Below are 71,663 nucleotides of genomic sequence, written 5' to 3'. Positions count from 1 at the left end.
AACCTCTGGCAAAGTCCTTATCATATTATTTCACATTATCACATTATTGACAGTTCATGTGATGGTCTCCTGACTACACTATAATCTCTTGCAGCCAGAGATCTATATTTCTGCCTCACTCTGCTACTAAACTTGACTATCTTCCCAAAGTCCGTCTGTGCATACAGGATTATTCTCAGGAGAACTGCCAATTAGATGAACTAAGTGCTGTATATCCAGTTTATATGACCTTGAAGCAAGACACTTTCCCACTCTGGATTTCAGTTTTAGTCTCAGTTCACCGGGAAGGTCACAGTCTAAGCTGTGATTCTTGCTAATGGAATGCAGATAAACCCTTGGACCTTTGTCTCCACAGGATGCCGTGTCTGCTCTGTTGGAACAGACAGCAGTGGAGCTGGAGAAGAGGCAGGAGGGAAGGATCAGCACACAGACCCTGGAAGACAGCTGGTAAGTGAGAGCTCGCTTGGGCCTTAGGAACTGATCTGGCTTGGACCTGGACACAGGAATGAGATGCCCAAACTCCAGGGCAACCAAGAAGAGGGTTCCTCTGGGAAGACAGCCTTTCTCCTCATGGGCTCTGCAAGCAACAAGGCAGTACAATTGACCTTGAACGACACAGGGGCTAGGGGCACCAAGCCACTGCATGGTCCAAAATCTGCATAGAACTTTGACTCCCTCAAACTTAACTACTAATAGTCTTCCTGTTGACCAGAAGTCTTACCAATAACATAAACAGTCCATTAGTACAAACTTTGTATGTTATATGTGTGACATACTCTATTCTTAGAATAAAGTAAGCTAGAGAAAAGAAAATGTTTAGAATCATATAAAGAAGAGAATACATGTACATTACTGTATTTATCAAAAAAAAAAAAATCCAATTCAAACCCATGTTCCAAGATCAACTGTGATTAGCCTGGTATGATGGTTGCCAAAATTTCTTCCCAATTTGTTATTTTGTGACCTATAAATCACTCATGCTAGGTCACATATTAGTGTCTGCCTAGACTCGCATTTATTTTTTTACATTACTATAAACGGAAAGTATAATCTGCCATAATGTGAAGCTATTTCAATAAGGAATTTCATTTGACTGCTAGGAACAGAGAGCAGAAATAATAGGCTTAAATAAGATAGTTTATTGCTTTGTTACTTAAAAAGAAGAACTGGAAGAAGCAATTCAAGGCTCATCTGTCAGCTCCATGGTGTTTCGGGGAACCCAGTCTCCTCCTCTATTTCTGCTTTGCTCTTCTTACTGGGTGACTGCCATCACTGAGGCTTCTTTCTAGCTCAAAATGGCTGCTGAGTCACCAGCCATCAGGCAAGCATCAGAAAACAAGAAAGACGAAAGAATGTGCCTGTATGCCTTTTTCACCAAGGAGCATTCCTCAGACTCCCACCTAACAGTTTCCGCTTGATTCTTACTGGCTAAGCTTAGCCGTTTGGCCTACTAACTGCGAGGGATACAAAAATCAGGATTCTGTTAGTAAGAAAGTAGGTCACTAGGGTGACCATGAGCCAAGTCTGCCTCAGAAGATAACAAGGAAACTTAAATGTAATGAAAATAAAGCAAGAGCATTAAAGCCCACCTAGACATATTGCTCGCTAAGGCTCTAGGCCTGAAGTCTTCTCTGTCCAGATATATTCAAGACATGCTGCCAGGGAGAGACGTCTCTGTGTCCACAGGAGAACTGGAGACAGCTTTCTCTGTGTGGCTCAGTGCTTCTTAGTCTCTTGTGTCCAGTACACATTTAGGGCAAAAATGGTGTATAGACCAGGGTTCAATCTTAGCGTCATGATTGTTTCTGTAACCTTTGGCAAAGCATCCATAACTTTTCCTTGCGGCATGGCACAACACGTGAAGGTTTCCCTACGCGTGCAGCTCAGTGAATTTTCAGAAACCAAACTCCCCAGGTGAGCAGCATCCCCATCAAGAAGCGGAGCATAACTGGCTCTCCAGAAGCCCAGCCTGGGCCGGTCACTGCCCTCTGCCACAAGGGCAGCCACTGTCGGGACAGTCATTCTAACCTTGGTTGAGCCTCATCTGGAAAAGCGAGATGTCACCCTGACTGCATGAACTTACTGCAGACAACTGAAGGAAAAGCCTGCAGATAAAGCACAAAGCTCATAGCAGACACTCAGTCGATGGTAGAAATTATCATTTGGGAAATGAGAAGGAACGCTAGGGAGGGAGAAGGCGAATTCCATCTCAGAAATGACCACAGCCTGTGAATTTGCCATTTGGGGGGAAGTATGGTTGTGCTTTAAGTTCACGAGCTCTGAAGTCAGACAGAGAGATTCAGAGTCAGGCTCAACCAGCTTCCTGTGGGACCCTAGGTCTGGGCGAGGCCTGAGCATTGGTAAGTTTTTAAAGCTCCCTCGGTGATCCTAATGTGCAGACAGGGCTGAGAACCATGGCTCTAAACCTCCATTTCCGCCTCCGTGAAATACAGATCTAATGAGTGGCCACAACACATGGCGTATTTTGTAGACTCAATAGAGTTATGCATAATAAGATAAGCACTTAGCACAGACTTTGTCCCACGGGAAACACTCAGTAACTCTTCTGCATTATTCTGTTACAGCCTCCAGTTATACATTTGGTCTCAGAAGGGGGTCAGCAAATGTTTTCTGGAAAGGTCCAGATAGTAAATGTCTTGTTCTGTGGGCCCTGCGGATTCGGGTGCATCTATTCAGCTCTCCTGTGGCAGTATCAAAGTAGCCATTATGGTACTTTTCATCATGTCTCCACCACTGAAGCTCTACTTCTGGACGCTGAAATTTGAATTTTATGTAATTTTCACAGGTCATAAAATATCATTTTTTGTTTGTTTGTTCAGCCATTTGAAAATACAAAAATCATTCATAGCTTGGGCTGTCCAAAGCAGTTGGTAGGCTGGATATGGCCCACAGGCTCACCCTTCTTTTCTCTTTTACTATTTATTTCTCCATGTGATAAAGGGTAGGGTAAGGTCCCTGAATTTTTGTATGTTCATTAGTTCGTTTTAGGGCTCTTTCTAACTTATCTCAATCTCTCTCTTTCCCTCTTTCTCCCTCTCTGTGTCCCTTTCTTTCACTCTTTCCTCTCACTTTGCATCCTTTTCTACCTCCCTTTCCTTCTCCCTCTTTCCTCTCCCTCTCTCTCTCTAACTCTCTGTGGCACACTGCTGTGCTAGGCTGGGCTGTGCAGAGGTCTGATGCCGGAAATAGGCCCAGGACCCGCGTTCCAAAACCCTGGCACAAGATCAGTGGTTTCTGCCAAATTCCAAGCTTGTGGTGAGACTTTTCAAGCCATCCCCTAGCAACTGCCTTCTGTTCTCTCTCCCTTTGTGGCCCCCTCTCTCCCCACCCCTGCCATTCAAACTTCCCTAGACACTGAGTTACAAAGAGGACTGGGAATCCCAGAGCTGCTCTACTGGAGTGAATCCATCTGCAGCCCCCCTCCCCCAGACAGAAGAAGCCTTCTCTTGGCCTTGGAATGTTAACTAGGTTTGCAGTGCCTGCTCCCCTCCAGAGCCATGTGTGGAGACCCCCCCCAAAGACTGGCCCTCTGTTCTAATTTCCGCTGCTTCTCTCTCAGCACCCAAAGGCCAGAGTGCCATAGTTTTTCCCTCCTCTTATTTGTTTAGGTTTCTTTAGTGCATGTAGTCACAAGACTGGATCTCTTTTTTAAGATCCACAAGCAAAACAAAATTCTAAGAGTATTAGAAAATAAAAGAGAATATAATCACAATGCTAGGGTGAAAATCCTTGTATTTGCCTCCTAGGGAACGTGTATGTGTTTGTCTAGGGCAGAGGTTGAGAATTAGCGTTGCTGGCCCCAGGGCATGTGTGCTTTATGTTTTAATAGGCATTGCAGAATAGTTCTCAAATAAGATTGTACTAGCAAATGCTCCCACCAGCAGCGATTAAAAGGACCCTTAAGCCTACTCCCTCTCCATCCAATGCTCAATATAATCTAACTACAGTACGTACCTGTTTTATTTTAGAAGATACTGCTAAACTGACTTCAGGGTGTAAACTGGCAGATCTGATGTACATTCCCTGTGGAGATATGCCTATTTTCCATGCCTTTACCAGCACTTGATATTATCTGATGATCTGTATATTTTGCCACCTAAAGGGTGAAAAGATGTCTACTTTAATCATTCTTCTCATTACAATTGAATTTTTTTTCCTTCCCAGAAATGTTTAGATCAGATTCTTGATCAAAAAGAAAAGACTTCCATAGTCACTAAGCACTTATAGTGAGTGGAGTTGGACAGCGTGGGATGGGAAATCTGGTGGCACCACTTCGTGGTCTGTGACACCAGACAAGACCTGTCAACTGTCTGATCCTCAGCTTTTGAATCTGTAAAATGGAGACAGTAATTGCTTTCGGTGTTGTTTTAAGGCCTTAGCATAGCACCTGGCGCTTGGTGGGCCTAGATGCTGGTCACTGTGGCATCTGCCATCTTGTTAAGGATGCGCTCACTGTGTGCTCCCATGTTCCGTGGTCCTTTTATGTGTAGATCAAGAAGCCGTGAGGCAAGGGAGGGAGAGCAAGGAGTCTATTAGCACCAGTCCCCATCCAAGGGCAGGGGATGTTTGGTCATGGGGCTGGGACTGGAGATCCAAGAGCCTTTCTCCCCGTCAGGAAAATCCCAAGGGAGAGTTTATGTTTGTCCTCAGTCTCACTGAGCTGGCTAACTGTACGTCCAGTTCTCTGCTTTTGGCTGGAATCCCTTTAACTCAGTATGGCAATACTGTCTCCTGCCAATCAGATGCCTGGCAGTTACGTTTGTCTTTGAGAAGTAAAGATGGGACTAAAGAAAAATTAGTAACTAATAAATGCAGTCCATTTGCCACAGCGGCTCCTCCCAACCCCAGAGTCTGAAGGGAAAGAATCATTATGAAAAAAAATCACTAAAAATAAATTCTTTGTAACAAATGGTGCCAGAACGCCATTGGATAGCCATGTAGAAAAAAACCTCTGTGGTGCTCATAATGGATCATACAGTAGGTAAAACTATAAAACTACTTAAAAAATATAGAAGAAATTCTTTGCAACCTTGGAATAGGCAGAGATTTCTTAGGACGGAAAAAAACAATTTGCCAGGTTGGACTTTATCACAATCAGAGTTCCTCGGAAGATACTATTTAGAAAATGAAAAGGCATGCCACAGACTTGGAGCAAATATGTGTGAAGACTTCTTTCCAGAAGATGTAATGCACTATGACATCTCAGTAATAAAATGGCAACCCAATTTTTAAACAGGCTAAGTACTCTGATACTTCACAAAGGAAAATATATGAATGGTCAGTAAATACAGGAAAGTGCAAATTAAAACCACAATGAGATATAAATACACCCCCAGCAGAATGACTGAATTTCGAGACTGACAATACCAAATAGAGATGAGGAACTGGAATGCTCATAATCTTGTCGGTGGAAATGTAAAATGGCAAAACCACACTGGAAAACCAGTTTCTTCAAGGGGTAAACCTATACTTACTGTATGACTCAGCTCTACTCCTAGGTGTACATCCATTATGGTCTGAATTGTGTCCCCACCCACCATCCATATTCTTACACTAAAGCTTGGACCCTCACTCATCCTTTAGAATGTGACTGTAACGTAGAGAGTGAGCCTTGAAAGAGATGAATAAGATAACATGAGGCCATAAAAGTTTGGGTAGGTCCTAATCCTATATGGCTGGTGTCCTTGTAAAAGGAGGAAACTTGGGCACAGAGACATCAAGGAAATGCACACAGAGGGAAGACCATTTGAGGACACACCAAGAAGGTGGTCATCCACAAGCCACAGAGAGAAGCCTCAGAGGAAACCAAACCTGCTCACACCTTGATCTTGGACTTTTAGCCTCCAGAACTGTGAGAAATACATTTCTGTTTGTTAAGCCACCCAGTCTACGGTATTGTGCTGTGGCAGCCCCAGCAAACTAATGCAAGAGCTAAGAGAAGAGAAAACCTGCATCTACATAGAGTTGTAGGTGAATGTTCTTTAAGAAGCTTTATTCGTAACTGCTAAGAAGTGGAAGCCATTCAAATGTTCATCATCTGATGAATGGTTATTGTGATCTGTCCATCCTGCTGGGAATGCTACTCTTCAATAAAAGGGTGACCAGGCACCAACATAGTTCAGGGACAAAAGAGCACACACTATCTGATTCCACATTTATGAAATGCCAGAAAACTCAGATTCAATCTGCAGTGACAGAAAGCTGATCAGTGGTGGGCCTGGGATGGGGAAGGTTAAACGGGAAAGGATATGAGAAACCTTTCGGGGTAGTGGAGTGTTCTGTATCTCAAGTGTGGCAGTGGCTACATGGGGGAATATACTGGTCAAAACTCATGAAACTGAACAGTGGTAAGAATGCATTTTGTTGTATGTCAGTGAGACCTCACTAATTTTTTTGTTTTGTTTAAATGTGTTCTTGATTGTAAAAGGCTTGGAATCCCTGCCCTGGGTGCCTTTAAAGATGGGTGAGCAGCTCAGGGGGGTCTCTGGGCAGGTAACCAAAGCTCTTTGTCATCACAGGAGGTATGAGGAGACCAGTGAGAATGAAGCGGCGGAGGAGGAAGAGGGAGAGGAGGATGTTTTTGCTGAGAAAACCTCACCACATAGGGACAAGTGCCCAGCATTAAAGGTAGGCAGGGCCAGGGAAGCAGGAATGGTTGTCCTAGGGAAATAGTCCTCAGCATCTGAGTCCAGGCATTCTGAAAATGCATCAGGGGATAGGCCCTGGGGACAGGGTAACCTGCGGAAGGTTGCAGAGGAGCGTCCCTGCCTGTACTTTGGGTCATCTCTAACAGTGAACCAGGAGAGGCTGGCTCTCCCCTCATCTCTCCTGCCCTTCACAGGTCCCCTGCTTCTCTGGACTGACCTCAAGCTTGGCAGCCAGATGAGTCTGGGTTCAGATGCTGGCTCCGCTACCTTCCCACCATGTAGTCTTCAGCAGGTCCCTTCATCCCTCTCCAGCCTTCACTTGCTCATCTCTAAAATGGAGACCATAGGGGCGCCTGGGTGGCTCAGTCGGTTGAACGTCTGACTTCAGCTCAGGTCATGATCTCACATTTGTGGGTAAGAGCCCCATATCGGGCTCTGTGCTGACAGCTCGGAGCCTGGAGCTGCTTCGGATTCTGTGTCTCCCCCTCTCTCTACACCTCCCCCACTCGTGCTCTGTTTCTCTCTGTCTCAATAATAAATAAAAACATAAAAAAAATTTTTTAATTAAAAAAAATTTTTAAATACTAAATGGAGACAACCTCTAAGGTTTCAGAGGAATGTATTTCTTCCTTTGGATCTGCCCAAGTCCAATAGGAAAATGGCGTCCAGTCAGGTTCCCCATGCCACTTCCTTCCCTGCTGCACTTATGGTTACACACTACAGCCAGGTTCACTCTCCATAGAAGTCTCTGTCTTTTTGCACTGGCAGAAGATAAAGCACCCCGTTGTGTGCAGGCAGGGGTGGAGCTACAGGTTGTGCCCTGCTCGAAAGTACCTGGTCAAGAGGGGCTGGAGAAGAACCTAGCGCTGCCTTCCAGCTCTTCCCCACCAAGATGCCAGTCTCCAGGCAAAGCAGGCGCCTTTTTCAAGATTCTAGAAAGGCACTGTTTTGGCCAACAGGACCCTGCGTTAAGACATTCTTGTTTGTTTGTCTTTTGCTGGTAACTATGAAAGAATGGTAGAAAACCTGACCGCCCAGTTTAAAACCTGAGATTTGCAGGTTGCCTCCGTAATTCCAGGAAAGCACTTGGCTGCAGCAATGGAGGACTTGGATGTGGCTTTGTCAGAATGTGGTTGGCGTATAAGTCCTGAGGGTATGAAACCGAGGACACCCATCCATATACCGCTCACGCGAGCCTGTTTGGGGACTGAATATGCTCCAGCCCACAGATGTCATAGGGGCCAGCACTTGGGGCCTTGGGTGCTGTCCTGGCTGGCAGGGCCAGTGCCCAGGAAGCCCCCACAGGCTGTGGGCCACAGGCCAGATGACAGAGTAGGGGGCAGCTGGGGAATCTGGTGGGATAGCTGAGACACTGGATACCAGTGGCCTCAAAGCTCTGACTTCTTCTTCAGGTGGACAAAGAGACCAACACAGAGACCCCGGCCCCGTCTCCCACAGTCGTGCGGCCCAAGGACCGACGGGTGGGTGCACCATCCCCGGGGCCGTTTCTCAGAGGGAGCACCATTATCCGCTCTAAGACCTTCTCCCCAGGACCCCAAAGCCAGTATGTGTGTCGGGTAAGCAAATGTGTGGTACCGCCCTCCTCCCAGGGGACCTGCTTCCTGTAGAGTCATGAGTGCCTTCAGCCTCACAGGGTTCTGGGTGCTGATTCTGATTACTCTCACTTTGTCAGATGTCCTCAGGCACGTTTTTAACACCTCACCTCATGTGGAGTTAACAGACCGACTTCAAAGGATTGTTTTAGGAGTTGGATTAGAGAAAGTGTAGGAAAAGCTTGGTACCCAGCACATGGCCAACATTATTTGTAATTCCAACCAGCTTTCCCCTCCTCGTTTACATCCTGCCCTGCGCATCTACACGATTGTGTGCTGGGATCAGACTGCCCCCTCTCCGTCCCGGAGCTGGCATTTCTTCCCCACTCCCAGGGCGATCCAGTGTGCACCCCGAGGTGCACATGCCTGTGCTGTTTAGTCACAGGTTTGGTTTTTATTGAACCTATAGCTAACATTGAAAACTTAGGGAAGGCAATTAAAAATAAAATAAAAGTGAAGATTTAACATAAAATTCTAGTTTTTCTTGGGAAAAAAAAAACTGTCTGGCACCATGGGCCACACATTATGTCACGGCAGCAGCCAGCTGGAGCTTTGCAGTGGGGCAGCTGCCCTTAGATGATTGGAGAAGAGAGGCTTTCAAGTTCACTCTGGCCTCCTGGCCCTCTTTGCCTGTTTGGTTGCTAGTCTTCTCTATAGGCTGCGCTGGAGTTTAGAAATCCTGCAGGAGCCTTTCGCTCCCTCATGCCTTTACTGTCTGTCTCATTAGCCCACCCCTTATAGGCCAGGCTCCTTCTTTCCTTCTGTAAGTGAAGGGTTTGAGCGCTTACTCATCTCAGGGGTTCCCAGCCTTCCTCAGGGATGGCACAGATGTGGCACATGCACACCTTACCTGAGTCCGGGGCTCAGTGATGTGTCCGCTCCTTCCTTCCCCTCTGCACAGAGAACCAGTGAGCAGGGACTAGAAGCACAAACAGAACCTTCCTTGTCTAGTGTTCCAGTAAGTCGTCTCAGAGTGCAAGCCCACTGGACCCGCCTGCACCGACCTGTCACTTAGCCATCTATTAGTACCGGGGAAGGAAAGGGGATGTTGAGGAGCATTTTCTTCTCCCTTTTTCTTTTTAAGTTTACTTATTTACTTTGCAAGAGACAGAGTGTGAACGGGGGAGGGGCAGAGAAAGAAGAAGAATCCCAAGCAGGCTCCGTGCTGTCAGTGCAGAGCCTGATATTGGGGCTCGAACTCACGAAACTGTGAGATAGTGACATGAGCTGAGATCAAGAGTCCGACGCTTAACTGACAGAGCCACCCAGGCACCCCAAGGGACATTTGCAATATTTGCTATTCAGGATCCAAGGCCAAATTTATACGATTGAGTCGAAGCTCACTTTTTCATAATATGTCAGTGTAACCAGTTTACTAGCTGCTTTCCAGTTACTCCCCAGGTCCCTCCCAGAAGTAACAGAAACCCCTGCCTCTGTTTCAGGACTCTAGCTAATCGTTTGAGCTTGTCAGCATCTGTCCATTGGCTGCCTATCTTTGGGAGAGGTACAGAGTTTCCTGAAGTCACTGAAAAATGCTCTTGCAAATGTGAATAAGTTGAAGGATTTTAAAAAGCCCTTAGGGTCATGGACGACATCCTCTGGTTTTGGCAAAATTGCCATTTTTGTGATCGTGCCCTGGAATTCAAACACAAAGTGAAAAATGTCACCTGTCTGAAAAATCACACCTGAAGAAATGATTGTTTGATTCATTCTTTTTCATCAGGATTCAATTGCAGTTGTAATTTTGTCAAATGGAAGGTAGAAGATAAGATTTTTGTAAAGTGTTTCTCTTTTCCAACTAAAGACTCAAAGTTTTTGCCTCAGTATTTACTAGAAGACTCTGGTCGCCTGTTCGGATGGGTTCCCTCTCAGTGGCCCTTTCCCAGGATTGGCATTTTCAAATAACAAGGAGCTCTGATCCTATTTATTAACCATCTATAACACCCACCCTGGCACCACGGTGGGCCCTTCCCATATTTCACTATCTGGACCAGTTTCCAACCCAGCAAGGCTGCACATTATGAAAATTTCCAGGCAGCATGCATCCCATGCCACAGCCAGAAAGGGCCTCTGTACGGCAAAACCACGGGAGCGAGAGCAGAGAAGCAATTACCATTAATTTTTGTGGAAAACATTTTTCTCATTCCCAGACCTAAAAAATAACCCCTCTTAGGCTTTTCTGATGCCTTAGGATGCATCTTGCTAAAAGATTCACAGAATTAATGGAGATGAAGCACCGATGCTCACAGACACCGTTCAAGGCTGCAGTGGCCTGATGCCGAGATGCTCCATGTGGTCCTGGGGAAGGGGCTCGGAGGTGCCCTGTCACACTCGGGGTGCTGCTGGCTCCATGAGGGCTCGCTGCCAAGACACTGGGTGATGTTTTATCTTTCTGCCTTTTCCATGAAAGTAAAAATCCTCTTCACGTTTCTTTGAACTAGTGAAAACAGGCACCAGTGTAGGTCTTTTGTAAAAGCAAAGTGGCATAACGTGAACTTTCAAAGAGCAGGGATACGAGTATTTTCCTTTTATTTTTGCTTTCTGACTGTCCCACTTCAGCCCCAGGTTGTCTCCTTCTTGTAAAATCTTACTGAAGACTGCAAGAAGAGGCCGGTGGCACAGCATCCTGAATTTTTTCCTATCATTTCCCCCAAAATTCTGATGGCATGCAGTCAGGTAACGACTTAGCCCTCTGTGTTGAACCCACAAAGTGAGCATTACCAAACTCCCCACAGGAAGTATTGGGGTCTGTGCCCCAGCCTGCCCCCAGTACACAGCCAGCCCTGTCCACATCCTCCTGTCAAGTCCTGTGCCCATCAGGGTTCTTAATGGCAAGTGACCAAAACAGACTGTGAGCAGTACATGCAGGAATGAGTTTTTTGGAAAAGAAACCGAGGAGTTCACATATTCATTGGAAGGTTGTAGAACTAGTCTCAGAAGTCAGGTTGGAAGAGGGGCAGACCAGACCACAGCGAAGATCATCCCACAAAACTGGTCTAGTGAGGATAATAACAGTGCTGCTGCCAGACGCGGCCCAGCTGGCCCCACTGCTGCCAGTGCCATGGGGGTTCACTGCTGATACTTCACACTGAGTCCTGCCCCTGCAGGAGGCTGGGGAGGCTGTGGTTGCTGCTGTAGGCGCCACTCCTCGCCAGGAATGGCTTCTCCCCAAGATACTCCCAGATACAGCACGCTCATAGAACAAAAGCCAGCAGTCTGGTGACATCTGAAAGGCACAGTAACAGAGCATCAGGTGCAGCTAGCCAGATGAAGATTCAAAGCCTGGGGCAGTTGCAGGCAATGGACAGAACCTAGTCCCATGCCTGCTTCTAGTTGCAAGAGAGACTGGGAAAGCAAGACTCTGGCACTTCACGCTTCCATAGTGGAAGGTGGGCTTCATCTCCCACCATGAGTCATAAGGTGCAGTTTTCCCCACCCATGCAATGGAGTTTCAAGTGCTGATCAGCACATTTCCCTACAAAAAGACATCTTCTACATTCATCTAATCTCAGAAACAACTCTGCAGGGCAAATCATGTTTACCCCATTTCATACATGCAGATACTGAGACTCAGAAAGTCACAGTACTTTCCTCTGGGTCACACAGCTTATTAGGTGCAAATCCAGGAGTCTGACTCCAGAGCCCACAGTCCTATTACTCAGAGCTACCTAACAAAGGACTTCCTTTGCCATCTCCCAGGGTACATAGAAATAGTTTATTTTAAAGCTGGCCTGATGCCACACTAAGGCACCCCAAGTATCGTCTGCTGGGCATCTTCCTTCTTTGGTCATCAGCACAACCTGTGCCACTTGGTTAACTTCCCTGGATTGGCCCCCACTGAACTTGACGTCCATGAGCGCAGGGACAATGCTCCGCTCCTGCAGCTCTCCATGACCCCCGTGTATTTGACACCTACAGATTACCAGCAGTGTTGTCACATGTGTTGGTTGGCTCACCCTGACCTGATGAAAACAGACCTTCCAAAATTCTCATTCCTGAATTAGCTGCCCAAAACTGTCAATTATTTCACAGCTTTGTTCCTAGATTCCCTATTACATGGAGATAATAACAAAGCAACAGTATTCTCTACCATGTCTGAGATTAAATGCAGCCAAACATCTTTACATAAGGAACAGTTAAGTTTAAGAACCTAATGTGGTTTTCATCACTCTTTTCTAATATTGTCCTTAATCCTGGAACAACCACGATGTAAGGATCAGTTGTCCTGATCAGTGTTTCTAGTTGGTATGACACACATTCTGTGAGTGCCCCCCTTGGACTGGAGCAGTGTGGGATAAAGCCCCTTCCTTGTATGATATCCAGCCAATCTGCATAAAACCACCCCAGTCAAGATGGCCCACCCCTCCATCTCTAGATTAGTTTCATATCTGAGCCCTCCGTGCATCCTGGGGCCCAGGGGACCCGGCCTTAGAGTCAGATTGACTGGACCTTGAACTCTTATTCTGTGCTCCCAGCCATGTGGTTTATAAAAGCATCTTAATCTCCCTGGGCCTCAGTTCCCCCTGTTGGGATTGTTTGAGGGTTAAATGTAACGGACATGTCCATAAAGCACATGGCACGCATTCTTAGTGTTACTCTATTTCTGGTTCTGGTGAAGGCTGCCTCCTGCAGTAGCTTTTGTCAGTTACATCCCTGGGTTGCCGTGTCCATCACCATTGCAGGACTAATAATATTAGTACTTACTAGTACTTATCAGAAACCACAAAAGTAATGACACAAACACTCGGGAGAGGCCTGAGAAGTGAGCAGACAGCTGCCGTAACAGACCGTCTCTGCTGCATCTGCCTGTGGCCGTCCCACCACCTCAGAAATGTGACTTGAGAAAGAAGCCTGTTCCCTGCATGTCCTGGGCTGTGCTGCCGTCCCAGCCTCCCTCTCCAGGTCCTCCTCTGTCTGGGGCACCCTTAGTAGAAAAGCGTCCTTCCTGATATCTGGCCGGTGGGAGTGGCGGGGGGGGGGGGCAGGGGGGTACTCTTAGCCCTCTGGGGAGAATCCAGAGTGATTGAAGGGATTCTAAGGAGGGCGAGAGCTCACAGAGCCAGTCTGCCTGTCTTATCTCATACATTTCGTATATGTGTATCTTGACAGTCGCTCCATTTGAGCCATAAAGGCGGGCTCTATGGGTGACAGGGAAGAGTGGATGCAAACAGGCCTTGGTGTAGCAGGTCAAGGGGGCATGAGATGTTACAGTCACTCTGTCTGGTGTCCGCCTCACTGCGCCGCTAACTGCATGGGAACTCCACCACCCTCCTGGCCCCAGCGTGCCTCCCAGATGTACTCTGGCCCTAATTAACTTGCCAGGACTTCTCTTCTGCAGCTGAACCGAAGTGACAGTGACAGCTCCACGCTGTCCAAGAAACCACCTTTTGTTCGAAACTCCCTGGAGCGGCGCAGTGTCCGGATGAAGCGGGTAAGATGGTCTCCTCAAAGCCACTTGTACACCTGTTCCACCGTCCCCCCCACACCCCCACAAGCACAGCCCCCAGGTCTCACCAGTGCTTCTCAGCCACTGGTGGGACAAAGTTGCTTTTGCAACCCCAGTGGTGTTGACCAGCTGTTAAGCCTGTGTAGGCACTGGGGAAGGGGCCAACAGTAAATGTAACGTTACTTATGATAACAGGTTAGATTCAGAGTGTGGTACTGGCCTGATCTTCCAGGGTAGAAATCAAAGTCACTAAGAACTAACAAACTCAAAATCTCACAGTCACCGGTGGAAGCCTGCCTCTTGCTCCACTCTGCTCCCGTGTCTCCAGCTGACAGAGCAAAGGTTCTGACAGCCTCCCTGCTGGTGGAGACGCCGGACACCTCCAAGCAGCAACCCGGAGCGGGGAGGTGTGAATGGGCTTCTCTCAGTGCAGTTGGAAGAGCACTGGGGAGAGGCCACAGGCTGCCTTTGCAGAGAAGTCTCACCTCGCCTGATGGAGGCTTGGCCCAGGGATGGGGACAGGGTGGTATTAGGCAAAGGACTGACTCCTGGTATGGACTTTGTTACCAGTCAAAGCTGCAGGGGGTGCAGACGAGCCCTTCCCAATCTGGGCTTTCAGCATAGACTTGTGGTGGAAATCTTGGGGCCCGCTTGGAATTCTGCATACCTCAGTCATTTAGCCATTTTTAAATTATTACTGTGTTGTGATAGAAGGAGAGGAAATGGTTGTATTACTGGGGATCTCGTCCATGCAGATAATTGTATCTGTATGGATATAAGAGGAACTCAGCGCAAATTTAGCTGGAGAGTACAAGAGAGAATTCACTGGCTCATTTAGTGGGAAACCCCAGGATGTTGCACTGCCTGCAGGCACGAATCCATCCTTTATTGAGACAGTGTCCTTAAGCCCAGTCCCCCTCTCATGGCACTGCTCCCCCCAGATAGCTTAATTCTTTTTTCTTTTAATGTTTGTTTATTATTATTGAGAGAGAGTGCAGGTGGGGGAGAGGCAGAGAGAAAGGGGGACAGAGGATCCGAAGCAGGCTCTGTGCTGACAGCAGCAAGGTTGATGCGGAGCTCAAACTCACAAACTGGGAGATCATGACCTGAGCCAATGTCCAGCACTCAACCAACTGAGCTACCCACATGCCCCTAGCTTACTTCTTAAAAAGGGTCACACAGTACGGTGGAAAAGATGGCTATGGTCGGTTCCAGGTTGGTATCTTATTGGCTTAACCTGTGTGTCAAGATGCTCTTTTTTTTTCAATGGCTTTTTTTTTTTTTAAGCAAAAGTGCCAGAATTGGAGGTTATTGGCTAGGTTTAAATAACAGACTCACCCGTGAAACAGTCACTGAGGTTCTGACTGCCCAGTTTCGGGTCACATTCCTGTCCCTGAAGTCCCATATGAACCACCCTGTGGGTTGAGCATGGAGGAACAGTGGACCCCCAAGGGAAGACAGGGCACTGGTACTGTGAGACGGGGGAAGCAAGTGCTGGACTAGCAGAAACAACACTCCTCCGGTATGGGAACATAAAGTGGAGACCTAATATCTGCCCTCAAGAGAGCACAGACCTCCACTGAGGAAACAACTTCAGAGCAGGGCATTGACCAGAATCCATGAGACAAGTGTGAATTGGGGTGCTGAGAGCAGGGCAGGCGGGCAGTGTGGGGAGGAGTGGGTGGGTCTGGAGCCACCTGTCTGGGGAGGAATCTCAGCTCCCCCACTCAGTGCCATGCCTGGGACATAAAAGTGCTCAACAAACCTAAGCTATGGGAGTGGGAGAAATCGGGGATCTGGAGGAGGGTGAGTCCCGTTTCTGAAGGAGTAGGAGCCTGCGATTGAACACAAAAGGGTAATTGAAGGTCAGAGAAGCAGGTCATAGACGCTCACCGAACTCAGCCCTCTAATAACTGGTCAAAGCTATCCCTACCCCTGCAGCCTTCATCAGTCAAATCCCTGCGAGCCGAGCGCCTGATCCGCACTTCGCTGGACCTCGAGCTAGACCTGCAGGCAACCAGGACCTGGCACAGCCAGCTGACTCAGGAGATCTCAGTGCTGAAGGAGCTCAAGGAGCAGCTTGAACAAGCCAAGAGCCATGGGGAGAAGGAGTTGCCACAGTGGTTACGTGAGGATGAGCGCTTCCGTCTGCTGCTGAGGATGCTGGAGAAGCGGGTAAGGACCGTGCAGGAGGCAAGGGAGCCGGCTCCGTCTGCCCTAGGAACTGCCCACTGCTGCAGGAGGGAGAGCAGAGCCTCAAACAGCTCCTGCCATCCTGTGACCCACTGAGAGTTTTCCCAGGGCCCCCATGTCCATCAGACCCCTTGCCCAGTAAACTTTATAAACTCTTGACCTGGGTACCAGACCCTTTTGCTGCATTTCCATGTTTATGTGCGCAAGGCCTTATTGACTTGTATATTCATCAAACATCAGGTACCTAATCTGTGCTGGGGCACATGCTTTGATAGAGTGAATACAAAATGCTGACCTGCCCCAGTGTCTTCCCAGTGCAGTCTCACAGAGTGGGTATCTTCCAAAGATACAAGTTTGCATGTGGAAGAAGTCCCTCACCGCATGAGAAGTCCCCAAGGCCACTGCTCTGTGTCACCACCTAGAGGGGAGGAGGGAAGAACTCCCAGGGGAGACAGGGTACGGGCATCTACATCTGTCCCTCAGCAGTGCAGGAGGACGATCTGGGTCAGAGAGCTCCAAGACAGCAGCGACTTAGGGTCTTTTATAGCCCCGGGGTTATCGTGTCTATGGCCAGCAGATGGTGGATACAGCTTCATGGGGTGTGTAGAGCTGGCAGTTTCTAAATGGCTGAAAAAATCTGTTTGAGCTACATTTAAAGTAGTTGGTGGGGGTGGCCCAGTCGGGTAAACATCTGACTGTTGATTTCAGCTCAGGGTTGTGGGATCAAGCCCTGCATTGAGCTCTGTGCTGAGTGTGAAGCCTGCTTGGGATTCTTTCTCCCTCTTCCACTGCCCTTCCCCAGCACATGTGCTTGCTCACGCTCGCACTCCCTCCCTCTCTCTCTCTCATAAGTAAAACAATTGGAAGCATAAAAATTTGACTTTGGCACCAATGGGCTTGTGAACTGACAGGTACCAGCCAGTCATAAAGAAGTAACAACATATGGCCAATATGCAGAGGCCATTTTCAACTCTTTTATATATGATCTGCCACTCCTGAACTGCCATCCAGGGCAGGCGTGACCTTTGCTAGTTTTCTCTGCACACAGGCAGACAGTGCAAAAAGCACCTGCCTGGATTGTTGGGAGAGCCATTAGCTGAAGCCCCGGCTCTTGATTCAGGTGAAAATGCCTTAGAGTAGGAAAGTGGTGGTGAGCTTCTAAGGTCTGGACTGGCCTGGGGACTTCAGATTGACTCTGGTAATTCAGAAGTTCCAGAAATGTTGGGACACCAGGGTGGCTTAGTCGGTTAAGCATCCTACTTTGGCTCAGGTCATGATCTCACAGTCCGTGAGTTGAAGCCCTACATCGGGCTCTGTGCTGACAGCTTGGAGCCTGGAGCCTGCCACGATTCTGTTGCTCACTAGCTCGCTCCCTTGCTCTCTCTCTCACTCGCTTACTCGCTCTCTCGCTCGTTCTCTCTCTCCCCACTTGCACTCTTTCTCTCTTTCTCTCAAAAATAAATAAACATTTAAAATATATAAAGTTCCAGAAATGTTTACTTCTTTCTAATTTACCACGTATACCCTATATACTTATAATAGGGTTATAATTAGAGCATTACAGGAAAATAGAGACTGTTTTAAAGGAGAGAAGCAAATAAACATATCCCTAACTTAATTGCAATGGTCTATTACATTTATCTTTGAGGTTCCTGATTAGCAAGGCAAAAAAAGTACATATGTGTCCTGTGTGCCCTGCCTTAAGAAAACATCAGTTAAGAAAAGTTGGCCTTTCAGATAGCAAAAAAATAGTATATCCATGACTGATAATGACCTTCTACTGAAGAACCATTTAAATGATGGCTTCATTGACCAAAATTTCCATTTTCATGCAATGTTTTCAAGTATATGGTACATGGATACTTTGGGGCTCTTTGTGGTTTGTTCTCAAAAGTGCTTCTGTAGGTTTGCATTAGGAGGAATGTTTGCAATGTTCCCAAAACCCTTGGGCACAGCTGCATGATTGGAATTGGGTTTCCACCACTTCTTAGGTGTTTGACCTTAGAGAAATGTCTTCACATGCCTGAACCTCGGTTTCCTCGTCTGTAGTGTAGAAGTAATTATAATAGTGACCTTCTAGGTGACCCTGAGGATCAGAAAGGTATCACACACTTCTCTAGGCAGCACACATCTCCGTACCACCCAGCTATTCAGCATCCTGGCCCCAAAAACCTGTCCACCCTGGGAGATGGTGGGATCAGTTCTCACCCTTCCAAGCAGAGGATCCTGGTGTAACAGGACCAGTGAGTGAGCCTGTTCTGCCATCCTCAGACCTCTTGACTACAATAGACCCCTCATTTGTGCTAGAAAGTGCTCTTTGGCTGACCTTCTTCTCGAGGCCCTAAGGACCCTGTGCCACCTCACAGCCCTGCTTGCTTTGCCCTACAGATGGACCGAGCGGAGCACAAGGGTGAGCTTCAGACAGACAAGATGATGCGGGCAGCTGCCAAGGATGTGCACAGGCTTCGGGGCCAGAGCTGCAAGGAACCCCCAGAAGTGCAGTCTTTCAGGTACGCAGGTGGGCCCCTGGCCAGCCCACCTCCCCCTTCACACCCAGCCTGCCCAGCCTCAGTCTCACCGGCTGCCATCCTGAGCCCCCTCTGCCAGCGGAGCACCAGCTCTCCCTGAAACAGATGCACACGCTCTGCCCAGCCATCCCCGGCGCTCTGTGGGCTCCGCAGGGCTTTCCCTCTGCTATCTTTACCAGTCCCCATGCAACTTGAGCTAATTTGTTAGATCCTCTTGTTTAATGAATGAGCCACCTGCTCCGGCCTTTGCTCTTAGCATTTCCATCATCGGTAATTATGGAGGATTGGCTGAATGATGAATAAGCCTGGGGGTGACAGAGGCTTGCCCGGCCTCCCTGGCTCTGCCCACCGCCTGCCAGCGTCTCAGGGAGGGTCTTCTTGCCTGGACCCAGGCAGGTCACGGGAGGGCCCCAAATGCCAGTTGGCCAGGGCCTCGCATTCACAGAGGGTCTTGCGTTTAGACTGATGGGGTCTCTCAAGTAAGGCACTCATGGTTATGTATGTGTTTAAAAAAAAAAAGCCTTGCTGAAATAGAAACGTTTTAAACACACTGTCATTTGTATAACTATATTTGGACATCTTTTACTTTGTAAGCAACTGAGACTCTAAAACAAACAACACTAGAAATGACCCAAGGACCCATTTGAACTCAAGAGAGGCCCATGAAGGTGGCTAGTCCTGCCAATGTCCCTAAACGAGTGGTTCTCAACCAGCGATGACTTGGGCACCACAGGGACCTTTGGTATTGTCTGGGGTCATTTTTGGTTGTCCCAGCTGGAAGGCCAGGGGAAGCTAACACTGACGCCCAGTGCCTGGAGGCCAGGGATGCTCTTAAGCACTGTGCAGTGCACAGCAGCCCCAGGACAAAGGAGGATCCTGCCCGTAGTACCTATAAAGTGAGGTTGAAACCCCTGCTCTGAAGGACTGGCCTCTTTTGCAGGGAGAAGATGGCATTTTTTACCCAGCCTCGGATAAACATCCCGACCCTCTCCGCAGACGATGTCTGATCACCAGAAAAGTATTTCCTTTGTTCCGCTGACCACGCTGTGAACGTAGACTGTGGCTAAAGTTATTTATGTGGTGTTATATGAAGGTACTGGGTCACAAGCCCTCTAGCGCTCTTGTCGGTGTGAAGATGAACAGAATTTTTTTTTTTAGTTTGGGTTCTATTATTATTAAAATACAAAACAAAAAAAAAAAACAAAAAACCAGCATTAAAATGACAAGATTGTATAGTTTGTATATTTAGGAATGTATTTTTGAGAAAGAAAATTTAAATGAACTAAAGCAGTGTTAAGTTGCTGCTCTTCTTAAAATAAAATTGTTTAGAATTTTTTTTTCTTTTTTTGTACAGCTCTACCTTCTAGAGGTTTCACTGCAATAAGAAGCAATGTTTCAGGGACGGTCATCCTAAAAGGACGTCCTATAGGTGTCACAGCACAGCTGACCTTTCCTACTTAACATATTTTGTACAATATTTAAAAAAAAAAAACACCAGGAACCATTTGGGGAATTCTGAGGTGCATTTGCAAGTCTTTATGAGCTGTGATGTGTTTTGATGTGGCCGCCTGGAGCAGGCAGCGGGGAGCCGGCACGCCACACGCCTGCCCCCACCAGTCTCAGACGCCCAGTGAAACCACGAAGTGAGTGAGGGAGGGCTATGGAGAGCTCCTTTCAGTTTTATCTCCATCAATAAAGTGGCCTTTCTGAACGAATTTTCATTCTCTCTTTTCTCCCCCAACCCTCATTGCATCTGTGTTTCCCTGATTTTCGACCTGCACCTTTCTAACCATTTCCTCCCCGCCCATCCCCCTGGGCAGGGGACCACGACTCATTAGATTCAAAGGACTGCTCAGCTGGCCCTGTTGCAGACAATGGGACATCAGCCTTTACAGACAAGTAGCCAGATCCCTTCTTCCTTTTTCTGACGTTATCCTGTGCACGTTTCCTCCAGGCACCTTGTACCACCAACCACATCAGAATCACTTCAGGCAGCTTGTTAAAAATACAGATGCCCGGGGGCTCCTGGGTGGCTCAGTCAGTTGAACGTCAGACTTCGGCTCAGATCGTGATCTCATGGTTCATGGGTTTGAGCCCCATATCAGGCTCTGTGCTGACAGCTCAGAGCCTGCAGCCTGCTTCGGATTCTGTGCCTCCCTCTCACTCTGCCCTTCCCCTGCTCATGTTCTGTCTCTGTTTCTCAAAAATGAATAAACAATTAAAAAATAATTTAAAAAAAATACAGATGCCTGGAGCCCTTCCCAGACCCATTGGCCCACCCTTTCTCAACTGGGATGGGTCCAGAGACCTGCTTGTATCCATGGTCGTATGCACACCGCAGTTTGAGGGACCTACCGGTAAATTGTGAATGAAGCTCAGGCAGGGACAGAGGCAAAATGGTGTGGCCCTGAATCACAGAGAGTCACTCAGGGGACACAAATATGCAAGATCTTCTCCAGGCCACTGCGGGGCAGGTGACAGAGGGAGTCAAGCCCCCTTCATTTGGCTGTGGAGGCTTCTCCCCCACCTCCCCACTTGTTGCGTGGCTGTTTCTCACACTGGAGGAACCTACAATGGTGTAGGATCCACCATTCTTCCCCACATGTGTCCAGGGCCTCCCTCCCAACTCCCCAGTCCAGTGTCTAACCATCAACTCAGGGCCTCCCCCACCTCCAAGGCTGCACTCTCTAATCACACCAGCCATCTGTGCATTCTCTCTCCTGCTGTAAAACCCCACCCCACACGTCGAAGGTCGGCTTTGCAGAGTCTTCTAAAGAGTATCAACGCTGTCCCTGACCAAGACAACAGGTCCAACATAAGGATCATGTCCCACTGCTCCTGTGGCCCCTCATCCCTGCACTGCTCAGAGCTTCAAGATGCTGTCCTTGCTGGCCCTGCTCTTCTGGTAAGGACACTGGCAGCAGCAATGGAGCAGATGACCCAGGCTGGACAGTCAAGAGTGACCCATCTCGTTGGCTATCACACTAAAAGCAAAGATAGACACGGGACCCCAGCTGGGCAAATCAGAGCCCTTCTATATTTTCCACTTGGAAACTAGATTTTCTCTTCCCAAAGCTTTCTGCAGCCATGGTTCACATTTCTGGGACCAACCCTGCAGAGAGAAACAGATAGAAAACGTGGGGAAACGTGAAGTAGCCCTGGGGTTTGAATCCTCCTTCTCATAATAGTTGTAGTCTGGTGAACCAGGTCAAGAGTGCTAATAAAAACATGAAAGTCCTGCGGTGGGATTTTTTCACTCAGTCACACCTTCAAGGCTCAGTCAGCTCCGCACACACCTGCCACATCGGCTTCCCTAAAGCCTGCTCCTGGCACCCTCCTGGTGTGTGAGGAAGGCTGTGTGGAGCAAATCCTCCTGCCCGAACAGCACGTCTCAGTGCTGCTGGTCCAGCTGACGGAGCACTTGCAGGAGCCCTTCTGTCAGCCATGGCACTGAATTCTCGAAACCGCTCACTGGCACCCCACCAATACATCCCGTCATTTGCCTGGTGAAGAACTGAAGAACAGATAAAGACATTTCCCTCGGAATCATGTGTGTGTCTTCTCCAGAACCTTCAGGAAACACAATTTCAGAAATGTGGAAAGATCTGCTCTGGGTCTCTCAGATAACAAATGGCCCAAGCGCGGATGCTAACGCTGTCTGTTGGCTCTGAAACGTCTTTTGTGTTTCAGCTCTGGTTTCTGTAAATGGCACCCTGGTCAAACATGGCCCCACTGGAAGGGAATTTGAACATTTGGCTTTGAAGAGTGAAGCCATAAAATCCTGTGGCTTCTCTGCAAGAGGGTGTGGAGAAAGGTGGCACAATTAGGACATTAGCCTGAGAAAAGACTGACCAGCTCCCACCGTTTCATAAACCCAATGGTTGCCTTTGACTGTAAACCTTTTTCAATGTACACAGTGGCAATCTTTGTGCTTCCTGTCCAAGAAGGCTACTAAGATTTGTCCAGTTAACTGTCTACCTGCTAATCAGACTCTAGGTACCTTAACCATTTTTTTCTGTATTCTGTATTCTGTATTCTGTGCTTACAGTTCTAGTTCCTTCTGCCCAGCCCACTGTTCCCCCGTGTCATCACCCTGTCTTCGTGTGGCTCTCTCTTTATCACTCTTCTGCTCCGGTTCAAGCCTTACCCCTCAGACCTCTCCCCCGATCCTGGGCCGCCCAATGCAACTTACCACCCTGGCACAACATGTCACTCTCTGACACAGTGACCCAATTAGTGTGTTCAGAGCACTGTCCTCTGTAGTAATCTTGTCACATCCCCTCATCTGTTGTTTCCCTCTAAAATGTAAGATCTTAAGGCAGGGACCCTGTTTGAAGTGCTTTTCGTTGTTGAGTGTGAATTCTGTGGAATGAATGAATGAGATCAGATGTCTGCCCCAGAAGTGTGTTCACTCCCTTCTCTGTCATTCCTGACCAGTACAGAAGATTCTGGAGTACTGGAGTACTGAAGGCTGTTCTTTGTGGTGCCAGATTGCAGACACCTCTCTGATCCATCCCAGAGCACTCCCTACCAAATACACACACTCCATCCTCCAGCATAAAGAAATAGAAGTGATTGGGATTGCTTACACACACACACACACACACACACACACACTGTTTACGTTCATTAGAGAGAACGTCAGGTTATTTACTCTGAAATCATTCCTTGCCTGTAACAATTAGTTGTGTTACATTAATAGCAAATACTTACACACTACACAAAATCCAAAGGGTACACAAGAGCCTCAGAAGCACATCCTTCCACTCACTGTAGGCCTAGGCGCTGTTCTAAACATTTACCTATTTTTAACCTGTTTATCCCTATAACAACCCCATGCGGTAGATACTGTTATGATCATTCCCGTTCTACCATTGAGGAAACTGGCTCAGACATCACACAGCTGGTAAGGGGGATTAAACCCAGTGTGTGCTCTCACGGCACCTCACCACAGGGACCAGAACTCATCACACATCGGCCCCCACCTGCCAGGTCCCTCCCTAAAGACATTCCACTTGCCAGTTTTTTCCATGGTCCTATAAGAGATAGGCAGTATATTGTAAATGTGCAATGAATGGATATATAATCTTACATGTATAGTCTTTTTTCCACCTCAAAATGCATACTAAATGTACTGTTCCATATCTTGCTGATTCTCGATAAGGTATCTATAAGCAGCTTCATTCTTTTTAACAATAATGTAGTATTCCATTGAATGTACCATCTGTAAATTAATCGATGGACATTTATGTTATAGCCAAACTCTTGCTTTCTCAAGGTCTAACTGATCTTCATCCATCCATCTTTCCACACGTGTATGAGAATATCTGTAGATTAGGTACTGCCTGCACTTTTTTTTTTTTAATATGTATTTTTGGGAGAGGGATGCCTGGGTGGCTCAGTGGTTGAGCATTGGACTTTGGCTCAAGTCATGATATCATGGTCTGTGAGTTCAAGCCCCACATCAGGCTCTGTGCTGGCAGCTTGGAGCCTCGAGCTTGCTTTGGATTCTGTGTCTCCCTCGCTCTCTGTCCCTCCCCACCCTCAAAAATAAACATTAAAAAAATAAGATTAAATTAAAAATATTTTTTGGGAGAGCGCAAGCAGGGGAGGGGCAGGAGTGGAGGACAAAAGAGAGGATCCAAAGCAGGCTCTGCACTGGCAGGCTGGCAGCAGCAAGCCCAATGTGGGGCTCAGACTCAGGAACCATGAGATCATGACCTGAGCCAAAGTCAGACACTCAGCTGACTGAGCCACCCAGATGCCCCGCCTCCACTTTTTAAATGCACCATCAGAGCTCTATGTGAAACTGTAAATTGCCTCTCAGACATTTCTTCTCAGTGTGTTTTCTATCTTCACTAAGTGACACGAAGATTCGTGGAGATAATATGCTTTAGGTACTGAACAGAGTTAAGTTGTCAGTGGATGGTAGGGAAGCTGTTATGGTCTAGCACAGGATATATTCTAATGCCTATATTCTAGATGCTTCTAGGAATAACTAAATTTAAAAGCTTGTCCCACACCATTAGTAAGACTTCTCCCAGAGCACTTGGGACTAAATATATTTACATAGGAGATAATGGTAAGTCATAAGTTTACAAAGAAAATATATGTGAAGCCAATCAGAAGTGATAAGGGAGCATAAGCCTGACATTACAGTACATTTTACCACTTGCATTTACCTATTTTATTTTTCGTGTTTGGCTCTGTGTTCATGAGGATATTGGAGATCTCAGCGAAAGCACCATGCATGTCTTGTTCACTGTTTTCATCCCGAGGGCCCGAGCAGTCCCTGACAGAAGGCAGACCGCCCCCAACAACTGTTTGGTGAATGACTTAGGCTAAGACGGAAGTTCTATTTCCAGTCCTAGTAATGACATGCAAACCTGGGCAGACACTTTTCCAGTGGTGTCCAATCCTCTCAACAGGCTTCCTTGAGAACAAGGACTTGATGCAGTGAGTCCCAAAGGGAGGCATCAGATAACATGTTAGGTGGTACCTCGCTGAATTTTTTTAATAATTTTATTTCAACAGGCTCATCAAACCCATGAGTTCAAAGCTATTACTGCTTCAGATGGGGATAAATAAAGGAAAGTAAATCAATTTAAAGAAAAAAGATAACATCATTAACACAGTGGAACAAAGAAATGGCAAAAATACTGATAATGGAAACAATTGGGAAAGGCTGAGTTAATGCATCTAGAATAGTACTTAAAGGATCACCTTACACAATCTCCCATTTTACAGATGAGGAAAGCAGGCCCAGGAGCTGTGGCTTGCCAGCAGTAAACTGAGCTCTTGCTAACTAAGGAAAAGGGACAGTGACGTTCAGGTACCACTTTGAATTGTCTCTACCCCTGCTTCCATCTGGAGGCCTCAGTAAGAGCTGCCTGGTCAAGCTGATACAAGTGGGTGCCCCTGGGGCAGTATTTCTTATTCCTTCTACACCTGCCTCATCCCAGTGCTCCCCTAAATTCTCATGCCCTTGGCTAATTACCATCATATCTTCTGTGTAATTCCTCTGTCCATTTTAAAAGCTTATATCTACTCTAATTTGTATTACTAAAACAATGGTGCCTCCTGCAATATAAAATCACCATATGCAATCTGCTTTTTTATTTTATTTTTAATGTTTTATTTATTCTTGAGAAGGAGACAGCGATTGAGCAGGGGAGGGCCAGAGAGACAGGGAGACATAGAAGCCAAAGCAGGCTCCAGGCTCGGAGCTATCAGCACAGAACCAGACATGGGGCTCAAACTCAAAAGCCATGAGATCAAGGCTTGAGCCAAAGTCAGAGGCTTAACTGACTGAGCCACCCAGGCATTCCTGGAATCTGCTTTTTTCTAATACATTTGGCTCATCTGGAAATTCTAATAAATCCCTCCCTTCCCTCATGTATACTTAAGGTTTACTGATCTAGTTGAAAACGCAAGAGGCAGCAGAAAGCAGCCACGGCAGCAATATTTCCTCCTCCTAGGTCAAGGCCCAACCTCAGTGTTGCTGCCAGCACCCCCCCCCAATCTGGCCATCTCCCATTAGTGACAGGAGAAAGACAACACAGGTCACTGCATTCTGGTTCTGTCACAGGACTCTAGAAATGGTAACAGGGACTGCCACCGAGACCCCAGAACCCATTCCTCTTAACCTCCAAGTGCAGATACAGAAGTCTAAAGGGAATGTTGACCTCACAGCCCTGTCCTTCAAATTGGCTCCTTTCCACCTGGAATGTCCCTTCTCTCCCATACCAGCCCAAATGTCACCTTTAGAAACACTTCCTCATCACCTACCACCTAGGCCTCACCCCCACCTCCATCAACAACCCACACACATCTTCCTTTTCTTAAAGATTTTTTAATGTGAGTTCTCTCCCCATAATGGTCAGCTCCTTGCAAGCACAGATTATGTCTAATTCATCTATGTCCCCGGAAGCCCAGTTCTGAGCTATGGGGGCTGGTGAGGTAACCAAATTCAAGGAGTTCACTGCTTGGGGTGCATGAAATTGAACACAACCCACACAAACAACTTTGATCACTTATCACAAACAAAGAGACTGGGAGGTAGCTCTCAAAGCACTGTGTCCTGATGGGCTTGGTATAGGAAGCTTTTATTCAGTATATTGGGGGCGGGAGCAGGGAGCTCGCATAAGCACTTTAGTTCAGTTGCACATGCCTAGCACATCAACATGCTAGAACACATGTATGTTCAAAAAGGCAGAAAACTGCCCATGGAAGGAAATCTTAGTATTCTAATGAGCCAAATGGAACTTGAGGTCCACTCAGGAGGGCTTCTGTCTTGTCTCCAATCGAGCTCAGACTGATTCATGTAGGGGTCTATCAGGTGAGGTGCACCTAGCAAGGGGCTTTCAGGTGAAGCAGTAGTTGTGTGTCTTCTTGGTTGGAACTGTTGGTTCTGCAAAACAAAACACATTCGTTCCCTGCTTTGTATCCTCCTTTCCCCCCTTCTGCTGAGAGCTCTCAGCGCTCTTATTGGAGTAACTTCCCGTTGCATCCTAGTTAACAGACTGTTGAACAAGTAAGGGGGTGAAGGAAGGAAGCTACATGGCAGGGGAAGAGGGGTGTCTGGGTCTGAGCTGTGCCCACCGCTGCCCTTTAACCCTCAGGGTCCCAAGGGTGCCTTAACGAGCTGGGGGAGGTTATGGGAAAACTGCCACTGTCCAAGCCTCTCAAACTTTCTCCGGCTTCCTCCTGAGTGAAGGCTGGTGAGACGCTTGGCTCTCAGATGGGATGAGGAGGACTTGCCTCCTACTAGGTCAGGGCCTTGCCTCAGTCCCATCCCTCTTCTGTAGACGTCACTCTGCTGGAAGGGTTTTCATTACCACCAGGGTAAGAAAGGGGGCTTGCCCTCACCTGGAGCCTCAGTATGAGAGCTTGGTGCCCTTTGTTTTTTTTAAGTGTAGAATTTGTTTTCTAAAGCCGCCTGGGTGGCTTAATGGGTTGAGCACCCGACTCTTGATTTCAGCTCAGGTCATGATCCCAGAATCGGAGGATGGAGCCCTGCATTAGGCTCCCCACTGAGCACAGAGCCTGCTTAATTCTTTCTCTCTTCCTATGCCCCTCTCCCCCGTTCACATGTGCTTTCAAAAAATAAAATAAATAGGGGTACTTCAGTGGCTCAGTTGAGTGTCCAACTCTTGATTTTGGCTCAAGTCATGATCTCACAGTTCCTGAGATCAAGCCCCTCCTCGGGCTCTGGGCTAACAGCACAGAGACTGCTTGGGATTCTCTGTCTCCCATCCTCTCCACTTCTCTTTCTCTCTTTCAAAAATAAGTAAACATTAAAAATTATTTACTATTGTTATGTAAATAAGGAACACACATGGTAAAAAAATAAAAACTCAAGTGCCCTAGGACATAAGATAAAAGTTACCCTTGGGGCACCTGGGTAGCTCAGTCAGTTAAGTATCTGACTTCAGCTCAGGTCATGATTACGTGGTTCGTGGGTTTGAACCCCGCATTGGGCTCTGTGCTGACAGCTAGCTCAGAGCCTGGGGCCTGTCTTCGAATTCTGTGTCTCCCTCTGTCTCTGACCCTCCCCTGCTCACGCTGTTTCTCTCTCTCTCAAAAATAAATAAAATGTTAAAAAAAAAAGTTACCCTCATCCCCTGGAATCCACGATTAATAGTTAAACTAGTGTTTCCACTTTAAGTAATTGACCGTGTTAAACAAAATTCAGCTGCATGAATGTGAGGATCTAATTGACTTTATTAAGCAATTCATGAATCCATGGCATCCCATCCAACAAGAATCCGAGAGCTCCATGCAGTTCTACAAATTGGAAGGTTTTTATGGGAAGAAGGGCAGGGCAAGAAGTTATTAACAAAAGAAAAGGATTGTTTCGGGCACCTGGGTGGCTAAGTTGGTTAAGCATCTGACTCTTGGTTTTAGCTTGGATCATGATCTAGCAGTTTGTGAGTTCAACCCCCATGTCAGATTCTGTGCTGGTAGTATAGAGCCTACTTGGGATTTCTCTCTCTTTCTCTCTCTCTCTCTCTCTCTCTCTCTCTCTCTCTCTCTCTCTCTCTCTCTCTCTCTTTTCCTCCCTCCCTCCCTCTCTCTCCCTCTCCCTCTCTCCCTCTGCCTCTCCCCTGCACTTCTCTCTCTCAAAATAAATAAACTCATAAAAAAAGAAAGAAAAAAGAAAAGGATTGTTTCAGGCAAGATCACCTTACCTTTGAGGAAGGCATGGAGTCTTAGGTGCAGATTATCTCCTCTTCCTTGTGGGATAGAGAGGTTCATGTGGCTGATTACCTCATTGATGCTGGCCAGAAAATTCCTGACAGACTTGTTAAGACTACATTTCTGGAGGAGTCTGAAACTGCAATTAGGTTAGGTGTTAAGTCTAGACTTGGTGACATGGTTTAAGTGATGCCACTCAGGGTTTGTGGTTTTCTTTCTAACAATCCTCCCTTTTGATCAGACTCTCAGCCTGAGAGCTGTGATCAAAATTTAAGGAATTCATATACTGTCAGCTACCACTCTGAAGCTTTTACAATAAGTTTCTCTTGTCCCCTTTGTGTGGTATCCATGGGTCATAACATTTTTGTTTTGTCTTTGTTTCTATTTTTGTTTTTTGCTTAACCCTGTGATACTCTCAGATCACAACTCCAGGTTTATAATCCTAAACCAGTCATTCTCCTTGCTTTTCCAATGTTCCAGTCTCAGGGAGATCATTTGCTTGATAGTTAGTGGCTACAAACATGCATTTAAAACTTTTGAGAGAATATAATGCACCAGGAAGGTTATAAGAAGGGTAGTTCCTAATATTTGAAGCCATAGTCCCCCAAGACCCAAACCAATCAAAGAAAGACCTCAGTGCAGGAGTCGGCCTTTTAAGCCAAGTGGCTTGCTCAGTGACCTTAGCAGCTGAGTTTCAGCTTCCCCAGAAGTGTTAACCCAGACACGATAGGCAGTGTTAGACACAGCACAGACACCTCCTTTCTCAGCTAAAAGATAGTCAGGAGCTATTCTACTGTCAAAAAATAAACTCTGGCCAGAGAGTCTAAGAAGCTTTGTCAGGCTGCTATTGCTTTAGTAGCAGATTCTACAATGATTTTAAGAATTAAGAAGTTCTTGGGGTGCCTGGATGGCTCAGGCAGTTGAGCATCTGACTTCGGCTCGGGTCATGATCTCACAGTTTGTGGGTTCAAGCCCCACATTGGGCTCTGTGCTGACAGCTCAGGGTCTGGAGCCTGCTTCTGATTCTGTGTGTCCGTCTCTCTCTGCTCTCCCCTGCTCATGATCTGTCTCTCTCTCTCTCTCAAAAATAAATAAATGTTAAAAAAAAAAAAAAGAAAAGAAAAAGTAAGAAGTTCCTGATGAAAGCCTCATTTTCATTTATCCCTAACCAGGGAAACAGGGACCTGCCAAAAGGAGTGAATCCTGCGGGGTCCTTTCTAACTCCACACTGTAAATTCAGGGAAGTTGACTGATGAGATCTCTTATTTAGCTTGTGAAAAATTAGGGGCAGCTAGCTTTCCTTCTAGCCAGAAATAAAAGGTTGTTCCAAATTCCAGGTTACCTGTCTCCCTTAGCAATGGTGTGGAAAATACAGATTTTCTCTTATTTCCTAAGAGAATGTCAGAGGGGGGAAAAAAAGGAAAAGAAGAAGGGTTTCATGTTCACTTCAAGTATGAAGTCTTGAGGGGTGCCTGGGTGGCTCAGTCAGTTGAGTGGCCAACTTGGGCTCAGGTCATGATCTCACAGTTCATGAATTCAAGCCCCAAGTCAGGCTCTGTACTGACAGCTCAGAACCTGGAGCCTGCTTCAGATTCTATGTCTCCTTCTCTCTCTGCCTTTCCCCTGCTCATACTTGGTGTCCCTGTCTCTCAAAAATGAATAAACATTAAAAAAAAAATTTTTTTAAGTATGAAGTCTTGATCCAGAGTCTTGGGTGGAAGCTGCCTGCCTGGATGTCAGCTACTTCTCCTTCTCGTCAAGTTGATGTGGAGGTTTCCAGCAATGTCAGTGGTCAGGAGCACGTGGCAAGGTACCTTCTCATGGTTCAAGAGCCATCTTCCTCTGATACATTTCCAGAATATCCAGTCACCAAGCTTAAGACTGTGACTGTAGCAGGGAGGCAGGGCTGCAAGAGCACCTGGCTCCAGGGGTCCCAAACAGACCAGGTCTGGCCACTTTCCGCTAACAAAACCCAAAGGCAGAGAGATGAGAGGCATTAAAATGAGAAAGGGATATATGCCAAGGAGGCAAACACTGGGAAGACAGAGGACAAATGTCTCAAAGACTGTCTCCAAAGTGCTAAAAATACTTCCAGGTTTATATAAAGAAAATGTAGGACAAAGGTTGGTGGGTATGTGCAGGTGGGCAGCGAAGGTCAAGTCCATCACAGGTGGGGGTTTGCTAGCTCAGGGCAGTCCTTATTGCTTGAGGGGGTAGTTTCAGTTTCCTTCATGGGATGCTTTGCCGGCAGGGTCTTTCACCCAAGTTAATAAATAAACTAGAAAGAACTTAATCAATTAGAAAGTTTGAAGTCAAAATGGAAGTAGTTACAGTCTTCTTTCATGACCAACAGGATGCTTTGAATTGGGATCTAGGAAAGTTTCTTTTAACCTGTTGGTGATAGGTGTGAGCATAAGACATTAGAGACTTGCAGTAGCTGGTCATACTAGCATGAAACAAGGGATCAGCAGAAGGTTGTATGCCAATAGACATGGGTCTGCTAGTGACTTTCATGTAGCGTGAGTTTATGTTTCCAGAACAGGGAACTTGAACAGTCAGCAAGACCAAAGGCAATACCTGGTCCCAGGAAAGTCCAGTAGTTTGGGCAAGCTTAGAAATTTTAAGTTTGAGAATCCCACTGTGAGTGAGCCCTCTTACTCAACTATAGACCCCAATAGTTATTCCTTATCTTGAATTCTTGAGGCTTTGCAATGACTGGAACATTCCAATCACCAGACCGGAAAATCCCTGATAACAGTGGAATGCCTAGAAGACCACATCCCTGGCTCATGAGCACAGGCTGAACACAGACTGACCTCTACCCATGATCATGTGCTCCATACCTTCTCTCTTACATGTATCCCCTGAACCTCTTCCTATAAAACATTAGGTGTCCATCTTGTCAAGAGTCAGGTTGGTTGTTAAGGCTTGAACTTGCTACCTCCTCCGGCTGTGAGCACCCAAAATAAATTTGTCCCTTTCTCTTTTTCAAACTCCAGTCTCTTGAGTTACTGGTTTCTCTTGCAATGAGTTTATCTGAGTCTTGTTTGGCTACAGTGTTGCCAAACCCAGCCAGGAGCTATGGCTTAAGATTTGTCCAGCCACTTTGGGATTCCCCCAGATGGAGCAGATGTCGCAGTGCCCAGGGTTTCCCCCTTCATTTCCTGAGTTAGCAGCTCTGATAGCTTGGTAACACCAATTAGTTCTCTCAACCATGCCTAAAGAACGAGGGTGAGAGAACAGTGTTTATTCCAAGAAGTTTGCAAGACTTTCATTAAAGCTCATAAGATTAGTTGGGGTGCCTGGGTGCCTCAGTCTGTTTAAAGTCCAACTTAGGCTCAGGTTACCATCTTGTAGTTGGTGGTTTTGAGCCCTGCACTGGGCTCTCTGCTGTCCTGGCAGAGCCCACTTCAGATCTTCGATCTCCCTCTCTCTGCCCCTACCTGTCACGCATCCTCTCTCTCACTATCTCTCTAAAACACAAATAAACATTTAAAAAAAAAAAGCTCATATGATTTGTTCAGTGAAGTGGATGTCTCAATCACTGGAGTTTATGGAAGACATACTCCAAATGGGAAATAAATCCTTAACAGTTTCTTTGCCATTATGAAGACCCCAACCCAGAAGACACACATACAACAAGAGCGTATTGATAGCCCATACTAGGGAGCAGTGAAGTAGCATGTAAAGTACTAAGTAGAATGAAGCCCAGCTGCAAGTGTTCAAAGGGTCCACAGGGTGGACCTCCATCTGAAGGTTCTAGAAATAAAAATAGCTTTTCCAGGATTATGGGTCTGACAGATCAGACATTGTGGGTTCTTGCAGTTTTATAGAAGTCTCCCCACTAATGCCTATTCATAATTTGAATCATCTTAAATATACTGTGGGGGGTGAAGGAATGCAAACACTGAAAAATGGGGTTTCTCGGGTAGCTGGAAAGAACCGTCTTGGGCTCTCTATTACCTCGACTGTTTAATTTACAGCCACTGTTTACCCATCTTAACTTCTCTGATTCAAGAGCAGAATGTCACCATGCTACAGGGACATCAGGATGTCTAAATGACTGCCATAAAATAGATACATAATACAAAACTTAATAGTTTTTATAATACTTATGAGTCTTTTGAGATAAATAGGGGAGAATTGGGGATTAGTAAAAAAGATTGGTGAACTTTCCATTGTTATTGGAACCAACTCTGGTTCTGCAAAGACCAGATGTGTAAAGTAAGGACAACTGTTTGTAATTCCCCAAAGAATTGGGTTGCCACCTAAATGACATCAAAGACTGACACCCGCTCACTCACCTCTGTGACGATACTTTCCTCTCCGTCTGGGTACATTTAGCATAGGGTCGAAGGCCTAGAGACATTCCTCTGAGGCTTTGCATCACCTTCCAATTTGACCAAGTTTCTGATCATAGAGTCATTAAATTCTTTCAAATATCTTGTCAGGATTCAGTCAGGACAAACAGTAAATGTTTCTGGCAGTATTAAATAACTTCAGGGTCCCAAGAGGTATCCTCAAAGAGGGTGCAAAAGATACTCCCAAGACCTGGAGTCACTCGCAAATAGAGCTGGAGAAAGGACCAACAACCTGCATGTCCCCAGCAGGCAGAGAGCCAGGTCAAGTCCTTAGGATGTAAAATGAGACAAGAAAGCAATAGCTATCAGAGAGCAGAGAGAAAAGATCAATAACCAATTAGTGTGGATTTGAAAAGGAAGGGATAACATGAAATTGTATTTTCCTCTCTCTCTACTGGGTTCAGGCGGTAATCTCTTTACAAAAACTTGTGAGGATCTTCCTTGGATTTAAGAAATTCTTTTGGCCTATGACCAAGGAGTGAAATAAAGATACCTGAAAAGGATTTCCTGTAGCCTCAGGTGGTCTTATTTTAAAAGGTAACCGTTTTAATAAGTGTCTTCAAGTAGAAAGGCAATTCAGAGGATTGCTAGAATGAGCACTCCAGTAAAGGATAGAAGGGAGCAGGAGGCATTATGTCAGTCTTATATGTCAGTCTCACAGGGCCCACTTCTTGGTACATTTCCTCTCCTTAATTTGTCATTAGCCTTTTGCAAGGAATCTCTCAAAGAAACTATTTTGGAAATTTGAAACCTTCTGGAGGCTTCCGCATGCAATTAGTTCCCATTGTGTTTAACTTGGGAACGCTTGCTTCCAAGTCACAAATGATTTCATCTAATTGGACCGGCCTCCATCATGGCCATTAGAATTCTGGGTTGATTTTCATAAGATGTTGCCATTTTACTAGATCTTTGCAACTCCTGGGACTGTAGTTCTTAGGATATGGACAGGTGTGCCAGAAGGTGGCAGGTTCACTCTCTGGGTTTAAAGAATGTTGCTTCTCTGGGCTAGGCCTTCTGTTTTCCCTGAGTCACACTAATAATCTGCGGAGTGTGGAAAGAACTGAACCCGCAGGCCCAAGGAACAAGGGCTGAGGACCGATTCCAAACACATGGAGAACTCGCAGGTGCCACCAGCGATTTCTGATGTGAAATCTGGAGATGAAACCGAAGGGCTGGGGTTCTTTTGTGGCTTCTGAGACACCACTTAGCTATTATTGCCTTTGTTACACAAAACAAGGCAGAAACACCTGTGCACCTTAACTTATCAGCAGTAAGCTAGGGATGTTAACTGCATCCCGGCCACCAAGAAGGTTCTGTAGGTACCACCACTAATTCCCATAGAATCCTGCATTGAGGAAAGCATTGGACTTTCTTTACATTTTTAAAAATATTTATTTATTGAGAGAGAGATAGGGAGAGGGGGAGAGAGAAAGAGAGAGAGAGAGAGAGAGAGAGAGAGAATGAGGGAGGGGCAGGAAGAGAGGGAGAAAAAAATCCGAAGCAAGCCCTGCACTCTGTGTGAGCCCTACTGGGGGCTTGATCTCACAACTGTGAGATCATGACCTGAGCCAAAGTCAAGAGTCGGATACTTAACTAAGCCACCCAGGAGCCCCAGAAAGGATTTGACTTCCAAAGCCTCCTGTATCTGTTTGCTAGGGCAACCATACAAAGTAGCACAGACTGGGGGGCTTACATACCAGAACTTTATTTTCTTATACTTCCAGAGACTGGAGGTCTGACACCTGTGTTGGCAGGCAAGGCTGGTGATTTCTGAGGCCTTTCTCCTTGTAACTGGCTTTCTTCTCCCTTGTCTTCACCTGGTGGGTGTGAGGGTCTGTGTGTGTATGTGTGTGTGTGTCCTAACCTCCTTCTATAAGGACATGGATCAGATTGGACTAGGCTCACATGACCTCATTTTAACTTAATTACCTCTTTACTGACCCTCTCCCCAAACATAGTTGTCAGTGATCCCTCTTGTTCAATTATAGACCCAACAGTTAAAAACATAAATAGACAAGACCTCATGACTCATGCTCTAACTAAAACCTATTGTGCTTATTTCTTACAATTTTTTTGAGACAGAGTGTCCAAGCTGTGTGTGAACAGGAAAGGGGAAGAAGGAGAGAGAGAGAGAGAGAGAGAGAGAGAGAGAGAGAGAGAGAGAGAGAGAGAGAGAGAAAGAATCTTAAGCAGGCTCCACGCCAAGTTTGGGGCCCCACGCCCAAGGAGGGGCTAGATCTCATGACTGCAAGATCATGATCTGAGCTGAAATCAAGAGTCAGACACTTAGCAGACTGAGCCACACAGGCACCCCCTTATAGTACTTTCTTGAGGCATTGACAAAGACGTTTTGCAATGACCAGAATATTCCAACTGCCGGAACATAAAAGCCCTGACAGCAACAGAAGGCTTCAAAGATCACATTCCATCCCTTTCCCTGCCCATCATCAGGCACTGAACACATACTGACCCCCACTCACAATCAGGTGCTCCCTACCTGCTCTCTCGCATTACCCCCAAAACCTCTTCCCATCAAACTTTAGGTGTCCATCTTGCAGGTGAAGAGGCGGCTTGGGAAGCCTTGAGCCTGCCACTCCCCCGCTGCTAACTCCCAAAATAAATTTCTCCTTGGTTTTTTTTTTTTAAGTAGTCTCTACATCCAGCATGGGGCTTGAACTCACAATCCTGAGATCAAGAGTTGCATGCTCTACCGACTGGGCCTGCCAGGTGTCCCAAATTCTCCCTTTCTCTTTTCCAAACCTTCATCTCCTGAGCTACAGGCTTCTCTTGCAATGAGTTTATCTGGGTTTTGTGAGGCAACAGTGTTGGCAAACCCAACCAGGAACTGAACTGTGTTTTTTATTCATCCGGCCCCCGGGATTCTCTAGGATGGAGCAGTTGGCCAAGGGTTTCCCCTTTTGTTTCCTGAGTTAGTGGCTATAATAGATGGACATGTAACTGGAGAGGCTGCTTTTAGACAACAAGCTGTAGCAATCAAACTTGAGCAAGGCAAAAGGCCACAGCAACCACCAGGCTGAATACACACAGGCCTCTCAGGGGACCCAACTCAAAGTATCCATAGACTTTCATTGACCAATGGGTTACTGACAACCAGGTACAGTTACCAAGAAAGGTAAAATCTCATACTTTCTCACTGCCCGTTTCAATACAGCCCCCACCCACTGCCTCACTGCAGACCTTCACTCTCCTCTGCTGTCCCGCCCACCACTCCCTAGTGTTGTTCAATAAACTTCTGTCACCTTTGTTCTGCCTCGGGTGAACCCTTTCACCTCCTGCACCACCTGTCCCCACTCAGTTGTCACCTCACAGTCCGGGCCACATCCAATCAGAGAGACACCACAGTAACAGTCACATTCTTAAGTATTAGGGGTTAGGACTTAGCCATGATTTTGGGGAGAATGCATTTCAGCCCAAAACATCCCTTTTGGAAAATAAAAACTTATACTCTTCTACTACCTATCCAAACCCTCTAAAGACTTCCATTGTGCTTAGAATAAAATTAAAATGCCTGCTCTGACTTAGAAATTCCTATATGCTTCACTTTTGCCACTTTCTCCACTTGCCTTACACCGGATCCCTCTCTAATCTGTTTTCAGATCCATTTATCTCTTACCTCAAGGCCATTTGTATCAGATACTTCTCTGCTTCAAACTCTCCTATTCATTCAAAACACAAGCTAGCACCCCCGTCTCCCAGATGGGACATGTGTGATAGTCCTTGGACATTCCCAGCTACCCAAAGATAAGAAGGACAAAAAACAAATAGTTAAACTGATAAGAGTCTTCACCAGTTTATTGGAAAAAGGCTAACCCATCAACAGCCTCAAGTCCAGGAACTCCCTACTGTCTCAATGTTAATGACTTGTTAGAGGAAAAAACAACCCTAACTTGAAAATACCTAGGCTTCCAGTAAGTCTTGAGTATGTGAAAGTCTCTTTGGAAACTCCCTCTTGACTTTATCTCCTCTCTCAACTTTATCTCCCCCAACTCCATAAAATGCTCACCCCCCACTACCACACTGCAGCTGTTCCTGCCCAAGGGTCCTGTCCGTGTGCTTTAATAAAATCACCTTTTTGCACCAAAAACGTCTTCAAGAATTCTTTCTTAGCTGTTGGCTCCAGACCCCGCAAACCCCCCATCATCCCAGAGCTTCATCAGATATGATTTGAATTATTTCATTTGACAGAGAACTGGCTTTGCCAATTAATATGGTAACATTGTAGACAGGCTAAATATGTAACTCTACAGGTTTGATGACAATACAGTGAGAGTACGTATACAGGAAATACCATGCCAGAAAATACACCATTGCCACTATTGAAAGATAGTGACAGGGGCACCTGACTGGTTCAGTTGGTAGAGCATGTGACTCTTGATCTTGGGGTTGTGAGTTCAAGCCCCATGTCAGGAGTAGAGATTATTTAAAGAATAAAATCTTTAAAAGAAAATAAAGTTGTGACAAGAGTTTTCAGATGTTAACTTTAAAAACTCTTTATTGGAGAGGCACCTGGGTGACTTAGTTGGTTAAGCATCCAACTTCAGCTCAGGTCATGATCTCACAGTTCATGAGTTTGAGCCCCGTGTCAGGCTATGTGCTGACAGCTCAGTGCCTGAAGCCTGCTTTGGATTCTGTGTTTCCTTCTCTCTCTGCCCCTCCCCTGCTCATACTCTGTCTCTCTCTCAAGATAAATAAACATTTAAAAAATTTTTAATCTTTATTGGAGAATAATAAATCTTTAAAACTCTTTTATGAGACACAGAAGCAAAAAGTTTAGAGACTGCTGCTCTAAGTACTGGGACCATAGGGAAGAATGAACAATTCCATTCATGTCCCTGTCCTCTCAGAACTTAAGTCCCCGGTTAGCTGTTTAAAATTTTGGCTCAAATGAGAAATCTTTCCTGACTTGATTCACTCTATTACAAAAAAAAAAAAAAAAAGAAAAAAAGAAAGAAAAGCCACAGGCCCCAAATGGTGTCACTAAGGACAAATCACCAAACTGGAGCTAAATATCTAACCTACTCGCACTTTCAGCCTCTCGCAGAAATGTATCCTTAACTGGTTAGAAATGTTCTGGTCAGAACCAATAAGGTAATCAATCTGTCACAGGGGTCCTCTCCATCTTCCAAAGGCAGATGATGTAATCCACCTAAGACTCTTGTTTCCAAAGGAAGGTGACCTCACCTCAAATAATTATTTTTTCTGTTTATGAATTCTTTGTCCTATTTTAAAAACATTTATTTTTCTGTAGCGCTTTGACCTCCCCTCCATTTTAAATGGGATCTGTCTCATTCATGAACCACTTAATAAAGCCAACGAGATCTTCAGATTTTCTTGAATTTTGTTTTAACACTTTCCTGGCAATTAAAACTGAGAGTATTTACTTTTTTGTCTAGCATATCCCTTGGGGACCTTGTCTTTTTTCCAGCTTGTGTTCTAGTGCCTGGACTAGCGTCTGCCATGTTAATGTATACAATAAATGCTTGTTGAATAAATGGATTGTGTTCATTATGCGCCCATTTCACAGAAGGGATGTGAATGCCTGATGCCTGAGAGACAGAGGAAAGTGTCTTTGTTTAAGTCCCAGCACAGAGCAGCGCTTGCCCAATTCCCCTCAATTTCTCTGCCCCTGCACCAACCTGGGAATCTAAAGGCAGCAGCCAGCATTTCTCCGCTTGTTCTCCCCGCAGTGTCGCCTGGATCCCACTAGGTGGCAGCAGAGGTGGCGGCACACAGTCAACAGCAAAGGGTGGCGCGGGAAGGAGGGTATCCGCTTCCGGAAGGGTCTGGTCATTTCCGCTTCCGGCCACTTGGAGTGATAATAGCTGACGGGAGGATGGACAGTTTAGTGGCTCAGTGCTCCGCGAGACTGCTGCAGCAGGTAGGGCCACAGGGGACTAGTAGAAAGGCTTGGAGGTGGAAGACTGGGTCCTGGCTCCTGCCCGAGCAGCGTCGGGACATTGGTGGTGAGGTGGGACCATTCTGGTCCCCTCGGACCTGGGCAAGGGTGTCCGGACATCCGGGCCTGTGCTAGGTCGAAGCGAACACCTTCCCGGGGATGCCCCCTCGGGCGTGGGAGAGGAAGAACTCATCCTTCTAAGGCCCTTATGACATTGGCCTCCCAGACCAGCACCCCGGGTGTGCAGGTCTTTACCCGCTCCTAGAGCCCCCCCAAAACAGCGTCTTCGATGCGCTGGAGCTTGGCATGTTCAGTACAGGCTTTCCCACTGTGCCCTCCCTTTCCCGCACACACGGGATGCGGAGTCGGCAGGGGAAGTGGAGGGAGGGTGGCGCAGGCCGAAGGGGAAGTGGAATAAGAGCAGGAACCCTTGCTCCTGGTTCGCAACTCAGCCGCCGCTCTCTCTAGGATACTGAGTAAGAGGAATCCTAAAATACCCATGGAGTGGTTCATTTGCTCTCAGCCTTCAGTATTCCTGGGGGGAAGAGCAGTAACCTTGTAAAAGTGAAAGTGAGACATTTCCATTACCTTTTATGCTCAGGTAGGGAAGGGTAAGAAAGTGGTGTAAGTACTTTTATCTTATCTCAGGAACTGTTTTATACTAAATGAGTAATCACGGAATGCATATTGGTGAAGTAAAATGTCAAGTTCTTCCTGGTTCTGAGCCATATATATTCTTTGCCAATGTGGGGTGAGTATAAGTGCCTTACCTTTGGATTGTAACAAAGAATTATACAGATGGATTTTTTTTTTAATTTTTCTTTTAGGGAGAGAGAGTGAGAGAGCATTTTTTTATGTTTATTTTTGAGAGAGTAAGAGGAAGCGGGGGAAGGGTAGAGAGAGAGGGAGACAGAATGGGAAGCAGGCTCCAAGCTAGCATATCAGTTAAAAGTCCAACTTGAGGCTTGAACTCATGAACAGTGAGATCATAACCTAAGCCAAAGTCTGACATTCAACCAACTGAGCTAGGCAGGCACCTAGAGAGAGAATCTTCAGCAGGCTCAGCGGGGAGCCCTGCGCAGAGCTCCATCCTGCAAGCCTGGGATCAGGACCTCAGCCAGAGTCGAGTCAGATGCCTAACCAACCGAGCGACCCAGGTGCTCAGAGATAATTTCTGAAAAATGTTTAGCTCAGTGCATGGAACATAATTTATGCTCATTATGGAAACCTGTTTTGCTGTAGTTATCTTCCAGAAAACATTATCCCATTTGAGATGAGGAATCTCCCCCTGAGTAATTCTGTTAGGTTGGAAGCTTTATTTATTTCCTTCTGAATTTGCATGTTTTTAGGTTTAGGTATTAGAGTAAAAAGCCTGATCTATCACGTAAGACAAGGGAAACTAAGGGAAAAATTGGGAAGTCACTTTGTCTAAGAAAGGACAAAAGGCAGACACTTGAGCTATTTTAAATGTGATGAAAAAGTTTTTCTTTTTAAAAGAACCCTAAGTCCTAAGACTTGGGAATAAAGCCAGGTTGGCCACCTTTGAACTTAACAGGTACTGTCACTAAATCAGAGTGGTTTATTGAGACCAAAGACCAGGATCTAAGGCTTATTCTGTTATATGCTTAACACCTCTGTTCCTCTTCTCCAACACACACTTAATTTTTTCATATAAAGAGTAACAAGCAAATGTAATTAAAAGCATCAAGGAGGAAAAATCACAGCTTATCAAAGGGAAGGCCCTTCATTCCCGTCACTTCTGCCAGAAATAAGTTTAGGGTACAGTCCATCACATTATGGAGGTCATGAATCATACTGCACTGAACAAACTGCCTTTTCCTTCATAGGAAAAAGAGATTAAGTCTCTGACTGCTGAAATTGATCGGTTAAAAAACTGTGGCGGTTTAGAAGCTTCTCCAAATTTGGAGCAGTTGCGAGAAGAAAATTTAAAATTGAAGTATCGACTAAATATCCTTCGAAGGGTAAGTACTCTGGGTTGTTTTTCATTCCACAGTTTGAGTTATTATACCTTAAAAAAATTATCATCAAAGATTCAGAAAGAATGCCGTGAGGGATTTGGAGACACGAGGAGAGAAATCCTGTCTTTTCCCTGCATTAGACCAGTTAGAACTAAGATGTTGGTGCAAGAAACGGAGCAGTTGGTGTAGCCTTGTCCTTCCAGGGCCCTCTGAACTGTTTCGTCCTCAGTATTTGGCCAGCTTGAAGTAGGCTTCAAGTAGAGGTGAGACATTTTATAAACAACTTACGCTGTTGCCCTTTTAAAAACATCTTTGTAAGTAATTGTCTCCATCAAAAGAAACTATAGAATATATCCATAGTTTTTCTCTGCCCTAAGTTGGTTGTTTTGCAGGGCTTTTTTTTTTTTTTTTTTTTAAATTTTACAGTGTCATATTTGGTTTCTTTCCACTAACAGTGTTTATCAGTTTTGTCAAAAAACTGAGCTTGCCTTAGTTGAGGTTTTAATCTCTTGGCCTGACTCTTGAGTCTGCCGATGACACACCCTGGAGGATGGCCGCACCCTTGTAATTGCTCCCCGGTGCCTGTGTACTTCTTCCAGCCAGGCTGCCCTGCCCATTCTGGACCCTGCCCGCCCGGCTCCTAGGAAGTGTGTTCATCTCCAGCTGGTGATCTCTTCTGCTTGAAATCACTTTGTTTTGGAGTCTTCCAAGATCCCGTTTCTTTTCCATGGAGTCTGCCCCCAAATACCTCACCTTTCTGAATACCTCATTCATTCTTATGTGTACTCATTTTTGTATTCATTTCAATTCAGATTTATTAAATGTCTAATGAATGTGTGGCAGAGGACATGAGGAAAAACATACAAAAGAAGTACAGTCTATTCTTTTTCTTTCTTTTTTTTTTTAAGATTTTATTTTTAATCTATACACCTAACATGGGGCTTGAACTTATGACCTGGAGATCAAGAGTGACGTGCTCCACCGACTGAGCCAGCCAGGCACCCCAAGTACAGTGTATTCTAATACACGTTTCCATCATGTACATTAGCTCTAATGTGTAAATAATAGAATGCTGACAGTGTAATGGGAGGAGGGGCACATTAGTTCTTTCACAAACCCTTTGCCCCACTAAGGAATAGCAACTGAACCCAAGGGACACAAAAAAAAGAAAACGACAAGCCACAGATGAATGAAGTACTGTGTGGGACACCATTCTCCTTACCTTCTTTCCCTGGGTCACTTTGGTCACATGCTCTGACTTCAGAACACTTGCTGGATGGTTGTCCTATTAACGTTTTTCAACATGTCCCAGATAAGGAGAGCATTGCAAAGTGCATGTGACCTTTTGGTATGTTACCTTCTCAGGACATCTGATGGTTTCTCAATACTTGGGAATGTTTTGTATGATGAGTTAATATTTTATTCTTTTCTTACAGAGTCTTCAAGCAGAAAGAACCAGACCAACTAAAAATATGATTAACATCAATAGCCGACTGCAGGAGGTCTTTGGTTGTGCCATTAAGGCTGCATATCCAGATTTGGAAAATCCTCCGCTGATAGTGACACCAAGTCAGCAGCCCAAGTTTGGGGACTATCAGTGTAATAGTGCCATGGGTATCTCACAGGTGATTGTATTATTGCAAAGCATTCTTGGTGGTTTGATTTTCATCATTACTATTTACATAGCAAGTTGTATTCTCAGTGAAAAGAATATTTTCCATAGTTCAGAAAAACTTGAGAATAGGAGAAGTATATTTTTCATTTTAAAATAAATTTGAATATTCAAATATATACATATAAATTTTATATGTATTTTGAATATTTAAGGGTAGTAGTTGATACTCTTGTATTGGTACTTCTCTCCTGTTGTGTCCAGGATTGCTGTATATTACTAATGAGTGTTGAAAGGTGAGGGATGAAAAGTTACATTTACCAACCAGTGTTCCCATCAAGTAATTTGATGCAGCTCTGGTGTCTTTGAGATGGGCTTACATATTTCATTTTCAGTTAGAGGAATTCCCCATTTTTAATAGCGGCATTGTCTGATGTATTTGTGGTTAATTGACTCTGGTTTGAGACTTTTTGTTTTCCTTTCTTTGTTGAGTAGAAAGGGTTTTAAAAATCCAGATTTTTTTTTTCTAAATAATTTTTACATGTCTACATTGGGATTAAGGTTATAAGGGTACTATTTTATTTTCCAAGTTTGATTATTGCACACTTTCCTGATTTGAAAATTCGAAATGTAAATATCCTGGAAACAGGCACCATAACTAAAGACTTTGTTATGTCTTCATATAAGAGTTCTAGATATGTGTGGCCACTCATTTTGAAATGGTGATCATGTGGTTTGGGCACTTTTGTATTCCTCTTGGCACTGTTGATGGCTTGGTGCTTTAAACTGTGTATATACAAGATTATATACAGTCATTGGACTTCTTTGCTTTTGCCTTTTGATGGGTCTTCATATCAAATGCATCTCATGCTTTATCAGTTGTGTATTTCTGAGTAAATTGCTGGTACTTGTGTAATGAATCATTTTATATTGTGTTATAGATGCTCAAAACCAAGGAACAGAAAGTTAATCCAAGAGAAATTGCCGAAAACATTACCAAACACCTCCCAGACAATGAATGTGTTGAAAAAGTTGAAATCGCTGGTCCTGGTATGACAGCGTTACCCTTCTTAAGTAGTCGTATTGATGTTGGGTCCTTCTTGAAATAAAGAACCAGATTAAACCTAAGTATAGGGTTAAAACTTATATACCTAACAAAGTGGTGACAACACCTTGGATTGAAAGTTAGGAAACTGATGTTTTAGTCTAGACTTAGGTGCTGGATCTTGGATAAGTTATTTTACCTCCTGTGACTCTGTTTCATTAGCAAAAAGGAGATGGATAGTGGCAGATAAGTCTGATGAAAGGGCCCTCAATTTTCTGTTAATAGCTGAACAAATCATGTACTGAGAATAAAGGGGCCCAGGAATAAGCAGGAAGCTCTCAGGACGGTGGTAATGTTTGAAATAGATACCGAAACATGGAGTTTCCAAGAGGGCATCAGGTGGTGTTGGAATTCTTTAGAGTTTTGCCAGAGCCAGATCAGCACTTTGGAGCCAGCATACATGAAATTGACAAAATCTTTGGGAGTGAACAATCATTCAAGACAGGAAAACTAACTGATTTTTTTTTCTCTTTTCTTACTGTTTATTAGGTTTTATTAACATCCACTTAAGAAAGGACTTTGTATCACAGCAGTTAACCAACCTCCTGGTGAATGGGGTTCAACTACCTCCCCTTGGTGAGAATAAAAAGGTATATACACAGTTTTCAGTTGATATGTTAATACTTAAAGTGTATGGGAAGTGCTGTGACTTGCTTCCTCTTTTTCTGTTGAGATTTAATCATTAGTATTTGAGATTATGACCATAACAGAAATAGCCATTCCCTTGGGTCTTGCTCATTATATGGTTTTTCTTTTCACTTTATTCCACAAGGCATCTGGGGTAGCCAGCTGAGGTTTGGCTGAAATAGGGGATGGATTATTTATATAAACAAACTAGATTCTTTTTGAGTTAAAAATGGACAAGTAGATAACCTAACACCCTTGAATGACAACCCAAGCTGCTGTTTATGTTTGACTTTACTATTAAATGTTATTACTGAATGTTAACAGAATAAAATGTCTTGCACCCCTTTAAAATTTTAATTGAAGTATTTGTCATGACGTGTGCATTTAAGATGTACAGGTGTTAACTTTGATACACTTATGTATTTTAACATAATTGCCTTTGTATTTATCACATTACATAATTATAGTACAGTATTATTGTCTAAGAAATCTATTTTATTGTCCGTCTCAGGTTATAGTTGATTTCTCCTCTCCCAACATAGCTAAAGAGATGCATGTAGGCCATCTCAGGTCAACTATCATAGGAGAGAGTGTGTGCCGCCTCTTTGAATTTGCAGGATATGCCGTGCTAAGGTATGAAAAATGTTGCTTGCTTGAGAAAGAATCCTTGACTAAATGACTGATTTATAAGTATGATTCTTTTTTTTTCTTTTTCTTTTTCTTTTTTTTTTAATTATTTTGAGAGAAAGAGACCCAGCAGGGGAGGAGCCAGGAGAGGGAGAGAGAAAGAGAGAATGAGAATCCCAGGCAGACTCCATGTTGTCAGCACAGAGGCCAGTGTGGGCTCGATCCCAGTAACTGTGAGATCATGACCTGAGCCCATATCGAGAGTTGGACACTTATCCAGCTGAACCACCCAGGCGCCCCTGTTTTGCTTCTAATCACCCAGTGGGCTTTTTCAATAAATTATGTCCTAGGCCCCTCTGAATTGATAACTTTTAGGCTCTGGGTGTGGAAACAAGGAAAGAGCTCCCCCATTCATTCCACAGATCTTGAGTACCATCGGTATCCAAGAGGTTATAGTCTAGTAGGGAGAAAGGAAGTCAAGAAAGAGATTATGTGGGCCCTGGTAAGAAATTCGGATTTTATTCTTAAGTGCAATGGGAAGCTCTTGAGAGTCATAATTAGGAGAGCAGTGTGGTCCAAATAAAGATGAGTCTGGCTTCTGTGACGAAGCTAGGCAAAGAAGGCAGAGCTGTAGAAGACTATTTTACTAATCTAGTTACAATGGTGATGATTATGATCTGGTGATTTGAGATTAGTGAAAAACAATGAGGGATATAAAGGTGGTTGGGTTGACACATTTTGAAGAATTTTGTTCCCTGACATTTGAGAACCAGCGGTCTAAATTACACTAAGATAATTGGTTGAGAAATTAAACGTTCATAAAATTGTAGTGATCAGCACTGACTCACCTGTATCTCAGTTAACTACACAACAGATCATAGTCCGTCAGTAGGAACTCCATCTGCCAAATCCTGGAGGCCTGCTGTGTGCAGCCTCTGTCAGTGGGGGTACATTGTAGATGTACAGACATCCTCCTTGCCTCTCCTGGAGCTTACAGACCAGCTGAGACAACAGAGTAAACAAGATGCTACTAAATGTGATGTATTGGCACTTAAATGTTAGTGTTTCTAATGGGATATAGTTTGTCTAACTGAAGCATGTTTTTCATTTTTAAATGATTTTGTATTCTGATTGATACTAGGTTAAACCATGTGGGAGACTGGGGGACCCAGTTTGGCATGCTCATTGCTCACCTTCAAGATAAATTCCCAGATTACCTAACAGTTTCACCTCCTATTGGGGATCTACAAGCCTTTTATAAGGTTAGATACCATTTATTTTTACAATATTTGTGTGTTTACCTTTCTCAATAATTATTAGTTTTCTTTAGGGAGTTCAGAATAGTATTTGAAGCTACTGTGGAGTTAAAACTAAACTCTTTGCCCTTTAAAACACCATCTTTGCTTTTTAAATCAGTGTATGTTAAACATTGAATTCAACCACATTACCCATTGTTAAGTGAATTTAGGAGTTTGCTAGTCAGAAGACAGTTTTTTTTTAATAACTTCTTTTTAATGTTTATTTTTGAGATTGTGCGTGCATGCACGCAAGCAGGGGAAAGGCAGAGAGAGAGGGAGACAGGATCCCAAGCAGGCTCGGCGCTGTCAGTGCAGAGCCCAATGTAGGGCCCAAACTCAGACTGTGAGATCATGACCTTAGCTGAGATCAAGGGTCAGATGCTTCACCAACTGAGCCACATAGGCGGCCCAGTATTTGATGTTTTCTTGATGCTTTACTCAATTTTATGTGTTGAAAATGTTAAAGTGTAGGTAAAAATAGTTTTTAAAAGACAATTAGGTTTTTATAAACCTTAATTTTAAATTAATCACTGTGGTCAACTTTCTTTGACTTTGTGACATCCATATACAAACATTTATTACATCATTTGTGATTGTAGTACAGTTTTTGTATCATGTGTAACATTTCATTATCAGCTCTTCCATGTTACTCTGCATGCTTTGGCTGCACATTGTTTTGTTGGATTGACGTGCTAAAGTTTATGTTCATCCCCGTTGTTGGGGTGTTTTTTCTCATTCTTGGAGTGCTTTAGTCCACTCAGTAAACAACTTTGTGCATGTAAGTTTTTTCTCTTTTTAAAATTATTTTCTGGGGCGCCTGGGTGGCTCAGTCGGCTAAGCCTCTGACTTTGGCTCAGGTCAGATCTCACGTTCGTGGGTTCGAGCCCCGCATCAGGCTCTGTGCTGACAGCCAGCTCAGAGCCTGGAGCCTGCTTCTGGTTCTGTGTCTCCTTCTCTCTCTGCCCCTCCCCGTCTCATGCTCTGTCTCTGTCTGTATCAAAAATAAATAAAGCATTAAAAAAAAAAATTAAAAAAAAAATTATTTTCTTACGATAGGCAATTTCTCTAGAACAGGATTACTGCAGTAAAAATAAACATTAAAAGTAAAACATTAAAAAGTAAAACTCTTCATGTTTTTGCTTTGTTTTAGAGAGTTGTCTCAGTAAGCATTTTTTAATGAAAAAAATTGAAAACAAAATATTTACTGATGTGAGACCTATAAATTATATAGCTAATGTTATAATCTGTTGAAATTTTGTGTTCTGAATATGATGAGGCAGTATTTAAAAGGCACGGTAAAAGAAAAGCCATATGTATGCAGTTTTTGTTAAAACACATAGGCATGCATTTGCAAAGAAATGTCTAAAATTATGCACCAAAGTATTATCCCTGATTAGGTTGGGGTGGTAATAAGTTATTTTTTTTCCTTTCTTTTTTTTTTTTTTTACAGTAAGCATGTGTTTCTTTCAAAATAGAAATAAAACTATGAAAGCAGCTTTATTTTTAATTACAAAAAAGTAATTACTCATCCAGGACCACATCCAGAACGGAAAATGGGACACAGAAAATTCAGCCCCGCCTATTAACTGTTGTTGATTACTCTTAAGCCATTGCTATGAGGAAGGATTTTATGAATTGGAAAAGTGGAGGTAGCACTGTGCTGAGAATTTTGTATTTCCGGGAAAAATGATTTCTAGAGAAATAGTCGGGTTCTTTGGCACATTGATTTGTAACTGTGCTGTTGACTGTTGAGAGAGTGCTTGTTCTGTTATTTGTGTCCCAGTGTTATAAGTTCCCGCCTCCTCACTTTTGGTGTTTTTGTTTTAGAAACATTCTGTATCTAGAAATACAAAGTTGGCTCTTTTAACATTCCTTTTTTTGGGGGCGCCTGGGTGGCTCAGTCGGTTAAGCCTTCGACTTCAGCTCAGGTCAGATCTCACGTTCGTGGGTTCGAGCCCCGCATCAGGCTCTGTGCTGACAGGCGCTCAGAGCCTGGAGCCTGCTTCCGGTTCTGTGTCTCCTTCTCTCTCTGCCCCTCCCCCTCTCATGCTCTGTCTCTCTCTGTATCAAAAATAAATAAAACATTAAAAAAAAACACATTCCCCCCCCTTTTTTTTTTAAACACAGGAATCCAAGAAAAGATTTGATACCGAGGAGGAATTTAAGAAGCGAGCATACCAGTGTGTAGTTCTGCTCCAGAGTAAAAATCCGGATATTACAAAAGCGTGGAACCTTATCTGTGATGTCTCCCGTCAAGGTGGGTTCTTGGCTTCATTCATTTCATCCAGATGATACCATCCAGATGATGTTCCTGGAGTCTTTGCTCAGTTGACCTCCAACGACATATTTACCTTTCAAAGACTGCCAAATGGATTTTTTTCTTAAAATATTTTCTGACCCTAAACAACCACTAAAGTTTATTAAGATAGGCAACTGCAGATTTTAACTTTCTTAGAAGAAAAAATTGGGGGAAATGCACAATTTCAGGTTTTCAAGCTTGACAAAGTAATTTTAAGGTCACTTTGAAGAATGCATAGTTAGGAATAGCCAATGGAAGAATGGCGGAGAGAGCTGTGTTGCAGCCCTGCTTTGTAAAATGTCATATAATGCTGCCATGGGTAGTATTTGCATCGCTGATGCATGGCTAGACAGGTAGGTAAATGGTACAGTTTAGGGAAAACTATAAGAAAATTCAACAAATATTAGATCTCCAAGGAGGAAATGTCTTTTTCTTTTCATTTGCATTTTATAGGGGTAACATTTTCCAAGTTACACAGGAAGTACATGTTTCTTGCAGAAAAAATGTAAATGTGGGCAAGGAAAAAGAAAATAAAAATTATCATCCCACCGATTATTAATATTTTGATAGGTGCCTTTCCATAATCTTTCCACGTTTTCAAAATGGCAATACATATATAATGTTCTATTTCATACACTTTTAATGTAATTAATTTTAACCTTCCAGATGTTGTAGTTAAATAATATATTTCTTTTAATGTTAGATGCATGTCTCCTATTTGTTTAAACTCTTAGACATGTTATTTGGTGAAATTTTTTTTCCTAGAGTTTAATAAAATCTACGATGCATTGGACATCTCTTTAATAGAGAGGGGGGAGTCCTTCTATCAAGATAGGATGCATGATATTGTAAAGGAATTCGAAGATAAAGGTAGGCACTCTACTTTTTTTTTTTAACTTTTCATTGTGGAAATTTTCAAACAGGTCAAAGTGGACAGAATATTCTTTATTAATAGCCTTTTTCAGTCTGCACATTATGTTTAATAAATCTCTTACATTCTGTATATCCATAAGGCCTCCCACCCCCGTTTTTCTCTTTTGTTATTGAAGAAACTGGGCCATTTGTCTTAGAGAATTTTCCATATGGTATTATTTAACAGTTCCTCCATCTGTATCTTCTAAAGAGGCTTGATTAAATTCTTTTTAAGTTTATCTATTTATTTTGAAAGAGAATTCTAAGCAGGCTTGCAGAGCCCGACGCGGGGCCCAAACTTCCGAAACAAAAGATCATGACCAAAATCAAGAGTCGGACACTTAACCAGCTGAGCCAACCAGGCGCCCCACGTGTAGATTAAATTCTGGTTTAGGTTTTCTTTTTTTTGGTTTGTCTTTTGTTTATTTGCAAGCATGCCAGTAATGTTGGGTTGGCTCTCTTTAGGTTAAGATGAATTATTGGGTTCAAGTGTTGTCAGCCTGATCTATCCACAGATTTCCCTGTTAGACTCTCCCCTGTTGTTTTTAGCAGCTATTGATGATTGTCGTTTTGATGCATTACTTCATTACAGGTTGGAAAATGATAGAATTCTGTTGTTCCTTCTCTGATACTTTGAATTCTCCTGTGCAGAACGTTGCCACATAATTATTTTTGTTCTCCTGAAGTACAATTTGAGATAAATAGGATAAATGCTTGCTTGATTTTTTTATTTATCAATTTCAGAATAATGAAGTAGCTTCTTAGCATGTTCCAGATACAACTGAATTGTTTTTAGCATTATTATAAATGGGATTTATTCCATTCTGTATTTGGCAATCATTTACCTTTATTACACTTTTTTTTTTTTTTTTTTTTTTAATTTTCCAAAGCAGGTGCCAGGCTCTCTAAGCTGTCAGCACAGAGCCCGACTCAGGGCTCAGGCTCATGAACCGTGAGATCACAACCTGAGCCAAAGTTAGGTACTTACCAGCTCTCTGGTAAATATCTAATAATGGCTCATCTTTTATATTCCTTCAAGGTTCTTTTAACCTTATTAATAAAGATTTCTTTCCTAGGATTTGTGCAAGTGGATGATGACTGAGCCACTCAGGCTCCCTGCCTTTATTATAATTTTTAGTAATCACGGTCCCATTTTTGGCCAATGGTAGCTTCCTCAGATTGGCTTTTCTATTTTTTGTCTTTTTCTTGAGCCTTACAGTCTCTGTAGTCTTTGCTAGTTTACTTGCTTTCAGGTACACAACAGTCTAGGATTATTTTGTACATTTCCTGCCTTAGATCTAGAATCAGCTAATCTGGTATCTCCAAGAAAGCCTGGCTCCTTGAGTCGAATAATTATATATTTATTCATCATAATCTGTGGCCTAGGGATTATACTTTTAAGCTAATAAAATTTTAGGGACATTTTTAGGAGCCAGGCATAGTGTGAATCCAGAAAATGGCCAGGATATCCCCCCTGGGCCCTGAGAACATCACGTGCTGCCAGGACAACTTTGACAGTAGCTATTTTCCCAGACTCATAGTAGATCATGGTGTGAAAATAAAATATGATTTCTTGAGCTCTCTGGTAAATATCTAATAATGGCTCATCTTTTATATTCCTTCAAGGTTCTTTTAACCTTATTAATAAAGATTTCTTTCCTAGGATTTGTGCAAGTGGATGATGGCAGAAAGATTGTCTTTGTCCCTGGATGTTCTGTACCATTAACCATAGTAAAATCAGATGGAGGCTATACCTACGATACATCTGACCTGGCTGCTCTTAAACAAAGACTATTTGAGGAAAAAGCAGATATGATTATCTATGTAGTGGACAGTGGACAAGTGAGTTTGCAGATTTGTTTACGTTCTTCCGTGGTCTGATTGGAGCTGAGACAGTATGGTGAGGTTTGTGACATTTAGCAGGTAGAAGTCTTCCAAAGACTAAAAATCAGAACTTTGCCGTAACAGAGAAAAAAACAGGGTTTAGATTTGGCCATATTGGAATATATTTTCCAACTCTTCCACTTATCTCCATCAACTGGAAAGGGTTGCTTTCCTGAACATCAGTGACCATTTCTATCTGAAAGGGCCTTGTGAGACCTAAAATATAATTGAAATTTTTGCACAATGAACCTACCATTAATTTAACCATGTTAAAAACCTTTGAACATAGAAAGTAGAACAGTCCTGCTCTACCTATTTCTTTTATATTGGGAATAAAGATGATCTTATTTATAATTATGCTTGCCTTCTAAGATTTGTGAGATATTTAAACTTTACAAATCTTTATTGCTAAATACAGAGCTTTAAGTCACTTTTGTTATTAGAAAGTTTAGCAATTAACTTTCTATTTGTTTCTTTGTAGTCTGTGCACTTCCAGACAATATTTGGTGCTGCTCAAATGATTGGTTGGTATGACCCTAAAGTAACTCGAGTGTTTCATGCTGGATTTGGTGTGGTGCTGGGTGAAGACAAGTAAGTCTGGAAAGTCTGAATATTAATAACAAACCCAACACCCAGATTTCTTTGCAAGAGGCTGCGTTTCATTTGATACTAAATTAGAATTAAAGTGCATAATTTTCCTCAGTTTGCAAATGTGTAATGGTGAATTCAGCTAAGCCTTTTGGTACATTTGTCTTGCCACAGCTAGAAATTGTAGCCTTTTAGGGAGATTTGTAAAGAGTTGAATGAAAACTAGACTAGACTTAACAAAATTTAAAGAGGTTTCCATTTGTACAGATCTAAATTGTAAAGTCTGTCACAGTACCTCTTCAGATTTCAAGAAAATACTGAACAGTATATTTATTTCAAGCGTTTTGTTAAGTGTTTTTCTTTCACAGTTGAACACCTGGTCAATAGTTACACATTATTGAAATTCCAACTGAGTTTTAAAATCCACAGCTTTCGTTTTTATGTTTATCTCAAAAATAATGAGTTTGAGACCAACATGTTAATATTCATACATCCAGTGTTTCTGTTTTCCAGTGTTTGTCCACATTCTGTTCAGTGTTTATGAAAGAAAAGATAAATACAAGCAAATATTTATAGACAGTATTTACCAATTCAAAGGCATAAAATTTTTTAACATCTTGCATCCAGTAGTATCCTGGATGGCACTGATCCAGGATACTTTTAACTATCATGTCTTTTAAATTCAGTGCCATTTTAGGGGCGTCTGGGTGGCTCAGTCACTTAAACATCCGGCTACGGCTCAGGTCATAATCTTGGGGTTTATGGGTTCGAGCCTTGCATCGGCCTCTGTGCTGACAGCTCAGAACCCAGAGCCTGCTTTGGATTCTGTGTCTCCCTCTCTCTGCCCCTCACCTGCTCACACTCTGTCTCTCTGTCTCTCTCAAAAATAAATAAACATTAAACATTTTTTAAAAAATTAAAAATCTGTAGCATTTTAGATTTAGTGATCCAGCCCAAATGTCATTACACAAAAGTAGTAATGGCTTTAAAAACCTCATGATGTAGCTCAAGAGGCTTGGCTCGCCAGTGGACAGAAGCCCTAATGAAGCACATAACAATCAGCCTAGATGGTGTGAAGGTATTTTAGCTAGAGGATATGGAAATCAAAGACCTTGCCGCAGTCAACATCACTTTTTACTTTTTTTTTTAATGTTTTTATTTTTGAGAGACAGCATGAACAGGGGAGGGGCAAAGAGAGAGGAGACCTAGAATCTGATGCAGGCTCCACGCTGTCAGTGCAGAGCTTGACATGGGGCTCTAAATCATGAACTGTGAGATGACCTGAGCTGAAGTCAAATGCTCAACCGACTGAGCCAATCAGGCGCCCCAGCATCAAATACTTTTAAATTATAATGTGTGACTCTTGTATAGAGCTGCACTTTTTTGGAATCAAAAGACACTGGGTCCTTATTTTGCTGTCCATGAGTGCTTGAAAATCAACTAAAGAGTTGAGTATTACTTATACCATCTTAGTTTATTAGCTGTTGGTGTTTTGGACTGATATTTAGATGATTATTCTTACAGTTGGGTGAAATTATAAAATTTACTTTTATACCTATATTTCTCACCAGTATTTATATTTTGGCAATTAACTTGATCACATAATGGCTAAGAGATCTCTCCATGATTTTTTTGTTGTTTCATATTTCTGCACTCTCACCATCATGTAATTATGGCAATCTGCACCGTTAAAGAGAGAAATCATTTTAATGTTAGTTAACCAGGGTCAGAGTACCGTAGTTTAAATATTTACATTGAAATGCTCACACATTCTGCCATCTGCTTTTTAGTGAAATTTTCTGTTTTAAAGCTTTTTGCAATAGTTTGTCCTTTTATTTAAACATCTGCCTCTTATTTCTTGGACCCTATTTATCGAGCACCTGTGCATGGCACTGGCTGGGTGCTCCAGTGTGTACATGAAGGTAATAGAATGTGGCCTTTTCCCTGAAGGAGCCTGTCTCCTGAAGCAGAGCAGTTCTCTGGGGAGACCACTAGACTATACGTGCCAGCCCCACCAAGGGAGTTACTGACCTAGTACCTACTAAAGTAGGTATTAGGCATTTTTTTTGAACTCTGATATTCAGGTGTGGATTCCTCCTATTAGAGCCACTAGTCTGAGTGATAAACCAACACTAAAAAAATGCAGAAAACCTCAAGGCAGATGCAGATAGGGAGTAAAGGGAAAGAGGTGTTACAGGAAGGCCTCCCTTAGCGTTTTGGCTATCTCTTTTGATGAGTATCGTTTCATCAGACAGAAGATTTGGAAGCTGTTGAGTAGTCAAACAGTAGGGGATGGCATGAGGAAAGTCACAGCAGGATTTAATGTATTTGTAGGATAATAAAGAAGTTTTAATTCTCTAATCAAGGACAAGATCCTTTCTAAGGTAACTCTGAAAATACAACTTTAATGGGAAATACCATGATTATTTTGGTAGGCTTTGTGTTAAATAAAAAAGCATGCTTTATTTGCACCATTGTTGAATTTGAAGAATTTTTTTAATGATTTTATTTTTAATAATGTGGGGCTCGAACTCACAACCCCAGTATCAAGAGTTGCATGCTCCACTGAATGAGCCAGCCAGGTGACCAAATAATTTTTATTTATTTTTTAATGTTTGTTTATTTTTGAGAGAGACAGCCCGAGCAGGGGAGGGGTGGAAAGAGAGGAAGAGAGAATCCCAAACAGTCTCCCCACTGTCAGTGTGGAGCCCAACACAGACCTTGAACCCACGAACCATGAGATCATGATCTGAGCCAAAGTCAGACGCTCAATCGACTGAGCCAGCCAGGCACCCTACCCAAAGAATTTTTTAAAAAGAGAAAATTAGGGGTGCCTGCCTGCCTCCGTCAGTGAAGTGTGCAACTCTTGACCTTGGGGCCCCCCATTAGGTATAGAGTTTACTTAATAAAAGGAAAATTATATTCTGTGTTGTACAGACTTCTCTTTAATAGGTATAATCCAAATTTTGTTGAAGTAAGCCCCATGTGGGGCTTGAACTCCTGACCTGAGATCGAGTCCCATGCCCTACCACCTGAGCCAGCCAGTTGCCCCAGTAAAATCCAGTTTTTGTGAAATGCTTTTAGTAGTACCATTGCCTAGGACAGTGTTTGTCAGAGCTCCTGTCCCATGCTCAGAGATTCTGACCTCAGCGGTTTGAATGGAGCCCTGACGTGCTTTGTTTAAGCTCTTTGGCTGATGTGTGCCAGAGTAGGTTGCTACTCAACAGGTGGGGTTATTATCTAGAAAAATGAAAATGAACTTCCAGTTAAGATTTGCTTAGTTCCCAGACAGTTCTAGAATCAAACATGTATTTTATTAATTTTTCAAAGAAGCAAAATAACTAAGCCAAACTTTGTGTTCAGGAAAATGAACAAATGTCTTCTCTATTTCCCTTTTTGGGAATTTATTGTAGGTCAACAAGTAGAGAATGCTGTTGGGAGCCTAAAACATAGAATGCTTTGATTTGAGGACTGTAAGATGAAAGATAATTCAAAGTACCACTCTTTCTTTTAGCATTCTCCCTGGTAGCCAGTTGGAATAAGGCATTGTCAAAAGGTCATTTTCAAAGATGTTTAAGCTGTAAGTTCTGTTTCAAAATCTACTTAATTATGACTCTTAAATTTTTTTAGGAAGAAGTTTAAAACACGTTCAGGTGAAACGGTGCGCCTCATAGACCTTCTAGAAGAAGGACTAAAACGATCCATGGATAAATTGAAGGAAAAAGAAAGAGACAAGGTAATCTGAAGCGTTGTTTGCGTATTGTGTACCATGTGTTGTGTTGTTATTTTTTTTTTTGAGAGAGAACTGAGGAGGATTATGAGGAGAAAATCCACTTAACCTTATATTACTCAGATTTTATTGCACAGTAAATTTGTTTCATTATTGTGTTTGAAAATACAGTTCTTGGCTATTAGAAAAGGCTATGACCTTTCCCTGCTATGTTATGTGGCGAAGTATCCTGCTTCTAATGTTGGCATTTCTGCTGTCATTACTTTGAATGAATGATTGGAAAATATTGCAGACTAAGGGGTTAGATTCTGCAGCCTACGTTAGGAAGGTCAAGGATTGAAATTCAAAGGGTCTTATGTCATTTAATCTTCAGTAAGTCAAGTGATACCAGGGAATGGACATAACTACTGTAAACAGAAGATCACAGTTACAGAAGAAGTAAAATTGGATGTTAGTCCTGGCCTAGGCACATCTAGTACAATCAGATGAAAGGTGGAAAATTGGTCACTTAACCAATTTGTGTACTCTGCATGATACAAAAACTGCTCTGGCTCTTTTATTTATTTGGCCAGTTTGCATACGTAAAATGTGAAGCATGATGATTTTTCATACATATGAATGCCTGATAACCCCAGCCAGTTAAGTTGTGATTCCATCCCTCCTAAATATTTCCTATCACCATAGGTCATTTTTGTTTATTTTAGAAGTTCAGAAATAAAGTATGGTGCTGTTTTCTGAATGTATCAGTAGTTCTTTTCTTTTTATTGTTAAATAATAGTATTCTTATTATATGAATATACCACATTTTGTTCATTGAGTTGATGGACATTAAGGTTGTTTCCATTTGTTGGCTGTTAATGAATAAAATGTTAATTTTAACATTGTTAAAGCCCTTTTATGGATCCATGCACTTTTACTTTGGGATCTATATATATCTAGGAATATCATTACTGGGTTGTAGGGTTAGGGTTAACCTAACCTAACTTATGCCTAACTTTATTGAAAATTGCCAGGGCACCTGGGTGGCTCAGTCGGTTAAGCGTCCAACTTTGGCTCAGATCATGATCTTACGGCTTGTGAGTTTGAGCTCTGCATTGAGCTCGGTGCTGACAGCTCAGAGCCTGGAGCCTGCTTCGGATCCTGTGTCTCCCTCTCTGCCCCTCCCCTGCTTCTGCTCTCTCTCTTTCTCTTTAAAAAAATAAACAGAAAAAAAGAAAGAAAGGAAGGAGGGAGGGAGGGAGGGAGGGAGGAAGCAAGGAAGGAAGGAAGGGAGGGAGGGAGGGAGGGAGGAAGAATTGCCAAGGAGAGTATTGCAACCATTATGTATACACTCCCACCAGTAATATTTGATTGTTCCAGTTGCCCCATATCTTTACCAACACTTGTCAGTCTTTTATCCTTTCTGTTGAATTCCGTGGCATCTCACTGTGGTTAATATTTGCATTTCCCTGATGAGTAGTAATGTTGATTACCTTTTGTAATGCTTATGAAGCATTCATGAAGGGTCTGTTCAAGTCCTTTACCCGTTTGTTGTATTTATATGTATTCACATACTTACCCATTCCTGTGTGCGTCCTTCCTTCCTTCCTGAAGATCTCCTTTTAATAGTTTCTGTAGTGCAAGTTTGCTGATGATGAATTCTATTGGCATTTGTCTGATAACATTTTTATATTGCCTGTAGTTTTGTTGAGTGATATGTTTTTATAAATGTTTATTTTTGAGAGAGAGCACAAGTTTGGGAGGGCAGAGAGAGGGGGAGACAGAGGATCTGAAGAGGCTCTGCACCGTCAGCAGAGAGCCCAATGCAGGACTTGAACTCACGAACTGTGAGATTGTGACCAGAGCTGAAGGTGGCCACTTAACCAGCTGAGCCAGCCAGGCATCCCTGAACAATGTTTTGATTGAGTATAGAATTCTAGTCTCATAGCTCTTTCAGCATTTTAAAGGTGGCATTCCATTGTCTTCTAGCTTCTGTAGTTTCTGTTGAATATCACTTGTCTTGTTGCTCCTTTGAAGATCATTTTTTTTTTCAGACAACTTTCACTTTTTCCTAGGCTTTGTTTTGTTACTTTAAATAAATGCCTAAGTATGGTTTGAGGGATTTTGCAGGTGAGGGGTGGGGAGTGTACTTACCTGCTTGTGAGGTCCTGAGCTTCCTAAAGGTTGTGTTCTTTCAGCAGTTTAGGAAAATTCTCAGACATATCTCTTCAATTATTGCATCTTTGTCCCATTCTGTTCTTCCCAAAATTCTAAGTACTTACCTTATAGGTTAGAATTTTTTACTATGTGTTCTACATGTCTCTCACACCTACTTTTTAAAAAATAATTATTTAAGTAATGTGGAACTCAGACTCCAGACCCAAGATCAAGAGTCACATGCTCTACCAACTGAGCCAGCTAGATGCCTCTCTGCTTTTTCTTTCCTAGGTTTTTTCTCCCTCTGCCTCATTTTGAATCTTTTCTACATTCAGTTTTGCCCCTTTTCCTCTAATTTTTTGAGTACCTCAGTTGCAGTTTTCTTTTAGCTTTTCTTTTTGAAATAATTTTTAGGCATATAAAAAAATTACAAAATAGTACAAAGAATTGCCATCTTAGCTTCCCCAAATACTATACCTTATATATCCATAGTGTAATTATGGAATCAAGACACTAACATTGATATAACACTAGTAACTAGTCTACATGCCTTCTTTAAGTTTGTTTGGTTTTTTTTTGTAAAGTTTATTTTTGAGAAATTAACAGTATGAGAAGGAGAGGGGCAGAGAAGGACACACAGAATCTGAGGCATACTCCAGTCTCTGAGCTGTCAGTACAGTGCCTGATGCAGGGCTCAAGTCAGGTGCTCAACCACCTGAGCCACCCAGGTGCCCCTGACCTTATTTAAGTTTTATTATTTGTCTCATGTATGCATTTTTTTCTAATCCAGGGTCCAGTCCAGGTTCACCTATTAGAATTGGTTGTCATGTGTTTTTAATGTCTTTTTATTTATTTATTTATTTATTTATTTATTTATTTATTTATTTAAATTTTAGAGAGAGAGAAAGTGTGTGAGCAGGGGAGAGGGGCAGAGGGAGAGAGAGAATCCCAAGAAGGCTCCACACCCAGCATGGAGCCTGATACGGGACTGGATCCCACGACCCTGAGATCTTGACCTGAGTTGAAATCAAGAGGCAGATGCTTGGCCAACTGAGCCACCCAGGCGTGCCTGTAATTGGTGTTTTTAAATACCTTTTTATTTTAAGCAGTTCCAGATTTTAAAGTTGCTTTTGTCTTTATTGTTTGTTTCTGTTTTCTTGTCAGTCCTCTCACCCAACCTCGCCTTTGGTTTTCAGTCGTATCAACTGGCTTTTTTATTAAGCTGCTTTTTTGTTTTTAACTGGATGCTAGATGTCGTGAATGCAAAATCATAAAGGTTTTGGGTAGTGTCATCTTCCTCCAATAGCCAATTAAGTTTTCTTCTGGCAGATTGCATACCAGCTGGTAATCTTAATTTTGTCATCTTGGTCTTCAGCTTTGTTAGGGCTGAAGGACGCATTTCAGTTGTACCTTTACTATTAAGGTAAGGTTCTTTTCGGTAAAATTTGGCCTTTCTAGTTTCACCAGGTTGGTTATTCACTGGTGCCCTTTTCCCTTGCTTCTCCTGGGACTCCTCAGCCTCACACAGCTGCTGAAACCTCTGCTCAGTTCTGCAACCCCCAGCTTGCTTGTTCCTGCTGGGTTTTTTGGGAGTCCTGCCTTGTTAATGCCAGCCATTGGATAGTTTGAAAGAAAGTGTTCACAGTTTTTCACTCCTCTGTGGTTCCCTCTTCGTGGTGATTTTGTCCTAATTACTTTGGAAGCCCCAAAGTCTGAATTCCATCTTCTTACCCCAGTAAAACCACTTCTTTCTGCTTGGCTTTTGTTTCCTTCTCCCACAACCACGTAGTGATTTAGACAGTGCCCTAGGGGAAAAGGTCGGGTACATGTGGGACTCAACTTCGTGTGTTTCCCTTCTCCCAAAGATTATATACAGCCGTCAAACTTTGCTTATATTGATGTTCTCTGGTGACTTCGTATAGTTGCTTCATGTGATTTATCCAACTTTTAAATAGTTGCTTTTGGTAGGAGGGTTAGTCTACAGGCAACTCCATTGTGTCTAGAAAAGAACCTTACTCCCTTGTGGCCTAATTGTGCTTTAGGATGCATGGCTAAACATTAACAGTACATTAATGCATGAGCTCTTCCTCTTCCTGACCCTTGTTTTTTTAATTCCAGTGTAATTAACATACAGTGTTACCTTAGTTTCTGGTGTGTAGTATAGTGACTTGGCAGTTCTGTGCACTACGCTGCTCATCAGGATAAGTGTACTCTCAATCGCCTTCACCTGTTTCACCCTTCTCCCCATCCACCTCCCCTCTAGTAAATACCAGTTCTCCATACTTAAGGGTCAGTTTTTTGGTCTCTTTTTTCACTGATCATTTGTTTTTTAAATCCCATAAGTGAAATTGTATAGTATTTGTTTTTCTCTGACTTGTTTGACTTAGCATTATCCCCCCTAGATCCATCCATGTTATTGCAAGTGGCAAGATTTTATTCTTTTTAATGGCTGAGTAATTCCATTGTACATATATACGTTATCTTTTTTTTATCCATTCTTCTATTATGGTACCCTGTTTTGATTTCAGTTAATTTCCTACAGTTTTTTGTCTTTATTTTACTTTATTTTACTATATTACTTTGTTTCCTATAAGCTACCTCAGAATCTTTATGGAATGAAGTGGATATAAACTAATAATTGGTGCTTTCTATTTTGTATCTACAGATACATTGGGGGGAAAGTATTTAAGCAGACACTTCATATTCTACAAATCAAATCAAGTCATTCACAGAAAAACACTTTTTGTTATGCGGAGCCGATGGGTTATATGTTCATTATCCCCTTTATAGATTGGCTCATGTTCCTTTAGTGTTGATATTTTTTATTAAAGTTTACTGTTAAAGGTACACCATTAGTTGCTCCCTACCCCTATCTTCTGCTTTAGACACTGGGACAAGGGCAGTGTTCAGTAAGCTATGAAGTTTTGTTTTGTTTTGTTTTCCCAAAAGGTCTTAACTGCAGAGGAATTAAAGGCTGCTCAGACATCTGTTGCTTATGGTTGTATCAAATACGCAGATCTTTCTCATAACCGGTTGAATGACTACATATTCTCCTTTGACAAAATGTTGGATGACAGAGGAAACACAGCTGCTTACTTGTTGTATGCCTTCACTAGAATCCGGTATTTGTACTACATTGTTCTATTTTGAATCAGTTGATAGGATTTTTAATTTACATCAGTCATTTCTTATGTGCCTAACAAAAGAAAATGGTGGCTGTTTCCTGACTTTTCAGGTCTATTGCACGCCTGGCCAGTATTGATGAAGAGATGCTCCAGAAAGCAGCTCAAGAGACCAAGATCATTTTGGACCACGAAAAGGAATGGAAACTAGGTCGGTGCATTTTACGGTTCCCTGAGATTCTCCAGAAGATTTTAGATGACTTACTTCTTCACACTCTCTGTGATTACATCTATGAGCTAGCAACTACTTTCACAGAATTCTATGATAGCTGCTACTGTGTGGAGAAAGATCGACAAACCGGTAAGTGTCTTATTCAGTGGTCATAGTGGGGACAGGGCGCTAGCAAGGCATTTATCTGAATTGGGTGTGGACGGATGGTTTTCAGCTTGTTTTACTTATGGAACACACACACACACACACACACCAGCTTTTTTCCCAATTATACACCGATCTTGATCATATATACCAAACAAAATTCAACTAGAGCTAATAAAAGCATAAATGGAATTCTCATACCAAACCAGGTAGTTCCTGCCCCCTCAGGCACGTGGCATGGAACCAGTCCTAGGACTCCAAAGAAAACAATTGGAAGACCATTAGGAATAGGACATTCCCAATAAAAGCAGTGTTGCTGAGGGTCCCAGAATGAGTCTTTGGGAGTTTTTGACAATGGAAACTGCCTTTTGGAGAAACGTGGTATATTTTCTTCCCTTAAGCTTTCTGCGAGCTTCTGTTACTGTTACTGAAGTAATTTGTTGCAGGGCAAGTAGGTGTTTTCTAGAGTCAAGCCTGAGAATTGAAATTTGATCATTTCCATTATCCTGAAATTAAAGTTAGTAGTTATTTCAAACTATGAGGCCTAAAATAAAACTCTGAAAAAGTTTTTTAAAAAAGATAAAATTTATCATTCTAATCTTTGTAGAACTTGTATCCCCTTATCAGAAACAGATTTCTTGAACAGAAACACCTTTCTTGGATTGTCTTTGTATTTTTATGTGAGGGTAATTTTAGCTAAAGCCGCAAAACGTGGATTAGGCTGTTCACTTTTCAGCAAAATACAGAAGTAACATAGATTCTTTAGTACTGATTTTCAAGAAGACAAATTAATCTCTGTTTTCCCTCTGTTTTCTCAGGACAAGTGCTGAAAGTAAACATGTGGCGGATGCTGCTGTGTGAAGCAGTAGCTGCTGTTATGGCCAAGGCATTTGATATCCTGGGGATAAAACCCGTCCAAAGAATGTAATCCTTCTTAGGGCTGAACACTGTGTGTTTTTACCAGAAATAGCCATTTAACGCTATTTGCTTTTTTACAATCATGTGGATACAAAAGTAAGTAAAGGAAATTTGTCAGCTATATACATAACATGTGCTTTTTTTTTCTAGAGTAACTGGGCCTCTGAAAAGAAAAACCGTTACTTTCATAAATACATTTATTTCTGCTGACCATTGAACCAAACTTAGTGGGGCCATGGCGAAGGGGGTTTGCTGTGTAGTTTGGGGAGCGTGGACTGGTCTGGCTGGGCTGTGTTTTCGCTCATCTTAATTTGATGAGCAGTTCCGTTTGTTGTGCTCTGCTGTTGACCCCCAGGAACTAAACTTACCCCTTCGCTGTCCCATTCTCTATTCTATTCTGTCATAACACTTTGCCTGTTTAGCAAGTGACAAAACAGTCTTCACAGAAATAAGTATCTTTCCCTGTATTGCTCAGGAAGAAAACTGATTCATATCTATATGTGTCTGGCTCCTAAATTTAACCTCTTTCCTATTTTAGGGAAAGATAACATTGGCAATAACAAACCTGGATTCAGGGGAAGGTCAGGAAACTTAACACAGGAATTTTTTCAGAAGCTACAGATTAACTCTTCACATCTTGTTAGTTACATGCCAATTACAGTTGCAAGGGAAGCTGGAAAACCTTCAATATCTAAGCAAGGGAGAATAATCGCCATGATTTGCTAAAATCAGTCAAGAGTCATTTCCTAGTCATGTGATATTATTTCACTCCAAGAAATTGGAGTTGTAAAACTGAGATGGAGATTTCTGCTGCCACTAAGGACCGTCAGGGAAGGGGTGCTAATAGTGATTGTCGGTTAATGTAATTTGCCAGCACAAAGATTAGATTAAAATTATGTAAAGAACGTAACATAATATTTGGGAAAACAAATGCTTAATGAACATGAACTGTACCATGCTGTTTCCAAAGCTCTCCAAACTCAAAGGGACCTAAGAGATTATTTTAATGAGTTATAACAATAGCTACAATTTGCAAATGAATGGGTATGTAAAAGTTTGAGGTGCTCACATTAGATCTCTACTGTTCCCTCTAGCAAACATGGAAGCTAAACAGTTTCTTCTTAACCTGTATCTGCAAAGAGACAAACTATGGTAGTGTTGAGTTCGTTGGTCAGAAGATCCAGGAGTTTTATGGGTGAAAAACAATTCAGTGAGATGGGAGGAACTAATGAAAGACTGAGCAGTGTGTTAAATTAACCAAAGGTCATGATCAGTTCATACACTGGCAAGTCAGTCTTCTGCTTCCTGAGATAGTAACTCTGTGGTTATTTCATCTTTAAAACATTGTCTTACCAGAAATTATAAATATATGATAGATAATATCAGGAACTTCCCCTGGGATGCCTGGGGGCTCTCAGGTTATGACCTCACAGTTTGTGAGTTTGAGCCCTACATCGGGCTCTGTGCTTTCAGCACATAGCCTGCTTCAGATCATCTGTCTCCCTCTCTCTGCCCCTTCCTGGCTCATGCCAGGTTATTTTTAAAAATAACTTCTCCTTTAGGAAATAATAGAACTTTGATTAGCCTGTTTATAATATGATAGTTTTTGGGAGAAAATGAGACTGTCAGGAAACAAAGCTAAAATTCCCAGTGGGGAGATAGGGTTGGAGAGGGGGAGAATGACTTACTGGCAGAGTAGACCTCTGGATGAGGGAAGGTATGAGGCATCCCTGTCAGAGCATTGAAAAGAATGATGTCTGCAGTTTGTTGGATATACTATCCTATATAGTTCTTTAAATCTTGCATATCCAGACTTCTGCAAAATTGGTGGAGTAAGGAACTGCAAAAGTATGCCTTCCCTAAAGGCATGAAAAACTGGCAAAAAAAAAAAAGTCATAGTCAACATTTTCAGAACTCTAGGAAGTAACTAGAGGCAATAACCAGGGCAACACAAGAAGAGAAAGCTGAATCTTAACTAAGGACAGCTTTGTGGCATTTTAACTTAACCCTGGTCTCCTCCCCCTCTTCCTAGCTTAGCAGTGGCTTTGAAGATAACAGCCATGTTCCCAGTAAGTAGAATGGAACTAATTTGCAAAAAATATATATATATATGTTTGTTTTGAACTGTCTGACTTCTTGGAGTACCATTTCAAAGGATTTGTCTTGCCTAACTCAGAACTCTCCAATAAGGAGATAGTCACCTAGAGGGCATTTGCAAGAACACTTAGAGGCAAATGTATTAGTTGTTGCTGGCTCAGGGAATAGATAGCAGTTTGGAAAGCAACAGATTAACCAGAGCTTGCTAAAAGGCTGAGGAATGAGATGCTCTGGTAAGGACTTTGAAAGACTCCAACACATTCCTGAGTATCTGGAAAGCCATCCACCTGCCCAGGGCTGTGCACATGCTCAGCAAATATTAAAGGTCCACCTCTAGCTGATTTTAAGTCTCCGTGCAAGCAGGAAGTAAATACTAAGGCAGAGTTGTGAACTTCTTGGTTGAGTGTTGAAGATTGTACAAGCGTGCACAGAGCTCATCTACAAGTGTAGAAGATATTTTAGATTAAGGCTTTTAAGGAAACCTCTATCCAATCACTAGTAAAACCCTAAGCTCATAGAACAGAGACTTCAGTCGCCATTCACAACAAAGAATAAACACTTTACAAGATAAGTTGAGAAACGTTAACAAGCACTAACAAACCCGGGGCGGGGGGGGGGGGGGGGGGGGGGGGGGGGGGGAGTACCTGGTTACAGAGTCACCACAACCACAACCACAACAACAAAATTTCAAAATGTCCTGTATTCAACAACAAAAATGTTACCATGCATGTAAAGAAAACATGGTCCATACCTAAGGAAATAATAGAAATACTCCCACAGGAAACTCTGACATTAGACATAAGGATAATTTAACCAACTATGTGAACTATATTTAAGGAGCTAGAGAGAACCATAAGAATCTCTCCCCAAGTAGAGAATAGGAATGAAGGTGTAGAAGTTATAAAAAGCCAAGTAGAATTGTAGAGCTGAAAAGCATAACTGGAATGAAAGGTTCACCAGAAGGGCTCAATAGAGTTGAGCAGATATAAGGAAGAAACTGAACTTGAAGATAAACCAACTGATAAAGAATGAACAGAGTCTAAGAGGTGTGTGGGATGCCATCGAGAAAACCAACATGCTGGGGCGCCTGGGTGGCTCAGTTGGTTAAGCATCCGGCTTCGGCTCAGGTCATGATCTCACAGTTTGTGGGTTCGAGCCCCACATCGGGCTCTGTGCTGACAGCTAGCTCAGAGCCTGGAGCCTGCTTCGGATTCTGTATCTGCCTCTCTCTGACCCTCCCCTGCTTGCACTGTCTCTCTCCGTCTCTCAAAAAATTAAGATAAAATAAACCCAACATGTATAATGGGAGTCCCAGATGAGAGGTTAAGTATTTGAAGAAACCATAGCTAAAAACTTCCTAAATTTGATGAAAAACAAATCTACACATACAAGTTCAATGAACTCGAGGATAAACTCAGATCCATGATCAAAAGGTTGACAGACACAGACAAATAGAGAATCTTGAGAACAAGAGAGGCTACTCATGTGCGAGGGATACTCAATAGGATATCAGATACCACGGGGACCAGAAGACAATGGACTACCCTATTCAAAGAGGTGAAAGAAAAAAGCCCTATTAACCAAGTCTTCTATGTCTGGGACAACTACAAAAATAAGTTATACAGTGGAACATTATTTAGCCATAAAAGATGAAATCTTGCCATTTGCAATGACATGGATGGAACTAGAGAGTATAAAGCTGAGGGAAATAAGTCAGGAAAGCACAAATAGCCATTTGATTTCACTCATGGAATTTATGGAACAAGAAAATGAAATGGAAAAGAGACAAACCAAGAAATAGACCAGCTGTAGAGAACAAACTGATGGTTACCAGAAGGGAGATCGGGAAGGGGATGGGTTAAATAGGTAATGGAGATTAAGGAAGGCACATGTCTTGATGAGCGCTGGGTGATGTATGGAAGTGTTGGATCACTATGTGTTACACCTGAAACTAATACACTATGTTAACTATACTGGAATTTAAAATAAAAATGTGATAAACAGTCCCTCCCCAAATGAAAATGAAAACAACATTCTCAAAAACTGAGCTTATCACTAGTAGATGTTCCTTAAATATGCTAAACACTAAAATGTAAGGACACTAGATAGTAATGCAAATCCACACAAGTAAAGAATGCCAGTAAAGGTAGCTATAAAGTATAAAAGGCAGTACTAATGTATTCTATTTTTCTTTCTTATTTAGAAGACAACTGCATAAAATAAATTTGTTTATGGGTACAAAGTATATAAAGGTTTAATTTATGACAGAAGCAAAAAGTGAGGGGCAGACATAGAAAGATTTTGTGCGCTATTGTTATTAAATTGTTAACAAATCATAAAGAATGAAATTACTCCATTTGCAGTAACAGGGATGCATCTCAAGGGCATTTTGCTGAGTGAAATAAATCAGACAAAGACAAATACCATGTGATCTCCCATACATGTGGAATCAAAGCAAACAAAAACCCTCATACAGATAACAGATTAGTGGTTGCCAGAGACGGGGTGGAGGATGGGAGAAATGGATGAAGGGAGTCAAAAGGTAAATAGAAAAAAATAATGGTGCATCATTGAAAAACACCAGCAAATAGTAATTTGTGACTAAAAACTCAAGAAAACCCCAGATTGAATGTAAACTATATATATACTGAAATTAAACCAATGGCAACAAAGCCATAGTCCAAATTTTGAAGGTTATCTGCCAGATAATACCTCGACGGAGTACTCCGTAATTCAGCAAGCATTACCTATAACCCTAAATGTGACAGTTTAGAAGGTGGGGGCCGGGGGGAAGCCTATTGCCATTAAAAGATTTTTCATGTGTCCCCATGCTGAAATGTTAATCTCAGTAGCTGGAATTAGATGGGAGGGGAGGAATGAGGTTCTTTAGTAAGAAAGAGGGGGAAACATTGGGCAGACAGTCAATAGTGGTTTTCACATAAAAATTTTTTTCTTAAAACTGGCATAAGCACTAAGGAATCAAAGCCCAGTTGTAGAGATTGCTGATTGAGTTGATTTATTAACTATGGTATCATTTGGAAACGGTTGTTTCCATGTTTTTTCTGCCATCTAGCATGGATAGCAAGATGGCTGATAGCAAGCTGGCTGCCACAACTTCAAGTGTTTAATTTTAAAAATATTAGTTGCATTTCTATATATATGCAACAAACAATACAAAATGAAATTAAGAAAATAATTCCATTTATAATAGCCTCAAAAAAATAAAATACTTAGGACCACATTTAGCCAAGGAAGTGTAAGACTTGCTACGAAACAATGTTGAAAGAAAAGAAAACCTCAGTAATTAAATGACATTCTGTGTTCATGGATCGCAGGACTTAACATGGTTAAGATGGTAATACCCCCCAAATCAATCACAGATTCAACCTATACTTCTCAGTAGAATCCCACCTGACTTTGTAGAGCAAACTGATTCTAAAATTCATATAGAATTGCAAGAGACCCCAATTAGAGAAAATCTAAAAAAGAACAAAGTGGGAAGATTCAAAATTCCCAATTTCAGAACAATACAAAGTGATGGTAATCAAAACAATATGGAACTGGCATTGTTTAAAGTTTGTTTATTTTGAGAGAGTGCGCACAAATGGGGGAGGGAAAGAGAGAGAGGGAGATCTCGAGAGAGAATCCCAAGCAAGGATTCTGGGACTGGCATTAAGAATAGAGATTGGGAAGTGACATAATGGGAGGAAGTGTTTTTAAATCATAAAAAATCTGATTAGGGAATTGTCCAGAATATATAAATATCTCTTATGCTATATGTTCTCTTATAAGATATATAAAGAACTCAAAAAAATACAAACAACCCAATTTAAAAATGGGCAAAAACCTCGTATAGACATTATTTCCAAAGAAGGTATGTAACGACCAATAAATACATGAACAGATATTCAACATCATTAGCCGTTAAGCAAATACAAATCAAAACCACAACGTGTTGCCCCTTTATAACCACTGGCATGGCAAAAAAAAGGCAAAAGTATTGAGGATGTGTAGAACCCTTACACACAGCTGGTGGTAATGTCAAATGGTCCAGCTGCTGTGGAACACAGTCTGGTTAAACAGTCTGGAAAACAGCTCCCCGAGTAGTCAGACATAGAGCTACAATTTGACCCTTCATTAACAGTTGTAGATATACCCAAGAGAATCAAAAGCATATATTCGCTCATTAACTTGTACACAGTGTTAATAGCACTATTCATAAAAAATAAAAGAAATAACCCAAATGTCCATCAGCTGATGAAGGAATAAGCATAATTTGGTTCTCCATAGAATAAAATATTATTTGCCCATACAAAGGAATGAAGTACTGATACACACTACAACCTAGATAAACTTTGAAAACATACTAAGTAAAAGAAACCAGACATACATTGCATTATTCAATTTATATGAAATGTCCAGGATAGGCAAATCCAAAGCTGTAGTAGTGGTTTCCAGGGGCTAGAATTAAAGGGGAATAGGAAGAGGCTGCTTAATGGACATGGAGTTTCTTTACAGGACAATAAAAATATTCTGAAACTAGGTAGTCGTGATGGTTGCATAACATTGTGAATACACTAAAAACCAATAGATTGTACACTTTTAAATGGTTAAATTGAGGAATTCTGTGTTATGTGATTTTGTTTCAATTTAAAAATCTTTTTCATTCTGATGGCTTTTCATCTGATATTCTATCAGTTGCTGAAAGAGGTTGTTAAAATTTCCCACCGTTTTTTAAGAGATTTGTCTAGTTCTCATTTTAATTTGGTCAAACTCTGCCTTACATATGTTAATATTATATTATTTGATGTATAACAACTTAGAATATTTTTGAAGTCCTTATTTGTGGTAGTTATGTTCTATAAAGTCGTTGTAAACAGTGAATTAGTGAATAGTTAACCATTACTCCTTGGGAAAATAACAAGATTAGATTCCTAGAGCCTCTGGTCACATTTTCACTAACTGATCAATACATAACTTTTAGGTGTGTTTCTGTTTAAAGACATTGTTTAAGTTGATTCATTATCATTGAACTCACAGGCAACAGCACTATAACTCACACTTGAACAGAACTTAGGTAATACACATTTTCTGTAAGGCACATCACAATCTTCTTGAACTTAGGAACACTTCAGCACTATGATTGGGACCATTTTAAACAGTGAAATTACCATCAAAAAGCATAGTAACGTGAAAATGTGATACTTAATAGGTCATTAAAAGGAAATTGTTTGAGACCTAAAGCAAGGCATTATTGCCTTGTAATTCAGCTGGGAATGTGTTCTTCGGAAGACCCAAATTTCTCACTGCTCTGTGCACATCCACGAATGACTGCAAAAGCTCTTCCGTCTTCAGGTATCAGTTTGGGGGTTACAAATAAATGTTATCATGATAGCAGACTCACAAATATGGAATCCATGAATATGGAGAACTGTATCTTGCTGGTGACTTGATTTTCTATCATTTTGTTATGTCCCTTTGGACTATATTATCTCCTGCCTGTGCAGCTCTAAAATTCCTACTCACACACACACACACACACACACACACACACACACACACAGGCACACATTGCTTATAAAAAGGGAATTGAGAATGCTGGTGGTCAGCAGTTCACAGTTTCTATCCTATGGAGCAAACACTCCTTTTATGATGGTCAGGCCCCCATATCGTAAATGTTTTAATTTCCTATCACTGCTGTAATAAATTTCCACTAACTGGATGGCTTAAGATCATAGGACTTTATCCCTTCACAGCTATGGAGGCCAGAAGTCCGAAATCAGTATCACTGGGACAGAATCAAGGCATCAGGGCTATACTTCCTCCAGAAGCTCTGGGAGAAATTTTGTTTCTTGCCTCTTCCAGCTTCTGGCAGCTGCCAGCGTTCTTTGACTTATGGCCACATCCTTACAATCTCAATCAAATCACCTTTCCTTTTGTGGGTGAAAGCTCCCATTGCCTTTCTCTTATAAAGTTATATGTGACTGCCTTTAAAGCCTACCCAGATTATTCAGAACAATCTCTCCATCTCAAGATCCTTAGTTATATCTACAGAGACCCATTTCCATACATGTTAACATTTGTAGTTTCCAGGAATTAGGTGTCTTTTAGGGGCATTTTTCAGCCGACCACACCTAATCCTGTCTATGTGCTCTGTGGGCAAGAAGGCCTTACTCAGAGTCCCAACAAACTTGCAAGCTTGCTCCCTGACCGTGCATAATCCAGCTGAGCCTGAAAAGGATGTATCCATTTCTGAGGCAGAGAAACAACACACTTTAGGGCCTAGAGCAGGGACCAGGAGCCAAGAAACTGGTCTATTTCCAGCTCTACTGTGCAACCTTGGGCAAAGGGCCCAAACTCACAAAGCTTCACTATTCTTATTTCTGAAATGGGTGCAGTGATATCTGCTCTCCTTCCCCGGGATTACGGAGCTGCTGCAGATGGACTTGTTAATTGCAACCCCCTCCTTAGTAAAAGGCAGTCTACGGGAAGTGATTTTGCTTCATTTAACTGTTTTGGATGAATCTACTTAGGCAAACAAACATCAACGAGCACATACCCTACCTATACCAGGCTCCCTACTGGGCTCAAGGAAAACACTATCTCAGACACCAACGAGCTTCGAGCTGAAATGGGGGCAGCACGCCATGAGTAAAGGGTACCAGAAAGCACCAGAGCAGGAAGCCTCAATTATATCTCAAATATTCAGACCCACTTGTTATCTTTATAAGGAATGTTTCCGAACTTCTGTAAGTGCTTCTGAGAACCGGACTGGATACAAATAGATAGAATAAAATAGTGAACTGAATTATTTGAAAGGTCCACAGCTCCACTGATGAGGTCTAGGGTGTGGTCGAAGGACTCCCTGCCAAATCACTTTTCTTCAGAATAGATCAGAACAAGAATTCTTCACTTTAGAAAGGGATAAAAAGCCTCCAGCATGGTGGTATGAAGTGGGACAGAGTAGGAGGAGGCTGCATCCTTGGAGATTACAGTATTGAAGAGTGATATATGGGACTGAAGGAATGGTGACAATGGTGTAGTTTTTCTCTTCACTCACTCCCAGTGGGCTCTTGCAACATTGTTTCTACCTTCCCTAGTAAGCACTAGCTGTAATTATAAAGCTAATTTTAATAGAATTAGTTCTTTAAGGAAAAGAAATTATGTTTGTTAAAATCCATGGAATGTGTAACACTAAGAGTACCAAATGTAAACTATGGACTTTGGTTGATAATGATGTATCAGTGTAAGTTCACCAGTAGGAACAATGTACTACTCCGGCACAGGGTGTTGATAGTGGGGGAACCTGTGCATGTGTGGGGTTGGGGTTATATGGGAATTCTGTACTTTGTACTCAAATATGCTGTGAACCAAAAACTACTCTAAAAATAGTCTATTTAAATTAAAAGGTGGAGAGATTGTGTAAGGGC

At 42.8% G+C, this 71,663-nt stretch overlaps 2 protein-coding genes across 3 annotated transcripts in view; both read left to right on the top strand.

The window, feature by feature from the left end:
• The window catches only part of WWC1 (WW and C2 domain containing 1), a 146,560-nt gene extending 126,397 nt beyond the window's left edge, over positions 1 to 20,163 (top strand). Inside the window, exons 17-23 of one of the 2 annotated variants that reach the window (XM_029942894.1) lie at positions 356 to 447; positions 6,540 to 6,648; positions 8,081 to 8,245; positions 13,620 to 13,712; positions 15,669 to 15,902; positions 18,309 to 18,430; positions 19,389 to 20,163. In XM_029942894.1, the coding sequence (XP_029798754.1) occupies positions 356 to 447; positions 6,540 to 6,648; positions 8,081 to 8,245; positions 13,620 to 13,712; positions 15,669 to 15,902; positions 18,309 to 18,430; positions 19,389 to 19,455 (882 nt within the window). In that variant the 3' untranslated portion in view covers positions 19,456 to 20,163. Of the gene's footprint in view, positions 1 to 355; positions 448 to 6,539; positions 6,649 to 8,080; positions 8,246 to 13,619; positions 13,713 to 15,650; positions 15,903 to 18,308; positions 18,431 to 19,388 lie in introns of both variants that reach the window. The other variant, XM_029942893.1, reaches the window with a different exon arrangement.
• Positions 20,164 to 38,834: 18,671 nt separating this feature from the next.
• Positions 38,835 to 62,266, top strand: RARS (arginyl-tRNA synthetase). Its single transcript, XM_029942891.1, has 15 exons — positions 38,835 to 38,905; positions 40,771 to 40,905; positions 42,339 to 42,527; positions 43,456 to 43,564; positions 44,109 to 44,209; positions 44,758 to 44,879; positions 46,015 to 46,135; positions 48,299 to 48,428; positions 49,236 to 49,340; positions 51,046 to 51,224; positions 51,748 to 51,857; positions 55,485 to 55,590; positions 60,670 to 60,842; positions 60,956 to 61,203; positions 62,037 to 62,266. Exons 1-15 carry the CDS (start codon positions 38,861 to 38,863, stop codon positions 62,144 to 62,146), a joined length of 1,983 nt encoding a protein of 660 aa, XP_029798751.1. The 5' UTR covers positions 38,835 to 38,860; the 3' UTR covers positions 62,147 to 62,266.
• Positions 62,267 to 71,663: the final 9,397 nt, after the last annotated feature.

The sequence above is a fragment of the Suricata suricatta genome, chromosome 6 (assembly GCF_006229205.1).
Source record: "Suricata suricatta isolate VVHF042 chromosome 6, meerkat_22Aug2017_6uvM2_HiC, whole genome shotgun sequence".
Classification (NCBI taxonomy): domain Eukaryota; kingdom Metazoa; phylum Chordata; class Mammalia; order Carnivora; family Herpestidae; genus Suricata; species Suricata suricatta.
Note: the sequence above shows the minus strand (reverse complement) of the source record. Positions and strands in the feature narration are given on the sequence as shown.

Coding starts and splice junctions, on each gene's coding strand:
- RARS (XM_029942891.1), top strand. CDS start 38,861: ATGGACAGTTTAGTGGCTCAGTGCTCCGCGAGACTGCTGCAGCAG. Junction 42,528..43,455: donor GTGCCATGGGTATCTCACAG/GTGATTGTATTA, acceptor ATTGTGTTATAG/ATGCTCAAAACCAAGGAACA. Junction 49,341..51,045: donor AAAGGAATTCGAAGATAAAG/GTAGGCACTCTA, acceptor TTTCTTTCCTAG/GATTTGTGCAAGTGGATGAT.